The 72,089-nt window shown below is 35.2% G+C and overlaps 2 pseudogenes across 2 annotated transcripts; both read left to right on the plus strand.

Moving 5' to 3' along the window:
- The first annotated feature begins 28,999 nt into the window (after nt 1-28,999).
- LOC307057933 (ADP-sugar pyrophosphatase-like) lies at nt 29,000-29,515 on the plus strand (annotated as a pseudogene). Its single transcript has one exon. The product of its transcript is annotated as an ADP-sugar pyrophosphatase-like (transcript).
- Nucleotides 29,516-33,642: 4,127 nt separating this feature from the next.
- Nucleotides 33,643-34,529, plus strand: LOC307058212 (ADP-sugar pyrophosphatase-like; annotated as a pseudogene). The gene is made up of 2 exons: nt 33,643-34,148; nt 34,382-34,529. The product of its transcript is annotated as an ADP-sugar pyrophosphatase-like (transcript).
- Nucleotides 34,530-72,089: the final 37,560 nt, after the last annotated feature.

The raw sequence follows: 72,089 nt of genomic DNA on the forward strand, positions 1-72,089 counted from the left end.
AGAGTTCTGACTCAAAGGCAGTTAAGTCATAGTGTTTGCTCTTTGAAAACCGTAAAAGAGTTTCATCAGTGTGATATTCTCTGTTTGAATAGAATGATATCTCAAACTATATCTTGGATTTCTACCAATCAAAAAGCAGTGATTCAAATGGCTTATTTTAAGCAGAGTTCAAAACAACCTGGACTTGTCTCTGAGGGTTTCATTATTTGACTCAACAAACTACTATGGATTACCTATTTATGAGAAATGTGCACAAAAATTAGAAAATGAACTGAAAAAAGCTCAATAATGATTAGTTTCGCTTCATTTTTAGTATCCTTAATCAAAATGAACAGAAACAAAAGAATGAGATGGGACTCATTTTGCAGTTAAATTACAGAAAGGAAGTTATATAGACAATATTGCTCTTAATACTAGAAATTTATATCTGATAGAGAAAAAATACAGCATCAATAAACAGAAAATCTGAAGTCCTCACCCTCACAGGATCTTTGGAGATTTCACTAAAGTTCCTTCCCCTCTATAGATTTCAGTTGTTGAATTATAAAATCATGTTCCTTTCCTACCTAAAATGTAAGGTTCTGTGATATGTTTTTTAGACACGAAAAATTGTTGAACTTATCTAACCTAAATAATTAGTTAGGGTATGTGTGTGTGTATATGTATGTGTGTGTGTGTGCACGTGCATGCAAATTATAAACTTTCAAGCTACTAAACTAACATTAGCATGCTGAATGCTATCTAAAGACCCAAGGATTCATAGAATTTTGAATACTCCCTAGGCTACTTTCTGTTAGAACCATTTTTTTAATGATGATAATGTCCATATTGGCTTTTGTGAGTATATGTTTTGGAATCAATTTGCAAATTGACATCTTGGCCCAGTTTACTCTCAAAGATATAGGAGCCACCTGTCATCTTTATTCTGTAAAGATTAAGTCAAATGCCCTCTAACTCTGATTCCTTTGTATCCTGGATGTAAAGGAGTCCTGTTCACGTGAATTCTGACTCATTGGTTGGCTACTTCATTGCTCAGACAGCCAAAGCTTCATTAAATGAACAGAGAGACCGACAGATTTGCACTGACTAAGGAAATTCACTGGACTTATCCAAAGAGTCCTCAAGAATGGTTTCTGATCATCATTGTTTCATGATTTATCTGTCAGAGTTCAGTGGTTGTTTCAAAATCTTTCATTTTAAGACCTACAAACTATCTTAAAATTCATCCGAAAATGGGATTGAACAAAATCCCAAATTCTATAACTTTTGTTGTGATCATATTTTTATTTTGTGCCTCTCTTTCAATGAATATTCCTGCTTTAGGCATATTTCAGCTTGTAAGTCAGGAATGTTTCCGCTATAATTAATACCAAATGCATTTCCTTTCTTTTTGAAAAGAGCACCTACCATCCCTAAATGAATGGGTCAGAACTAGATGTGCTCTGGTTATTGAGGATTAGCTAAGTACGTGATACCAAACACATGCTACAGCCTTCCCTTTTAGTATATCTATTTATTATACAGGATATTAGATGAGACAAGTTAGTCTCATCTTAGAAGACTGTACAGAATAAAAAAAAGTCACTAATATGAGGACTATTACAAAATCCTGTTTGCTCTGCAGTATTTTTTAGCTCTGCAGTGTTTTTTACATATCTTCTACTTTGACTCTGAATTTTCATCAGGGTCATTCCTTTAGAACAAAAATACAAAATTGTAAAATAACAATAAAAATAATTGTTCTATTTATGGCAGTGTGTGGTATATAAAACAAGCTCTAATTATTTTACATGAATTCTGATTTTTTAATTCTCAAAAAAAAAATGCTACAGATTAGATTGAATTTACTATAGGCTCCATTTTGCAAATGAAGAAAAATAAGCTCAAGCTAGATCCTTCCACAGCCACAAGATGGTGGCTGAAGTTCTGTTCACTGCATCCAAATATCATTACATGCTTTGCTGCTTCCCCCATAACCATTAATATTGCCTAGCATTGTTTGCATGTGTACCTGGGTTTAATTTGCATGACATCATTACACTATAAATAGATTGATAGAAAGACCAGTAGATGGGCAGAAAGATAGAAGAAACTGCCTTCAGAATTCTTCTTTCTCAAACTCACTTACTGATCTGGTCATCTTTGCAATTTCTATTTACTAATGAAAGCTCCAAAATAATTGCAGGAAAGTGAACCTGCAATTACCAAATGGGTAATTATGAAGCAGTTCTAGAAGACTCCTTCATATTTCTTTCCAACTAATTAAAGTGTAGAAACTTTGATTCTTTCTCTTAGAATTAATGTGGCATTACATATAACTACAAGTTTGTTACTTAAAGATAAGTTAATATACATTTTAAAGACATTTTAAAAGTTCAGTAGATGTTTCATAATTGCACGTATACATATTTCTCTGTAGGTTTCTTAACTTTATGCTTATCAGTCTTATTTTTATTTAGAATTTTATTTAGAATTTGCCTGTAATAAAACAACTGGTCTCGTACATAGGTTAAAGCCAAAATGTTTATTTTCATGTTAGACCAAAAAGACACAAATTTACCCATGTTTTTGTAGTAACAAAAGTCATAAGTATGAGGTTTTTTACAAAGTTTTCTTTGAGAATACTCCAGTTCTCATTGACATGAAAGGGAGTGGCTGATGTAGAGCAATGGTTAGGACAGTTCAAGAGTCAGACTGCTTGAGCTTCATTCCTGCTCCGTCACATCTCAGCTGTGTGATCTTTTACACATTATCCTCAGTATTTCCATTTCCCCCTGTAAACTGGGGAAATAATATTACCCACTTCATAATGTCCTCGTGAAGATTATAAGAGATAATAAATGTTAAGTCCTTAAACAAAGCCTGACACATGATAAACATCTAAGAAATCTTAACTATGTATTATTACCTTAATTTTCTGAATGATTTAGAATTTTAAGCTTAAATGAAATGATTATTCAGGATATTTTTTAGCCTTTGAGATAAAAACCTGTGATTTCATAAAGCAAGCATTGTAATAAGACACATTTTCCCTTACACCTGAATAAAAGCATTTTTGAAGCCTGTCAATTTTTCTGTTTTGTAAATATGTGTTTTCTATTATTTATATATGTATAAATATATAATATTATATATATATATATATATAATTATTGGGCAGTTCTTGGGCAGTAAAATCTTTCTCAGCTTAACTGAATTATAGTTTACTAAAATTCTTCATTCATTGAGTTTTCTCTTTGCTCTTAAATAATAAAGCACCTTACCAAATAGCTCTGATTAGAAGCAAAAGGGAAAGAAGGAAATGAATAAATGAAAGGAGAAACCCTGCAGCTCGTCCTAGCCTGGAGACTCTCTGGGAGAGAGTCATTGCCTGGATTGATGCTGGACGATGATTGCAAACGGCACAGGGACCTTCTGTGTGCCCTGCAGCATGGTCAGGTGGTGAACAGTGGAGGTTGCTCTTTGCTGTTTGCACCTCATTTTCAGTTGTGACTGCTGAGCTCGCTTACTCTGGAATTTACTTCAGACCCATGAGGTTCACAGGACTGCTATTATTGCGTTAGTTTGGACACAGAGAGACTCAGTTTTTTTCCATTCATTATTCATACAGTAAAACCCTTGAGCCTCAAGGCAGCAGCCAGGACCTTTGTCATCAGTAACTATTTATAAACAATTACAGTCACTCTTCTCAGGGATGTTGTGCACTGAGTAGAAAGGGGCAAAGGAATATGAGTATTAAATAGAGGATTATCTCCTTTTTCTCTTCTTATATACATGTGCTTTCTTCTAGTTTACCCTTCATATACTTCCTCTCAGACTTATATCTTACATATCTCTAGTACACTTACCATAACTAAGAAATCAACATTCCCATTAACTAACTATGCACTTTATTGAATTTGACCAATTTTCTACTGTTGTCCTTTTTCCATTGCAGGTTGCAATGGCTAATTTTTTATATCACTTTTCAGTACTTGTGATAGCAATTGTGAAGACCATTATCACTAGCATAATGCTGCTAAAACAAAGGTTCAGAGAGATTAAACAATTTGCCTACACATCCAGAAGACATTGGTCTTGTGGCCCTAGGTCCGGGGCTCTCTCCCTTTAGAGCATACTCATACTGTCTTCCAGCATAAAAAATACATTCACAGAAAAGAGAGTCATTACTTTTTTTTACTGGGAACAAAAGAAATGAGCAGTCTTTTTATTAAAATTTATTTGTGCATATAAGTGTGTAGTTTATAATTGCTTTGAAAAGCATGCATTTATGTTCATTTGGCAATAAGATAGTTATTTATTTTAGAAGATAAAGGATGGCTGATGTCATTGAATAATATTGTACCGATATATGTATCTGTTCCCAAAACAGCTTATTTTCAAATTTTCATTCATGAGCTTTTATTCTGAAAGGCTCTGTATTTTTAAGTGAAGCTTGATATTAAAATGTCAAAAGTTCCACAAAGAACATTTCAAATTAATTTCTTAAAGTGCTGTTTTACACTATTTTAATGTAAATAATTACAATAAGATGTATTTTAAGGTTAATGATTCAAACTAAAATTTATATAAGGAAAAAGAACCATTTTCTTTCTTTTGCTTATCCCAGTTAACCCCAAATGAAATCAATGTTAAGAGTTTCTTAAGAATGCTTCTAGAAAAAAGCAAACATCTTGAATATTCTTTTCTCCTTTGTACTTTTTCCTCATTATAAAAATTTCAATAATTTGTTCATAGAATTATGCCTTATACATTCTGTTGACAGCTTATGGGTATTCTGCTTATGGGCATACTGTGATATAGTTTAGTTTTTAAATTGATAGCCCATTTTTTGTTATTTTCACTTTTGTCAAAGTCATAAATGCTATGATGACAAACTACTTAAGAGATCTCTTAAGAAAAATCTGTAGAGTGAATTCCTAGGAGGAGAACAGTTGGGAGAACCATAAGTGCATTTAATTTTAATAGCTGTTGACAAATTGGCCTTCAAAACAGTTCCGGAAAACGTTGACCAAAGACACATCTGAAAGTACCTTATTACCACAGGCTTCCTGACAATGAGTACTAACAAACCTCGAAAAATTATCTTCACCAATTAGTTTGCTGAAAAAGGGACCGGGATTTTATTTACATTGATTTAATTATGAGGTGGAACATCTTTTCAGATACTTACTGGCCATTGGCATTTCTTGTCATAAAAACATTATTTTGTGATTAATTTTTTCCTACTGACTTTTTGCTACTCTATCTCTTATTGATTTTATTATTAAACTAAAGATATTAGCTCATTCTCTCATAGGTGCTTCATCCCCCTCCCCAACTTTTTACTTCCATTTTACTTTATATATGGCATGTTCTTCATTCAGAAGAATTTGGTTTTGCTTTGGTTGTTATTTTAGGCTGTCAGAATTATCAGTTGTTTCCCTTCCAGTTTCTGGACTTGTGATCAGGCTTAGAAAAGTTTCACTCACTCCAAGATTTAAAAAATGTAAACTTTCATGTGACTGAGTGTCTGGGTATTTGGCAGCTTTATCAAAGTAGTGTTCATATGCTATGAAATTCACTCATTTGAGGAAGTGTACAGTTCAATACCACAATCCAATATGGGGACATTATTATCAACAGTGAAAGATGTCTTGTGTTCATTGGCAATCAGTCCCCATTCCCATCCTTAATGTCTGAATAGATTTATCTTTTCTGGATATTTCTTACTGATAGAATCACACAACAAGGAGTACTAACAAACCTAAAAAAATTATATTTACCAATTAGGTAAATTGGTCTTCTGAGTCAGGTTTCATTTACCTAGTATAATGTTTGGGGGATTCATCTATATGCTAGCATGTTTTAAGTCTTCCAATCCCTGAATATATATGTCTTTATGTTAATTTACATTTTTAAAATTTTTTCTCAGCAATATTTTGTAGTTCTTCTCAGTGTACAAGTTTTGCATTTCTTTTGTTAAATTTAATCCTAAGTATATTTTATTTTTTATGATATTGTGAATGGAAATATTTCATTTTGTTTTCAGATTTGCATTGCTATTATATAGAAATGTAGTTTTTAAAATGTGTTGTGACCCTTCTGTTAACCATTTAAATGCTCTAGTAGACAAAGATGGTTTTATATTGGAAAGTACACTGATCTAGTAGTCACAATAATATACATGTCATTTGCTTTAAAATGTATGTGCTTACGTTTAGATAATTCTAACAAGTTTTCAATGTCTATGAATGTTTGGCAGGTTATTCAAAACTTTGTAGGGTAGAGAACATTCATGCTGGGTTTGGTAGGATATCTAGTGTCCTTGGTTCTGGCATACCAAATTCTAGTAGCATCCTCTCACTAATCATTGTGGAAACTGCAGAAGACCCTATGATTAAAAAAATGTATATTCCATAGGATATATTACCATGCTTTGCTGTGAATCACTCTTTAGAGCTTACCATATAATGTCTAAGCCTGTGTGTTCCCAGAGAGGTAGTATGTCTTATTCTTTCCAGTGCCTAGCACAGTACATGGCATGTAAACATGCAGTATGTCTACTAAATTACTGTATTATGAGTGAAACCTAGGAGATTTCCAGCAATAAATTTACCATATAGTTGAGATGGGTTAAAGGGCTCATGGACTTCATTTTACAGGTTGAAGAAATGAAGACCAAGGGGTTTAAATGACAGAACTACTTTTTTTTAATTGAAAGAGACTCTCAGTTTGACTTAAAATATCTTTGAATTGGTAGAGATCATGGACATCATTTCGTTTAATTAGCTAATTAGAAAACACCACTTCTATAGCATCACTCACATGGTAATCTATGTAGCTTAAAACCTCACTGATGGTTAACATACTTAATAGACATGATTACTTGAGAATGTAGGCCTTTGTTTTGTTGGGAAGCTATAAATATTTAAATAGTGAATTTAAATATGCCTACTTTTATCTAATCATATTTAGTCATACATTTGCCCTCTAGAAGAGTATAATTTGCTTCCAATATTGAAGTAATAGCTTGTTACATATGCAAATGAAGCTATAATGTTTCCCTTTGGCATTCTCTTCTTCAGGCACAAAAAAACATATATTTTAACTTTCTTAGTTTAGTTTTAATTTTAATCCCTAATCAGTCCGGTCACCTTCTTCTGAACTTTAATACCTCAATAGCTTTCTTAAAATGTGGTGCTCAGAATTAAATATAATATTTTAAATGTGTTTCTCGTGGAACTCATGTAATCCCTTTTCAAAGCAATAATCACATTTTTGCAGATGTTTCGTTATCTGGTTATATTTCCTTGCAAGTCTAGAAACTCCTTGGTGAAAAATGCTTTATCTTATTACCTCTACATGATGAATTGAATTAAAATCATTGAAATGTGTTAACATCTTTATATAGTACCAGATCATGATTATATATTTAGCTATGATATTAGATTATTGAAGATTATCTGCCTTTTTAATAAGGCAGTATAAAATTATCCCCACCATATTCTTATCATATTGATTGTATATACCTTTATGATATAATTGGGTACAGAATAATCTGATTCTGGATGTAAATAATATTGTTCTGTTAAGCATTCCAAAAGTAAGAGGCATGAGTAGAGAAGGTAAGTTTTCCTAGAACACTCAATACTTGCAAACCTAAGATAGTTTTTGATCATCGTTTTCTCTTTTCTGAACATTCCTTTAAAAACTATGTATTGAAGTTCTCCATAGCATTTGGTTTTGCAGGGAAAAAAATATTATAGCATCAGTACATTGAATAGATACCAACTTTTTAGATATGTCAAATTTTGTCCATGTTTTATTCATTGCCATTCATTGCTTTCATTCATTGTCAGTTCTAAGACCTCCTCCTTTGAGCCTAGATACTTGTGGCAAACTTCTTGTATCTGTTATACTTCTACGCGCTGGTCTTTGGAACAATAAGAAACTCTCCTGTTTGTGTCCTTTGCTCAAATGGTGTTTACTGAAACGGATCTCTCTTATTTTTAAGGTATCCCTATTTTTTCCTTAAGAAACTGCCCTTTTTTGTACTTCCTACATCCAACAGTGATGCTTCCTCCACAACTTAGCATTTTGTTATTTTGGGGGTTTTTGGCATATTTTCTTCCCACTGCCTTCTTTCTATTAAGTTTTTCATATCTCTCTCTGAGAGTATCAGTCAAGTAATCTGACAGAGGCAAAATTATCCTCTTCAGTCAACAGTGGTTCTCATGATTGGGGGAAAGATACTATATTTGTGTGCAGGGACAAATTAGGGGATCCTAATATACCTATGAAACCCAAGACAGTACCAACCCAATCAAGAACTATTTTGTAACAAGCTGATAATTTCATTTAACTCTTCACACGACTTTGGGGAGCTCAGTTTTTTAAGCCAATGGGTAATGACACCTTCTTTCCTAGGAGTTTTGAGTGTTAGCAAACATAAGGTGAAGAGGAATTCTTTTTCATTAATGAGGAAATGCAAAACAGTACAATCACTTTGGAAGACGGTATGGTATGTAGTTACTTATAAAACTAAACATATTCTTTCTATATGATCCAGCAATTGCATTCCTTGGTATTTATCCAAAGAAGTTGAGAACTTATGTCCACACAAAAACCTGCACACAAATGTTTATAGTAACTTTATTCACAGTTGCCAAACTTGGAAGCGACCAAGATTCCCTGCGGCCTGTGAATGGGTAAACTTTGTTATATCCAGACAATAGAATTTTATTCAACCCTAAAAAGAAATGAGCTATCAAACCATGAAAACACGTGGAAGAAATTTAAGCACATATTACTATGTGAAAGAAGCCAATCTAAAAAGGCTACATATGATTCCAACTATATGACATTCTGGAAAAGGAAAAACTATGGAAACAATAAAAAGATCAGTGGTTATCAGGAGTTGGAGTGGGGGAGGGATACATATATGGAGCACAGAAAAATTTTGGAGCAGTGAAAATATTCTGTATGATACTACAGTGATGGATATGTGTCCAAACCCATAGAATGTACAACACCAAGAGTGAACAGTAAGGTAAACTATGGAAGTAGGGTGATTGTGATGTAACAATGTAGATTCATCAATTGTACTACTCTGGTGGAGGATGTTGACAATAAGGAAGACTATGCATGTGTGTGGGTAAGGGTTATATAAGAAATCCCTGTACCTTCCTCTCAATTTTGCTTTGTATCTAAAACTGCTCTAAAAAAGTCTTAATTGAAAGAAAAAACACAATGAGACATAACTTCACATCTGCTAAAATGACTATATTTAATAGATCATTAAAAGTTTTGTGAGGCTGTAGAGAAATTAGAACCCTCATATATTGATGCTTGGGATTATGAAATGGTGGGATTATAAAATGGTGCACTCTGGCATTTCTTCCAAGTTAAATATACAGTTGCTGTATGATTTACCTATTCAACTTCTACATACCTAAGAGAGAAAACAGCTTATGAAAACTTGTACATGAATGTTCATAGCGCCTAATAGCCAAAGGTGGAAACAACCCAAATATCTATCAATTAATGAATGGATACTTGTGTATGAATAAAAAAAATGTTATATCCAGACAGAAATGTGTTCAGCATAAAAAGGAATGAATTACTGATAGACGTTAGAAACACAGATGCACCTTGAAAACTTTATGCTACTTAAAAGAAGTCAGTGACAAAAGACTGCATAGTGAATGATGCCATTTATATGAAAGGTTAAAATAGGAGAATCTAGAGATGGAAAGTATGTTAATATTGTCTAGGGCTGGAGGGATGGAAAGTAATGGGGAGTGACTGCTCATGGAAACAGGGTTTCCTTTGGGGATGATGAAACTGTAAAATGTGGTAACGGTGGCACAATTCTGTAAATATACTAAAATTCACTGAACTGTACACTTTAAATGAGTGGATTATATAGCATATGCATTATATTCACAGTAAAGCTGTTTGTTTTATTTATTTATTTATTTATTTATTTATTTATTTATTTATTTATTTATGGCTGTGTTGGGTCTTCGTTTCTGTTCGAGGGCTTTCTCTAGTAGCGGCGAGCGGGGGCCACTCCTCATCACGGTGCGTGGGCCTCTCGCTATCGCGGTCTCTCTTGTTGCGGAGCACAGGCTCCAGATGCGCAGGCTCAGGAGTTGTGGAGCATGGGCCCAGTTGCTCCGCAGCATGTGGGATCTTCCTGGACCGGGGAACGAACCCATGTCCCCTGCATTGGCAGGCAGATTCTCAACCGCTGCGCCACCAGGCAAGCCCTATTTTTAAAATTTAAAAAATAAAGAAAAACAAGGTCTGTCGAAATATTTTGTAGTTGATAAATAATACATAAATGCATCATTATTTTTCCTTGCTGAAAGTAACTTTGGTGCTCGTGAAAATTTACTTTTTGAATACTATAGATAGTCCACATTTAGTCTTCTATTATATCATTTCCTTGTCATATTTTTTTACTCCTCTTCTTGCTAGTATTAATCCTACAGGGGAACAGGAAATTAATTTGGTTCTCTTTAATTCATCCAAGTCCATTACCCATAAAAGTCATTTTAATAAATCACAGAACCAAATATTTTGTTATTTTTGATTGTGTTGAGAGTTTACTTTTTGACAAAAATAACTTGAAATAAAGTTCCAATATTAGAAATCACTATCAGTTGTAAAAAATTAACTAAATTTGAGTTGCAAATTTCAAACTCTGAATGCTAGCTTAAGATATTCAGATTTTAACTAAATTAAATTCCTATAAATTTAATAGGCAAAAAGTGCCTAGGGGATAACCATAAAGATTGTCATCATACTTAGAATCTTTCCCAGTGATCTGGAGGAGAGGATAAGCATCCTAGAAATTAACTATAAATTTGATAATAAATAAACATATTAAACACACCAGTGGAGACAGAAAAAATATAATACCAAGGGTCAACATAAACTAAATATAAAAATATATAATTATAAAAGTTAAATTGCATACTCATTTCTATAAACACCTTAGGAAATGTATGTCTGTCACTTCTTAGAGAGCGTTCGAAGAAGGTTCACTTACGCTTTTTGCAAATATACTGTATTTAGAAGACAATGATCATAAGCCTTAGGCACTCTCAGCTTTGACTTCTGATTGTAGCAGATGAGAAAATTTATGAATGAAGTCCTATTTGTTTTCATTTGGAATAGGTTTCTTTGGATAAGCCACTATTTTCAAATCAGAGTAGCTCCACAGCAATCAGAAATTCTTTTCTATCTTCTGTTCCTTTTCCTCTGTGGGTCATATGGGTTCTATGAGTAGGCAGGTTACAGTCTTTTTTGGTTTGGTTTGTATTTTCTTGTCTGTCAGTAAGTGCATGAATCCCTGTTATATTCTCTTCCTGAGAAAAGTAAGAACAATCATACAAGAAGGGGAAAATGTATAAATGGACCCAGTAAATAAGAACATGTGGCAAAGTGCAAGGTAAAAGAGCAAGTGAAATTTATCAGGTTATACATTACATCTATTTTAATGCAAGGGAAATAGAGAGACACTTGGAATAGTTTCTGAGACAGTGCTTTGATTATATGAACTTTATTCTTTCTTATTAATATCAGTATAATTTATAGGAGTTGAAGTCAGCATGAATTAAAATTAGAATGTTGAGGATGTGTGAGTCCCTGATATTCAGGAAAGAATGATTCATATGAGTGTTAAAATTCATGTGACAAAAAAGATCATCACACTTTTCCATAGATATTCAAGTTACTAATCATAAATAAAGTTGTCCTTTATTAACACCCATTCATCCAACTTGTTATTAGTGTTAACAACTTGTTGTAATTGAGAAAAATAGAACTCTAGCATTATAGAATGTAGAATGGCAAAGGTTTTTGCTTTTCCTGTTTTTTTTTTATTTTTTTTTATTTTTGGCTAAGCTCTGAGATTGGCTCAGTTTTAGAATGGCAAAGTTCACAAGAATGAGAACAAATAGAGAGTGAAATGATCTTTTGAAAGAAATGGTAGCTGTGTCATCCCAGAAGCTATTAAATCTGATGAACAAATCACCAAAATGTACACGGTACACTAGGGATCAATCTAATCTTAGCAGCGGATTCAACAGCCTGCATTAGATGACAATAATTTGATTATTTTCTTTAAATATATAGTTGGCTCTTAAATTTATCCCCAGGTCTGTGTTAGATATTGATACTTACAAAAATTTAGTCATCAACTGAGATTGTTAAGATAGTAGGAAGTATGAATATGTGAATCTAATCTTGTTTTCCTTCAAATCAATTCTTCTGTTTATCCATATTTGATTGGAATTGTCTTTTTCAAACATTTCTGAGTTATATTTATTTGTATACACTGTTATTTGCAAAGACAATGTGATTTACACTTAGGTGAAAATCTTTAGTTTAAAAAACAAATAAAATTATTTAAGTATAACTTTAGAAATACTATATATTTCTTAAGTAGGCCTATCTTGGAAAAATAATAATAAATTTTAAAAATAATTGTGGTTTGTGCTCTGTTTTGTATTGTTTTTCATGTTGTTCAAGAGATTTTTATTTTCATCCCTATGAGTGAATCTCTGAGGGTGTTCCTGAAGCTTTAAAGCCCAAATACAGTTTTCATCAAAGACTGAAATCCATACCTGAATGGAAAATTTCATCTTGTCAGTTTCTCACATGATTTGTATTTAGTTTACTAAGGAGGTTTTAAGTGGCACATGAAATCATTGAAACAATAATTCCTGAAAAAAAATGCAATATGCATTATTTGTTCTGTCCTCAATAAGTGACTTTATTTACTACAATGTTTGGGAAGCCACGTTTCCTTACAGTTTTTCTCAGTCTCTGATATCTTGGGAACAAATATAAAGCCAACCTCATAAAAATGAGGAAACTTATGTTTATATATTCAAGGGGCTTTGGAACTAGAAACTCATTTTAGCCATGATACTGACCAATATTAAGTAAAGTGGAAAGTTTTTTCTTTGATTCTATTCAAGTGAGTTTAATTACAATCTCACAAATGGACCTTGGATGAAGTATCATTTCAAATAAGATTCTTATTAGGCTACAACAACAGAAATAGGAATATAATGTGACCCACATGTCTAGTTTTAAATTTTCTAGCAGCCACACTCAAAAAGTAACAAAAAATGGAATTATTTTTAAAATTGAAACCAATATGTCCAAAATAGTACCATTCAATATGTAATCAATATTAAAAACTCTTGATGAAATAATTTTTGTATCAAGTCTTTGGAATCTATTGAACAGCAGAGAATTAGAGTTTTAAAAAATATTTGTGTTTATTCATTTTTTTTGCTTGTTTTGATTTTTCTTCCAGTTTTATTGAGATATAATTGACATACAGCACTGTATGGGTTTAAGGTATACAGCATAATGATTTGACTTACATACATCATGAAATGATTATCACAATAAGTTTAGTGAACATCCTTCATCTCATATAAGATACAAAAGAAAAAGAAAAAAGGTTTTTCCCTTGTGATGAGAGCTCAGGGTTTACTCTCTTAACAACTCATATATAAAATACAGCTGCATTTAATTATATTAAGGTTGTTGTATGTTACACCCTTAGTATTTCTTTATCTTATAACTTATCATGTACCTTTTGACTACTTTCATCAAAAATATATCCAAAAATACATAGGCAGAGCTCTTTTCACTATGTCACTGATGCAGTTTATAAATTGGTCACATGACTCTGTTTTCTTTGTTAAGACAAAAAAATTGTAGAAACCATTCATGTAAGAGCAGAAAAAAATTAAAGCTCATTTCTCACTGATGTTTCTTAACCATTTTCTTTCTTTCTTGACATGTTTCATACATGTTATACTTCTTCCCTGAGAAACTTTCTGGGAAATACAATGTAAACTCTCTCTTTTCCTTCGATAAAAGATTAGAATGCTTTAAAAGACAAATAATTTAACTTTTTAATAATTATGGTTTCCTAATAAGGTAATTACGTTCCATGGTGATACTCTAGGGAATGGAGGCAAGGAGCTTGCCTTCCTAACAAAGACTATCAGAACCACATTGGGATTTTTGAAAGTACATATTACCATGTGCTCCTAATATTTTAAGAACCACTTGAGGGGCAGAAGTTGTTTAGAAGTAGGCCTCATTACATTGGGACTTAGTTTGGGGCTCTATCATTAAGAAAGCATGGTAAGAAAAAGGAAGTTATATACAAATAAAACTTTTTTTGCATTTTTTTATGGGATGGAGATACATGGTACATAGAAAATCTTATGAACACTTATTTTATTCCTCTCTAACTATCTATCTACCCAAATCCTGTCTTCCCCCAAAGATCCTCCCTCCCCAGACTTGGAAACATCAATAGCTGGGCTTACATAGGAGTTCACAAACCCATGATTTCTTTTCTTTTCCTTTTCTTTTTTTCCTTTTACATCCTCCTGCTCAATCTTGGTAGATCCCGGATAAGAGATGACCAATAGCTCATGTCTCCATTCTCACCTTCTCTTTCATTTCTTCAACTTCACTTTCAGTTCTAAGCTTCCCCTCTCTTCTTCTTAAGCTGAAAATGTAATTCACTTCTGCCTGGAGTCATTTCCTAGGTGGAGGGGGTCTTTCTTCAAAACTTAGGTCTAGAAAATGGGTGATTTCTGATGAATAGATACTTTACAATGACATTTAATTCTCTCCTCTTACAGTGCATGAAGTCATTACCCTGTCCATTATATTCTCTGAAACATTTAAGAGAATAATGTCTTAATGACTAAAGTGCTCTCCCTTATGGACCACACTGTTACACTGGGGGCATGTTAGGCACTCCTGTCTTAAACATTCCCTGGCTCTGAGCTCTCCTCATCAAATTCAGAGATCTCCTTCCTTCCATTTGCATGACTATTTTCACTGCAGAGCTGAGTCAAGGGAAGGAGCCATAGCAGCACCACTGTGATCAATGAGTTCTCCTGAATGTCTTAGATGGGTACACTGTTAGCTGACTTTGTTCCTGATGGTAAATTAACCATTTTTTCCTTAGCCCAAGCCATACCCAGCAACAGCAAGAATTATTCATTGCATAATTTATGTTAACACTATTCAAGTTCAGCTGATGTAATTTCTGGTTTCCCAACTGTGCCCTACAACCCTGGTGGCAGGTTGTGATGGTTTTGTTTAATGAAAATTCAAAGGCAGAGGTATTTTCACTGTTTCACTAATACTCTTTATAACTTGGTCACATGACTCTCAGGTTTTTTTTGTCATTGTTAAGACAAAAAAAGGTATAGAAACCATTCATTCAAGAGAGAAAAAATTTCTAAATCAAAGCTTATATCTCACTGCCATTATTTAAACATTTTCTCTTCTTTGTTCTTTACTTCCATAAACACAACACATTCCCTTCCTTAAGAAGCCTTCTGGGAAATACACTGTAAGCTTTCTCTTTTCCTGGTTTTTCTCATAAGAAACACTCACTGGGGAGCTTATCTTTTCCATCCCTTCTCCTTCCACTTTTGGCCACAAAGTGGTGGTGATCGAGCAAAACCTGTGGGAACTCAACTCAGTCATTTTGCTCTCACTTTTATATACTATAACCAAAACCAGAGGAGTTGATTTGAGAAACTTCCAGACTCCTTAATGAAGACTCCTTACACCCCTACTAAAAAGGACCTGAATGAATTTGAAGTCCTTCTACATCTTTCGAGGTGTGTTCCTGTTATGGTTTGAATTGTGTCTTCCCAAAATTCATGTGTTTATGTCCTAATCCCCAATACCTCAGGAGGTGACCTTATTTGGAAAAAGAGTAGTTGAAGATGTAATTAGCTCACTTAAGATTAGGTCATACAGGAGTAGGATATTTGCTTCAGATGTTAATTGTTTTTTAAAGAAATGAAATGTTACAGATAAAAATAAAACCTTGTCACCATCAATTCTTTTCACTTTTCCTCTTGAAAAGTAACCATAATCTTAAAGTCACTGTGTACTGTTTAGTTTTATTTTTTAAATTAATGTAACAATCATCAAATCAATATTTATTGTTTTACCGTGTACCAGAAATTGTGCCAAGTATTTTACATCATGATGTCAATTCATTAAACTAGCAACTGTGGTATTCTCATCTTACCTATGAGGGAACAATGGTCTTAAGGAATAAGCAGCCATCTGAAGTCAGACAGCCAGTAAGAGGTGTGTGACTGGAATTTGAACATGTTGGCTCCAGAGATCATTTATTTAAATGTTCCCTTACATAGTCTGCGCACATAGTACATAGTATGCACCTGTAAACCAATTATGGTACTATCTTAAGTTTTAGATGCTTATATAAATGGTAACATCCTGCAAGCATTCTCATCAACCTGCTTTTCGCCTAACATTAATTTGGAGATTTATCCATATTTATACAAATAGCTCTATTTTAGCTATTTCTTAACATGGCCATCAATGTTTCTGAGTGTTGTAGATTTCTATACCCTGGAAAAATGTCCCATGTGATTTAGATTGGGTGAGTAAAGTGAAAATATGAAAAAAGAGATTTTGTAGGACATCAGATTCATTCTCAGACAGAATAGTAGGAAGGTGGTACACATAAAATATGAGGATGTGGACATTATTCTATTAAAACTGACCAAATCTACATACACATCTCTTGGAAAGTCTTTGCATATTCTCAGGTACATGAAAAATATATTGAAGAACACTGCTATAGATGATCAGTAAGGTTCGGTATGGTCCAGCAAAGTTGCTGACAATAATCTATATATAAAACTTCAATCAGATGCATAAAGTTATTTACAGTAATGGCTTGTTATGAAGAATATTGTATGTAGTACTCTTGAATTTGGATTTAATTATCTGGCCAATGAATATGCAAACTCAATTTATTGTTTCTGTTTTCTTCCATTCGTTTTGATTCATTATTTATCAATCACATTGGTGTATATTTAGAAATATATGCAAAATCATATTTTATATAGAGGATGCTTTTGGAGAGAAAAGAAAGCAGATGAAACAGAGCCACTTAGGAGATTAGTATAGTCACTCAGGCAAAGAAAGATTAGACATGTACATATGGACAGTGGGGGTTGAAACTGGAAGATTTGAAAAATGTTTAAAAATAAAAATCAACAAGGAAGAGTGACAAGTTGTTCATGGTGAGAGTGCAGGAAGGAGTCATTAATAACTCTTAACCCTGCCAAAGAAATGTATCTGTGAGTCAGAGTTAATAATGCTTTAATGATGAATTGTGGGAGTTTCAAAGACAGAGAGATTAGTGGAAGATTCATTGTAGTGAAATTGACTTTTAAGATAGATAAGTATATTTTTCGTACTTATGAATATTGTCAATCCTATTTTCCTTATCAACAGGAATCATGTATTATTTCTTATGACAAATGGTATCCATTGTATAGAGCTTAGAAAATATGGAAAAATACAGAGAAGGAAACAAAAAATACCAGTATGCCTTAGAGATAGCCTGCAATGCATGTGTATGGCTGTATAAGACATTAAAATTATACTGTGAACATATTATTTTAATGTTTAATATTATAAACAATATTATTTTAATTATAAACAAGTATTATTTAATGTTATAAACAATACTATAGTTATATTTTATTATTATAATATGGTTGATAACCCAATTATTTGCCAATCTTCAATTACTGCACATATACAGAATTGAAATTTTGATTTGCTTTTACAAATGGTGCCAAAATGAAGAGTAAACAGCATTTTATACACACACACACACACAAACACACAAAACGAGTTATAGTAGAATCAGAGAAAAAGCATAAGAAAGGCACAGAGAAATAATAAATATTTAAAGCATGTTAAACAGTATAATTTCCCTTGAGCACAGAGATTTTGAAAGCTAAGAGAAGTTAAGACTGGAAAGAAAAGCTGACATACTATCATGATGACAGATGATGGAATTTGTTCTTCACTTGCTTATAAATATGAAACCAATGTAGTTGCTAAAATATAAGTGGGTAAAATGAGCATTTACCTTGGAGGATTATATAAAGTGAATAAGAGTGGATAAAGGCTGAAAAAAATGAGGCCAGTTAGAACACTGAATAATCAAGGAAATAGGCATGAGAGCTTAAACTAGAATGTTATTTTTAAAGGAAGAGAGAAAGAACTGGAAGTGATTAGCATCAGTGAGAGAAAATGATAATGGTTGGATAGATATAAGCAAGAAAGGAATGTGAGGAATCAATGTTTCAAGCCTGGGAAACTTGGTGAATTTTGCTAAGTTTCTGGAGAAGAATCGTATTTAATGGGATAAGATGAAGTGTTCACTTTGGGTTGCAATTTTCTGCTGCCTATGAGCAAACAATAGATATACCCTAAAGCTGAAGGACATGCTGAGACATGAGCACAGAAGCATCATTAAAGATAGAAATAGAGACTCATTTAAAAGGAGGGAATGATAAAATTTAAAAAATGGGGAAATAGAAGATTTTAAATTGTTAGGAGTATAGAGAAAAGAGAATATGATCTATGCTAAAACTTAATACATTAAATGTAGAGCGTGAGTAAAGAGAGTTAATCATGGTATAAGGAATACTCACAGAGATAAATGATTTAAATGGTTCTTATATTTTAAGACAAAGTGGCTGGTCAACTATCACAAATACTGTGAGGAAGTTTTGGAGGAGGGAGGACAGTTGGCCGTTATATTCATGGTATATTTTACATTCAGCAAGACTTTCTTGATCAAATCATATGGAGGTGACAGTGAATCAGTGAAGGACTGACACTCAGGTGATCCTTATGAGATTCTTTATCAGAGACACAAGCATATACCAAACTTAGATCCATTTGGGGAACGGTTACTCCACCTTAAGAAGTTAGGGTATTTCCATTTCAACCCCTTAATTAGTGTTCCATGTTTTGGAGTCTTCTAGAAGAAAACCAATTATAAAAACCAATTGTAAATGTTAAGATGCTTTTAGAATGGGCATCTGAAAATAAAATGTAGTTTTGAAAGACTGTCAAATCATTGTAGCTAAATTTGCTTTGCACTGTAAGCTCTGCGCTGTTACTTTATTTCAAGTTAAAAATTATTCTTAAAAAATTCTAAATACCAAGTTTAATAGAATTACTCTAATTATTTGAAAGTTTTAGGTTTTATTTATAATACTTTAATATTTAAATTTTTGAAGTACATATTAATCATTTAAATGAGGAAAGTACTGAAGAACACATTAATTTAAAAAATATTCCAGCTTACTACTAACTTGTAATTCGTTATTAGCTCTAAGTCTCCATTATTAACTTACGAGTTTGAATTCTGTGAAATCAACATTACTAACATGGAAGATATTTAGGCTGAATGGTTGAATTTTTCTAGATCATAGCTCTAGATGAAAATACAGTAGATTAAAATACAGTATTAGTAATTAGGAAACTATATTATTTAACAGATAGGGTCACAATATAATATTAAATGTACCTTTACAGTACAACCACTGTAGAAATGGTTTGGCAGATTCTTATAAAGTGAAACCAACACTTACTATAAGACCCAGCAATCTAATTTTAAATATTTAACCAAGAAATGAAACTTTACGTTCAAACAAAAATCTTTCCACAAATTTCAGAGTAGCTTGATTCATTATCATCAAAACCTGGAAAAGTCCTTCAATGGGTAAATAAATAAACTGTGATAAATCCATGCAATGAAATACTTATTCAACAATGAAAAGGAACAAACTACTGAAACATGCAACAGCATGAATGAGTCTCCAGTACATTACGCTAAGTGAAAAGGCCAGATTCAAAAGGCTACAGCTGGGCTTCCCTGGTGGCACAGTGGTTTAGAGTCCGCCTGCCGGTGCGGGCTCGTGCCCCGGTCTGGGAGGATCCCACATGCCGCGGAGTGGCTGGGCCCATGAGCTATGGCCGCTGAGCCTGAGCATCCGGAGCCTGTGCTCCGCAATGGGAGAGGCCACAACAGTGAGAGGCCCGCGTGCCACAAAAAAAAAAAAAAAAAAAAAGGCTACAACCAACATGGTTCCAATTATATGACATTCTTGAAAATGAAAAAAACTGTAGAAAGACAAAATATATAAAAACAGATGAGTGATTATTAGGAGTTAGAAGTGGGTATAGATGTTGAAACACAAAGAGGCAGAGTGTAATATTTTGGAGAGGTAAAACAGTTGTGTATCTTAACTGTGGTGATGCTACACTTTTGAATACATTTTTCAAAACTCAGAAAACTGTACATAAAAAGGAATGTTCTATTGTATGTAAATTAGCCTTTAAAAACTATTTTTCTCTTAAATTAGCCCATCAATTGCTAAAATTTTTCTTTAAGAAAAAAATACTACACTTAAAATATCTACACTGGAGCTTCCCTGGTGGTGCAGTGGTTGGGAGTCCGCCTGCTGATACAGGGGACGCGGGGTCATGCCCCGGTCCAGGATGATCCAACGTGCCGTGGAGTGGCTGGGCCTGTGGGCCATGGCCGCTGGGCCTGCGTGTCCGGAGCCTGTGCTCCATGGTGGAAGAGGCCACAACAGCGAGAGGCCCGCGTACCGCAAAAAAAAAAAAAAAAAAATCTCTACACTGGTGTCTGACTTACTTCATTCAGTATGACAATCTCAGGGTCCAACCATGTCATTGCAAGTGGTATTATTTCATTCTTTTTTATGGCTGAGTAATATCCCATTGTATATTATGTACCACATCTTCTTTATCCATTCATCCATCAATGGACATTTAGGTTGCTTCCATGTCCTGGCTATTGTAAATAGTGCTGCAATGAACATTGGGGTACATGTGTCTTTTTGAGTGAAGTAAGACAGAGAAAGACAAATATATGATATCGCTTATATGTGGAATCAAAAAAAAATGGTACAAATGAATTGATTTACAAAACAGAAATAGAGTCACAGATGTAGAGAACAAACTTATGGTTACCAAGGGAGAAGGCAGGGGAGAGATAAACTGGGAGTTTGGGATTGACATATACACACTACTATATATAAAATAGATAACTGATAAGAACCTACTGTATAGCACAGGGAACACTACTCAATACTATGTCATGACCTATATGGAAAAGAATCTAAAAAAGAGTGGATATATGTATATGTATAACTGATTGACTTTGCTGTACAGCAAAAACTAACAAAAAAATTAAAAATGTAAATGAATGAAATTCCCAGCTCAAAAACGATGGAAAAAGAAAAGCAAGTGAAACAAAAGAAAGAAGAAGACAGTAAAGAATGAAGACAAAAGCAAAAATCAACAAAGTAGAGACAGGGAAACAGCTCATATATAATTACTAACTGAAAATGATGTTTTTTGGTAAAATTCACATAAAAAGGCCAATCACTAGATAAGGGAAAAAAAAAGCATAAATAATCAAAATAAGAAAGGACAGAGGAAATTAGTCATTAAAATGGAATACATTTAAAAAAAATCTTAAGGTCTCTCTGCAATATAATTGAAAAATGAAATGGTAATTTCCTAGGGAAGTATGATTTGCCAAAATTCACCCTAGTATAGATCAAAAGCCTAAATAGGATAATTTCCATATAACAATAGAGAAATTTATCAAGAAACTTTCTTAAGATAAATCATCCAGCTCAGATGATTTCAAAGGAAATATCAAAATAGCAGAGGTTAGATCATCCCAAAAGTTTGCTTTTCAAACTTTTCCAGCTCATAGAAAATAAAGAAAAGCTTTTAATACTTTTTGTGAAGTAAGTATAGCAGTTATACCTAAACCTGATAAAGACGGTTAAAAATGAAAATTACATACAAATATCACTTACTAGTATTGATTCAAAAGTCATACAGTTATTAGCACACAGAATACAATAACTCATTAAGAACCTGATATGCCATGATCAAGTGGAATTTATTCTAGGATTACAATGTTGATACAACATTAGGAAGTCCATCAATATAAATCACCATATGTGTCAGATCTTCAAGACCAACCCCTGGTTGGATGATTTGCTAGGAGTATCACCAGAACTCAACATGTAGTCATATTCATGGTTATGATTTATTACAGTGAGAAAATAGAAAGCAAAACCAGCAAAGGGAAAAGACAAATGGGGCAAAGTTCAGATGAAACCAGGTGTAAGTTTCCAAGTGTCCTTTCCTAGTAGAGTCACACAAGCTAACCTTAATTCCCTCAGCAAAAAATCTTGACAATACATGTGAAATATCTACCAGAGAAGCTCATTGCGACCTAATGTCCAGAATTTCTGTTAGGGCTGGTCACACAGGCACACTCTGCCAGGAATGTATCAAAACTCCAAACACCTAGAAGGAAAGAAGGGAGTTCAGTGCAAACCACATTGTTTGTGCAAACAGTTTAGGCAAAGTGAGCCACTCTTAGTCATTAGTGTGACTCAAATATATGAAAAGTTTTTCAACTTCACTTCTAATAATGGAAAAGTATATAAATAAATTGTGATATTATTTTTCACTTAGAAGACTGGAAAGCTTTAGATAGATTATATGGATGGATAGATGATGAGAGAGAGAGAGAGATTACAGTTTACTCTGTGGTGAGGCTGTAGAAAAAGACACTCCCATAAGTCGCTGAGGGATGCCAATTTGCACAAGCCTAACGGAGAGAATCAGGTAATAGCCAACAGATCTACATGTTACCTTTTGACCCAGTAACCTCACTTCTACAACTTTAACCAGAAAATATACCCTGATTACATTGCAGCATTATTTGTAATTTAAAAACTGCAGGAAATTAGATCAATGTCCAAACATAGGCGATTCATTGTATCAGTGATATATATGAGTAGACATATGGTGTACTGTGCAGCTGTAAAAATGATAAGAAACATCTTGTTGAGCTAATATAGCATATTTATATGTGACATATTTTAAGCAGAAAATGTATAAAAAAATATCTAGAAAACGTTTTGTTAAAAAAATAAAGGGAGGGGTAAGAAAATAGTTGTGTCTCCTCTCTAAAAAAATAGGAGTACTAAGCCAGAGTTGCAGAGGATTTGTTACCTCTAGGGAGATGAATGGGAACATAGTGGAAAGAATAGAAGGAATGAAAGGAGGTCATGTTGTGTCAGTTCTATGTGTGTACATTATGGTATGGGTCTGATTATTCGAACTATGCCGACATTTTAGGTGGGGAGGGCAGAGAGAGAGAGGAATAAAAAGAGTGAACAATTCTGCTAAAGGTACCATAAAATAGAATTCAAACAGAAACAGATGGATCAAACTGAATTTACATAAGTGACTTAACTGCCCTCACCCTAAAGTGGGAGAAAGAACTAACAAAAGTAAACCTTGAGCGCTGTATTCGGACTTTGTGCCCTCAAGTTAAAAACAAACAACATTTTCAGCAAGTACTAAACTATAGTTAGTAGGATTTTTTGGTAGAATTCATTTCAAAAATTTTGAAACGTTTTTGTGCATTCTAAGATTGAACAAGCAGTTAAATATATTGCAAATGATGGACTCATTTTTCTTACTGTTATGATTCTATCCTAATTCATTCTCTCTCTCCTTCAATCTCTTCTCTCTCCCTCTCTTTCTCTGTGTGTGTCTCTCTCTTCCTTCTTCTATACCAGCTTTTTCTTTTTATTATATTTGAAGTTTGAGAAACTTTTCTCTGTCTTATATGATTTTATTGGTTACTTTTATTGTATTGCATATTTTATTATTTCTGTGGAATATTATCTCTATATGCCTTTGCGAGTCTTGTCTTCTATGACAAAATTATGTTTTTAAAATTAAGAAATTGACATTTTAGGCTCTATAAATAAGGTCATTTTCTATTTATTCTATTAGTTTTATCAGCACAGCAATTACATATTCATCTGGCTTTTTAAAAAAAATACATCTTTATTGGAGTATAATTGCTTCACAATGCTGTGTTAGTTTCTGCTGCACAACAAAGTGAATCAGACATATGTATACATATATCCCCATATCCCCTCCCTCTTGAGCCTCTCTCCCACCTCCCTATCCCACCCCTCTAGGTCGTCACAAAGCACTGAGCAAGATGAAAAGACAACCCTCAGAATGGGAGAAAATATTTGCGAATGGCTTTCTTTTAAACTATTCTGACCCCTTAACCAGCTAGCAAGTTTGTGAGGACTTCATTTCAAAGCATGTAAGACTGCTTAACACACAAGAAAATCAGTATATGAGTATTCATTTAGCAGGGGTAGATTGAATGGCAGAGGGAAAAAGATACACAGTGAAAAACAGGAGGTTTGCCACAATACCTTTGACAGGTTGGGGGCATCTCTTATGAAGAGTACTGAGGGGGCCTCCATTCTCAAGGTTAAGCAGAGATGGATGTTCCTTACCCCAACACTGCAAACCTTCTTATGTATTGGTGGAGTCAATGAAATAAATTGATTATTCCAGTACTGTGTGCAAGTAGGTAATGATAGACTGTCTCCTAACTTATTGATTTGGCAAGTCATGGGACATGAAGTCTTCAACGTGGGCTCCATTACAGAGTCAAAATTGTTTCCAAGTCACTGAGTTTGCATCCAGCTTCACCCCCACTTTCTCAGAACAAATAATAGCATCCCATGCTGCAAACTTTTCTCAAAGACTTGAGAACTGAGTTCTACATGGTCTCTTCTGCATATACTCACAGTCAGCAATGATGATTCAAATATGGAGTTCCATTTAACAGTAATCAGGAAGTAAGAAGATCAACAGCATGCAAATAAACAAAAACCCTTTGCCATCTGAAAATTCATTAATTCACTCTTTAACTCAGGAATGTATTTTATGTGTTTACTTTGAACAAGGAAGTGTTTTGCAATCTAGGGATAGAGGAAGAAAAAAAACTTAGGAAATACATCTGCCCTCTTGAAGCTTAGTTTCTGTTAGTAGGGGAAAGTGGACCATTAAAATTAATTAAAATATATTATATATATATATATATATATTTTTTTTTTTTTTTTTTTTTTTTTTTTTTTTTGCTGTACGCGGGCCTCTCACTGTTGTGGCCTCTCCTGTTGTGGAGCACAGGCTCCAGACGCGCAGGTTCAGGGTCCATGGCTCATGGGCCCAGCCGCTCCATGGCATGTCACATCTTCCCAGACCAGGGCATGAACCCATGTCCCCTGCATCGGCAGGTGGACTCTCAACCACTGTGCCACCAGGGAAGCCCCAAATATATAATATTTTGACTAATGATAAGTGTTATGGAGAAAAGGAGAAAAGGTTGTGAAATACAGGGTGGAAGGGATATGTAGTCAGGGAAAGCTTCACTAGGAAGTGACAATTGAGAAAAGATTTGAAGAAGAGGAGGGGGTGAGTATGCAGACCCCGAGAAGGAGCAGTCTTTTAATGAACACCTGGGTCAAGGAAGAAAGTAAACTTGAAATTAGCAAATTTTTAGAAATTAAAGAAAGAATGAAGTTCCTTACATAATCCATGGAATATAAGTGAATCTAAGTTTATTTTTTCTATTAAAAAAAGATGCAAACAAATTAAGCTTAATAATATGAAATGTAAGACTAGGAGGATGCAATAAGTTAAGCTAAATAGTAAAATTAATGGAACTTAAAAAAAAGGCTTAAAGCCAAATTAAGGTAGTGTTATCTATAGATAAATAAAATAGACAAGTAACTAGTAAGTGAGTCAAGAAAAAGTAATTAAACCAAAATAAAACCAAAAGAGGAGAAAGAATATGTAATCACAACAGAACAAAGACTAAAATAACCATAGTTAACACTTGGAAATTTAAAGAAAATGGATAAAGTTCAATAAATGACTAAAGTTGATGCAAAAAGATGTAGAACGCCTAGACATACAATAGTAACCATATTCCCTATAAGTGAAACTTCTGAAAATATCCATTAGTAAATAATGTACCAGGCCCATGTGATTTGGGGGAAGTTTTAATTAAGTTTCATAGAATGGAAATATTCAGTGCTATAGAAATGTTTATAGCTCACAAAAAATTATCAAGCCATTATTAGAGTAACATCACAGCTTGACAAACATCATACCTAAAATGTACAGAGAAATTTTAGTTATAAATTTAAGTACAAAGAATGATTAAAGTAATAGCAAACTGAAGTCAATAATGTTTAGATAAAATAATTCACCATGATCAACTAAGATTTATTCCAAAAATACACATTTTTTTTATTCCAGGGATCTAATTTATACAAATTAATCAGATATGTTTTAAACTCAAAGTTAAGTGCATGAAACAAATTTGATGAATTTGAACAAATATTTCAAATAAAAATTTAAGTAAAATTGGACTATAAGAAAAATGCCCAAATATGGTAAAAATCTTTACCAAAATTTGATTGCACACATCGTAATAAAAGTAAAACACTCATCATGAATATCAAAACCAGGAATAACATAATTGTGACTCTTTTCCATGCAATATTTTTAGCATATTCTAAATGTTCTAGCCAGGTCATTAGGAATAGAAAATGGAATTAGCAACATAGAAACTACATAAGAAGAGAAATTATGAAGATCAAATCTTTAGAAAACTAGAGTAGCTAGTTGCAGATTAAATATTTTCAGATAACACACATTCCTCTGTGTCCCCAACCACCATGTTGGCTACTCTAGGGATACTTATATCTTTCCAGGGGATATCTTATAGACTTCAGCAGTATGAATTAAATACACAAGATTAATGGAAGGAAGAAGAAATCTCTGGAAGTCATGAAGCAGGTTATAGGACTAGAATAATGCTACACCTAAAAGCAGGAGTAGTCTTTTATTTTATGTGAAAACATTTCAGGATATGGTTTCAATATAGCTATTCCTACATTCAACGCTAAATCTAAAATAAATAAATAAAAATAAAAATATTTAGATAATTAAAGATGCAACTTTTGTCTCAATTTTCTGCATCTTTCAAACCAGAATTTTTGTTTGTTTGTTTGTTTTTTTTTGCGGTATGCGGGCCTCTCACTGTTGTGGCCTCTCCCGTTGCGGAGCACAGGCTCCGGACGCGCAGGCTCAGCGGCCATGGCTCACGGGCCCAGCCGCTCCGCGGCACGTGGGATCTTCCCAGACCGGGGCACGAACCCGTGTCCCCTGCATCGGCAGGCAGACTCTCAACCACTGCGCCAGCAGGGAAGCCCTCAAACCAGAATTTTTAAGATAAATCTGAATTTCCCATGTCTGTAAAGATATTTACTCCTTTAGTTGTAAATAAAATTTCATAACTTAAAAAAACCTTCTTCCTAAAAATATAAAAGAAAATATAAACAATTCAACCACATTGATTCCATTTCATTCTGGCATACCAGAATCTACATATAAACACAGTTTTGTTATCATAGTGTTCATAGTATTCTGATATTTTCAGCTTACCTACACTAAAGCACTTTTATTTTTCCATATGTTCCTGTTAATTATTATGTTTAATGTATGCATAATATCTCATATAGTGTTGGTGTATGATGATTTAACACTTTGTTAGATTATTTCTAATGTTTAAATTTTATTTAATATTTACTATAGAGTGACATCTTTGTGATAGTACATTTTTTATTTCTATTGATTATTTCATCAAAAATGGAAAAAGGAATAATGATAATTTATTGAATTATTAATATTACATGAATAAGTTAATAACTATATCAATTAGAAGGAACATCTCATGAATCTTGATGCATAATTGCATTTTATTTTACAAAAATGCTGTACAGGTTGTAAATCCTTCTTGTAAGGAATATGTATACTAATTTCACTGCCCTATTTCTTAAATTAGAGACTTTTTAAAAATTTTAACTTTTTAGTCAGAATAAAATAATATCTCAAGATTGTGTTAATTTGCACTTTATTATTAGTGTTGATGAGCATCTATACTCTTTACTTCCATATTCTTTGGGATTGAGAGTTACTTTTTAGTTGTTTATAATTATAGGTAGGAAAATTAAATATCTAATTGCATTCGTCTAAAATCAGTTGCATTTTTCCCAGACAAATGAATTATTAAAGCAAAGACTATTCAAGACAAAAATGATCTGTAATACTATTTTTAAATGCATTTAATTTAGTTCCTTGTGCATTTGTTGCGTTTTTACTTCTTAGTGTTAGAGCATAAAAATGTTTCTTATCAAAGGGATATATGTCTCCTTGGGATTAGATTCTTTAAAGAATATGACACTTTAATGAGGGTGACATATGAGCCCTTACAAGCCTGATTTTTAGCAGATCAAGTTAAATTAAATAATAGAGACAAGTACTGGATGGTAAGCTCCCTAGGAGAAATTACAGTACACTGCTGCTTTTATTATAATGATTTCTCATGCTCATTCTTATGTGAAAGAAATGGACATGAAGAATCATTATGAGTAAAGAAAAAAGCATGTTAGAGAGCATTGCTAGACTTAACTAAACCTATCCTCTTTCACTTAACTAATTTAAGCATTTGTGTAGGGCTAATATGGCTAGAATATATATTAAAATTATATGCAATATAAAAATCCTCTTCGTCTTACACTTCTGGTGTTTCCAGCTCATTACCTCCAGGATTGTTTTATAAAATATTATAGAAACCTGCTTTAAAAATACAGAAGACCTTTGTCTGTCTTTCAGTAACATTACCTATCTCAATTGATATGAATCTCTTTCCCAGCCCTTCTTCTACCAGACTGTGGACTCAAAACACTACAAACCTCCTGTCATTCTCTGAATAGGTTATGCCTCAAGTCTATGCATTTTTCAGATTCCTCTTCTTAGAATGTCCTTTCCCATCTGTATCAGTTTTCTGTTGTTGCTCTGACCAATGACCACAAACTCAGTGACTTAAAACCACACAAATTATTATCTTACAATTCCAGAAAGGTACCCAGAAATGCAATTATAAGCAGAGAGGCAATCTACAAGTTGAGGGAATGGAAGAAGTCACTAGCATCTTCAGCAGGGCTGTGTACCACTGGCATTTCCCGAGACTGTGACCTCAGAATGGCCCTTTCTTTTTTCAACCCCTTCCCAAAGGAATACTCTTCTCTTCATCCCACACCTTGGACATGAACTTCTTGCCTGAGGACTGAAAAGACTAATTAGATTAGCTATGGAAAACCAAGAACTATCAAATTTTTCTCAAAATACCAGTCTATTATTTCAAAGGAGTTAATTTCAAAAGGAAAATCGGTCGAGCTTGAAAAAACATTGTACATGGATCCTACTGGTAAAACTAGAACTTGGGAAACTTTGAAACACATAACTGGGAAGGATAGTCGGCTGATGGTGTGGTAGTTATCCCAGTGCTGCAAAGAACTCTTTATTATGAATGTATCGTTCCGGTGAAACAATTCTGACCACCAATGGGAAGCTACAGCCTAGAATTCCCCACAGGTCTCACAGTCAGTAATGAAAGCCCAGAAGCAGCTGCTCTTTGGGAGCTTGAGGAAGAAACTGCCAATGAAGGTGACGTTACTGAATGTTCTTTAGCTGTAAGTATGGATCCAAGTTTGTCAGCGGTACCACATACAGTGTGGCAATAGCTGTTAATGGAGATGATGCTAAAAATGTAAAACCTAAGCCAAAGCCAGAGGATAGAGAATTTGTGGAAGTAATTTTTTGCTAAAGAATGATCTCTTTTTTTTTTTTTTTTTTTTTTTTTTTTTTTTTGCTGTACGCGGGCCTCTCACTGTTGTGGCCTCTCCTGTTGTGGAGCACAGGCTCCAGACGCGCAGGTTCAGGGTCCATGGCTCATGGGCCCAGCCGCTCCATGGCATGTCACATCTTCCCAGACCAGGGCATGAACCCATGTCCCCTGCATCGGCAGGTGGACTCTCAACCACTGTGCCACCAGGGAAGCCCCAAATATATAATATTTTGACTAATGATAAGTGTTATGGAGAAAAGGAGAAAAGGTTGTGAAATACAGGGTGGAAGGGATATGTAGTCAGGGAAAGCTTCACTAGGAAGTGACAATTGAGAAAAGATTTGAAGAAGAGGAGGGGGTGAGTATGCAGACCCCGAGAAGGAGCAGTCTTTTAATGAACACCTGGGTCAAGGAAGAAAGTAAACTTGAAATTAGCAAATTTTTAGAAATTAAAGAAAGAATGAAGTTCCTTACATAATCCATGGAATATAAGTGAATCTAAGTTTATTTTTTCTATTAAAAAAAGATGCAAACAAATTAAGCTTAATAATATGAAATGTAAGACTAGGAGGATGCAATAAGTTAAGCTAAATAGTAAAATTAATGGAACTTAAAAAAAAGGCTTAAAGCCAAATTAAGGTAGTGTTATCTATAGATAAATAAAATAGACAAGTAACTAGTAAGTGAGTCAAGAAAAAGTAATTAAACCAAAATAAAACCAAAAGAGGAGAAAGAATATGTAATCACAACAGAACAAAGACTAAAATAACCATAGTTAACACTTGGAAATTTAAAGAAAATGGATAAAGTTCAATAAATGACTAAAGTTGATGCAAAAAGATGTAGAACGCCTAGACATACAATAGTAACCATATTCCCTATAAGTGAAACTTCTGAAAATATCCATTAGTAAATAATGTACCAGGCCCATGTGATTTGGGGGAAGTTTTAATTAAGTTTCATAGAATGGAAATATTCAGTGCTATAGAAATGTTTATAGCTCACAAAAAATTATCAAGCCATTATTAGAGTAACATCACAGCTTGACAAACATCATACCTAAAATGTACAGAGAAATTTTAGTTATAAATTTAAGTACAAAGAATGATTAAAGTAATAGCAAACTGAAGTCAATAATGTTTAGATAAAATAATTCACCATGATCAACTAAGATTTATTCCAAAAATACACATTTTTTTTATTCCAGGGATCTAATTTATACAAATTAATCAGATATGTTTTAAACTCAAAGTTAAGTGCATGAAACAAATTTGATGAATTTGAACAAATATTTCAAATAAAAATTTAAGTAAAATTGGACTATAAGAAAAATGCCCAAATATGGTAAAAATCTTTACCAAAATTTGATTGCACACATCGTAATAAAAGTAAAACACTCATCATGAATATCAAAACCAGGAATAACATAATTGTGACTCTTTTCCATGCAATATTTTTAGCATATTCTAAATGTTCTAGCCAGGTCATTAGGAATAGAAAATGGAATTAGCAACATAGAAACTACATAAGAAGAGAAATTATGAAGATCAAATCTTTAGAAAACTAGAGTAGCTAGTTGCAGATTAAATATTTTCAGATAACACACATTCCTCTGTGTCCCCAACCACCATGTTGGCTACTCTAGGGATACTTATATCTTTCCAGGGGATATCTTATAGACTTCAGCAGTATGAATTAAATACACAAGATTAATGGAAGGAAGAAGAAATCTCTGGAAGTCATGAAGCAGGTTATAGGACTAGAATAATGCTACACCTAAAAGCAGGAGTAGTCTTTTATTTTATGTGAAAACATTTCAGGATATGGTTTCAATATAGCTATTCCTACATTCAACGCTAAATCTAAAATAAATAAATAAAAATAAAAATATTTAGATAATTAAAGATGCAACTTTTGTCTCAATTTTCTGCATCTTTCAAACCAGAATTTTTGTTTGTTTGTTTGTTTTTTTTTGCGGTATGCGGGCCTCTCACTGTTGTGGCCTCTCCCGTTGCGGAGCACAGGCTCCGGACGCGCAGGCTCAGCGGCCATGGCTCACGGGCCCAGCCGCTCCGCGGCACGTGGGATCTTCCCAGACCGGGGCACGAACCCGTGTCCCCTGCATCGGCAGGCAGACTCTCAACCACTGCGCCAGCAGGGAAGCCCTCAAACCAGAATTTTTAAGATAAATCTGAATTTCCCATGTCTGTAAAGATATTTACTCCTTTAGTTGTAAATAAAATTTCATAACTTAAAAAAACCTTCTTCCTAAAAATATAAAAGAAAATATAAACAATTCAACCACATTGATTCCATTTCATTCTGGCATACCAGAATCTACATATAAACACAGTTTTGTTATCATAGTGTTCATAGTATTCTGATATTTTCAGCTTACCTACACTAAAGCACTTTTATTTTTCCATATGTTCCTGTTAATTATTATGTTTAATGTATGCATAATATCTCATATAGTGTTGGTGTATGATGATTTAACACTTTGTTAGATTATTTCTAATGTTTAAATTTTATTTAATATTTACTATAGAGTGACATCTTTGTGATAGTACATTTTTTATTTCTATTGATTATTTCATCAAAAATGGAAAAAGGAATAATGATAATTTATTGAATTATTAATATTACATGAATAAGTTAATAACTATATCAATTAGAAGGAACATCTCATGAATCTTGATGCATAATTGCATTTTATTTTACAAAAATGCTGTACAGGTTGTAAATCCTTCTTGTAAGGAATATGTATACTAATTTCACTGCCCTATTTCTTAAATTAGAGACTTTTTAAAAATTTTAACTTTTTAGTCAGAATAAAATAATATCTCAAGATTGTGTTAATTTGCACTTTATTATTAGTGTTGATGAGCATCTATACTCTTTACTTCCATATTCTTTGGGATTGAGAGTTACTTTTTAGTTGTTTATAATTATAGGTAGGAAAATTAAATATCTAATTGCATTCGTCTAAAATCAGTTGCATTTTTCCCAGACAAATGAATTATTAAAGCAAAGACTATTCAAGACAAAAATGATCTGTAATACTATTTTTAAATGCATTTAATTTAGTTCCTTGTGCATTTGTTGCGTTTTTACTTCTTAGTGTTAGAGCATAAAAATGTTTCTTATCAAAGGGATATATGTCTCCTTGGGATTAGATTCTTTAAAGAATATGACACTTTAATGAGGGTGACATATGAGCCCTTACAAGCCTGATTTTTAGCAGATCAAGTTAAATTAAATAATAGAGACAAGTACTGGATGGTAAGCTCCCTAGGAGAAATTACAGTACACTGCTGCTTTTATTATAATGATTTCTCATGCTCATTCTTATGTGAAAGAAATGGACATGAAGAATCATTATGAGTAAAGAAAAAAGCATGTTAGAGAGCATTGCTAGACTTAACTAAACCTATCCTCTTTCACTTAACTAATTTAAGCATTTGTGTAGGGCTAATATGGCTAGAATATATATTAAAATTATATGCAATATAAAAATCCTCTTCGTCTTACACTTCTGGTGTTTCCAGCTCATTACCTCCAGGATTGTTTTATAAAATATTATAGAAACCTGCTTTAAAAATACAGAAGACCTTTGTCTGTCTTTCAGTAACATTACCTATCTCAATTGATATGAATCTCTTTCCCAGCCCTTCTTCTACCAGACTGTGGACTCAAAACACTACAAACCTCCTGTCATTCTCTGAATAGGTTATGCCTCAAGTCTATGCATTTTTCAGATTCCTCTTCTTAGAATGTCCTTTCCCATCTGTATCAGTTTTCTGTTGTTGCTCTGACCAATGACCACAAACTCAGTGACTTAAAACCACACAAATTATTATCTTACAATTCCAGAAAGGTACCCAGAAATGCAATTATAAGCAGAGAGGCAATCTACAAGTTGAGGGAATGGAAGAAGTCACTAGCATCTTCAGCAGGGCTGTGTACCACTGGCATTTCCCGAGACTGTGACCTCAGAATGGCCCTTTCTTTTTTCAACCCCTTCCCAAAGGAATACTCTTCTCTTCATCCCACACCTTGGACATGAACTTCTTGCCTGAGGACTGAAAAGACTAATTAGATTAGCTATGGAAAACCAAGAACTATCAAATTTTTCTCAAAATACCAGTCTATTATTTCAAAGGAGTTAATTTCAAAAGGAAAATCGGTCGAGCTTGAAAAAACATTGTACATGGATCCTACTGGTAAAACTAGAACTTGGGAAACTTTGAAACACATAACTGGGAAGGATAGTCGGCTGATGGTGTGGTAGTTATCCCAGTGCTGCAAAGAACTCTTTATTATGAATGTATCGTTCCGGTGAAACAATTCTGACCACCAATGGGAAGCTACAGCCTAGAATTCCCCACAGGTCTCACAGTCAGTAATGAAAGCCCAGAAGCAGCTGCTCTTTGGGAGCTTGAGGAAGAAACTGCCAATGAAGGTGACGTTACTGAATGTTCTTTAGCTGTAAGTATGGATCCAAGTTTGTCAGCGGTACCACATACAGTGTGGCAATAGCTGTTAATGGAGATGATGCTAAAAATGTAAAACCTAAGCCAAAGCCAGAGGATAGAGAATTTGTGGAAGTAATTTTTTGCTAAAGAATGATCTCTTTTTTTTTTTTTTTTTTTTTTTTTTTTGTGGTACGCGGGCCTCTCACTGTTGTGGCCTCTCCCGCTGCGGAGCACAAGCTCCGGACGCACAGGCTCAGCGGCCATGGCTCATGGGCCCAGCCGCACCGCGGCATGTGGGATCCTCCCGGACCGGGGCACGAACCCATGTCCCCTGCATCGGCAGGCGGACTCCCAACCACTGCGCCACCAGGGAAGCCCTAAAGAATGATCTCTTGAAGAGATTTGATGCTAAAGTGACTGAAGAACATCTGACGGTGGATGTCAGAGTCTTTTCCTATGCTCTCACGCTGAAGCATGCAAACATGAAGCTGTTTGAAGTTCCCTTCCTGAAATTTTAGGTGCAAAGAGCAGTGGCCATGTTTTTGTAAATGAGACCACCTGGGCCTCCTTTACTAAGACTTTGTATTCAGCTTAGTTTAATGTCGATTTGAAATTAACTATTCCATACAATATAAGCAACACAGAATGCAAAAAAAGAAAAAAAATCCTCAAGTTGGGTGGTAGCTGAAACAATGACAGAACATAAATATTAGTCTCTGAGAAGAAACCAAAAAGATGAGATTATATTCAAGAAATTATTTGCTGAATCTGGCTCAATGCTAAGCTAGCAGTGAGAACACAGCAGGAATGGGAAGGATGTTGGATGCTAGTAGACAAGGAGGTATATGCTTCTGAAGTGAAAAGGAAGCCAATGGGAATGACAGACACCTGAGTCATTCTAGGACTTTTGCATAAAATAAAGTTGATGAGGGACAGATACAGGGCTATACCTTTAGCTTGGGTGTAGGAAAGATACCCAGAAACCCAGTTATAAGCAGAGAGACATTCTACAGGATGGGAGAATGGAAGAAGTCACTGGTATCTTCTGGAGTTATACAAGAGTAAACACATATTCCATACATTGTCTTATGTATGAATGCTCTCAAATCAGTGATTGTCCTTGCTATAAGCAATGATCTAAGAAAACATTTACCTATAACAGGAAGCCTTGAAGACAAGTTAGACTTTTGAGAAAGACACCCTAATTCATAGAGCACTACTTGTGAATGGCATCTGGGATTGCCTCTTACACTTGAAACCTTTTTCTATTAATGTGTTTATCCAACACAGTATACCAACTTATCAGCCTTAGATAATTATTGACCATCAGACTCCATTTTTGAGCAATTAAATCTCACCTTCTAGGTGCATTTGAACTTTATGTAGTTAATGATTCCTAAAATTGACTGTAAAGCAGGACCAATTTCCTACTGTTTTGAATTCCTAATGTCAGATTCAGGTTCCTGCAGGGAGATTGAAATCAGTCAGGATTTCCTAGGCAACAGTCTGAAAATAGTTGAAAAAGGAGGGCCTTTTTACTATTCTTCCTTGTGTCAAAACAGGTGCTTTACCACATGTAGTGCCAACACCAGTTTGCACCTAAGACTATTTACCCGTGTTCATTTTCCCTGCCCCAACATTTACAACTCCAGTAGGCCTCTTATTTTTTCCAAGGAGGAAGCAGAAGTAGCCTAGGGATGATTTCACTTTCTGTGGACACCGGGCCAGGATAATGAACAACATAGAAAGAATCAAACTCCGTAGAATCAAATGTTTTACTGTTTGCAGGGTAAACAGGGTTCAATTAAAATTTAATTGAAGTAGATGTTTTGTCTAGCCAAGCTCAAATGGACTTCTGGGTCAGAAGCAAAATAAGGAATTTCTAGACTCCAGTCTCCCCTCACACACATTTGAAGTATCACTCCCATACAAAATAAATATTTTGTGTTCTAATTCACCTATTTAAGTCTGTGGCCTATTAATAGAGACTTCTGAGTAATATAAAGAGATTAATGATTTTACTTCGGTAAGCAGATTATATAAAACAATACTAACTATATGAAATACACTTGAAATAAATTGCCGCTTTTGACATGATTTGAGTACGGCACTAAAAGAATACAGGATCAGACATATCAAGAGTAGCTTTGCATATAAACCAAGTAATTACTACTTAATAAATTAAGCATATTCTAATTGCAAAATTCATAACATTACATTATGTTTTTAAGTATGTGGCTGTCCTTTATTGTGACATTTACTTTGAAGGTAGTATTTCACTGAATCTATGATTCACCACTAATTTATATGCCACTAAGAGCAAGACATTATCATTTTTAATATGACACGATTATTTCTTTTTTCTCCTCCTCTTCAATTTTTTGCAATAGTTTGAGAAGGATAGGTATTAACTCTTCTTTATGTGCTTGGTACAATTCCCCTGTGAAGCCATCCAATCCTTGACTTCTGTTTGTTGGTAGCTTTTTGATGTATTGATTTGATTTCAGTACTAATAATTGGTCTGTTCAGATTATATATTTCATCCTGATTCAGTCTTGGAAAATAGTATATTTCTAGGAATTTATCAAGTTCTTCTAAGGCTGTACAATTTGTTTGCATATACGTGTTCATAGTATTCTCTTATTGTGTTTCTGTGATGTCAGTTGTAATTTCTTCTCTCTCATTTCTTATTTTGCTTATTTGTGTCCACTCTCTTATTTTTCTTAATGAACCTGGCTAAAAGCATATAAATTTTCTTTATATTTTCAAAAAATCAGCCCTTTGTTTCACTGATTTTTTTCCTATTGTTTTTCTGGTCTCTATGTTATTTGTCTCCTCTCTAATCTTTATTATTTCCTTCCTTCTGCTGACTTTGGGCTTTGTTTCCTCTTCATTTTCTAATTCCTTTAGATGGTAGGCTAGGTTGTTTATCTGAGATTTTTCTTGTTTCCTGAGGTAGATCTGTATCACTATAAACTTCCTTCATAGAACTGCCTTTGCTGCCTTCCATAGATTTTGGAGAGTTGTGTTTTTATTTTCATTTGTCACAAGGTATTTTCTGATTTCTTTGTTAACCCATTGATTTTTTTAGTAGCTTGTTTTATAGTCTCTATGTGTTTATATTTTTTTCCATTTTTCTTCCTGTAATTGATTTCTGCACTGTTGTGGTCGGTAAAGATGCTTGATATAATTTCCATCCTCTTAAATTTACTGAGACTTGTTTTGTGATATAGCATATGATCTATTCTGGAAAATGTTCCATGGGCACTTGAAAAAGGAAAAGAATGTGTATTCTGCTATAGCAGGGGTCCCCAACCCCCAGGCCATGGATCGGTACCAATCCATGGCCTGTTAGGAACCAGAGTGCACAGCAGGAGGTGAGTGGTGGGCAAGCAAGCAAAGCTTCATCTGCCACTCCCATCACTCCCATTACTTGCATTGCCATCTGACCATCTCCCCCACCCCCCCATCCGTGGAAAAATTGTCTTCCACAGAAATGGTCCCTGGTGCCAAAAAGTTTGGGGACAGCTGTGCTATAGGATGGAATGTCCTGTAGATACCTATTAAGTCCAGCTGCTCCTATGTGTCATTTAAGGCCACTCTTTCCTTACTGATTTTCTGTCTGGATGATCTGTTCATTGATGTAAATGGGGTATAAAATTTCCCTACTATGTTTGTATTATTATCAATTTTTCCCTTTATGTCCGTTAATGTTCGCTTTATATATTTAAGTGCTCCTATATTAGGTACATATATGTTTACAAACATTATATCCCCTTTTTGTATTAATCCCTTTATCATTGTATAATGCCCTCCTTTGTCCTTTATAGTAGACTTTGTTTTAAAGTCTACTTTATCTGATATGGGTATTCCTACTCCAGCTTTCTTTCTGTTTCCACTTGTGTGGAATGTCTTTTTCCATCCCTCACTTTTAGTCCGTGTGTCTTTAGCTGGGAAGTTATTCTACTGTAGGCAGCATATAGATAGGTCTTTTTAAAAATCCAATCAGCCACTCTATGTCTTTTGATTAGAACATTATTCCATTGATATTTAATGTGATTATGATAACTATGTAATTATTGTCTTTGATTGTCTTTACAGTTCTTCTCTGTTATTTTCTCTTCTTTTAGTCTTTTCCCTTGCAATTTGATGATTTTCTTTAGTTTTATATTTGTATTCCTTTCTCTCTAATTTTTGTGTATCTATTGTAGGTTTTTGATTTGTGGTAACCATGAAGTTCATATATGTTGACCTATAACTATATCTACTTGTTTAAAACCAATAGTCATTTAAGTTCAAACACATTCTATAAGCTCTACATTTTTTTACTTTTCCCTCATATTTTGTGTTTGTGATGTCACATTTTACATCTTCATGTCTATCACTTTATTTTAGTTATAGTTGATCTTACAATCTGTGTCTTTTAACCTTCATATGAGATTATTTAAATGGTTAATTCACAGCCTTTACTATATATTTGCCTTTACCAGTAGGATTTTTCCTTCCTATAATTTCCTATTTCTTGTTGTAGCCTTTTCTCTTTCATTTAAAGAAGACCCTATAACATTTCTTGTAAGTATAGTTTAGTATTGATGAAATCTTAGTTGTTGCTTGTCTAAGAAGCACTCTACTTCAATTCTGAATGATAACCTTCCAGGGTAGAGTATCCTAGGCTCTATGTTTTTTCCTTTCACCACATTAAATATATCATTCCACTCCCTTCTGGCCTGAAAAGTTTCTGCTGAAAAATCAGCTCATAGCCTTATTGGGGTTCCCTTGTATGTGACTTCTTTGATGCATTTAGAATCCTATCTTTAACTTATGCCATTTTAAATTATAATATGTCTTGGTGTGGCTCTCTTGTTTCAAATTATCTGTGCTTCCTGTACCTGAATATCTGTTTCCTTCATGTTTAGGAATTTTTCAGCTATAATTTCATCAAATACATTTTCTACTTCTTTCTCTCTTTCTTCTGCTTCTGGGACCCCTATAATGCAAATGTTAGTATGCTTGATGTTGTCCCAGAGGTCCCTTAAACCATTCTCATTTTTTAAAATTTGTTTTTTCTTTTGCTGTTTTGATTGAGTGATTTTTGCTTTTTTGAGTTCTTTCTAAGAAATCTTTGCCTTAGCCAAGGTCAAATATTTTTTCTATATTTTCTTACAAAAGATGTCTAGTTTTATGTTCATACTTTGGTTTATAATCCATTTTGTGTTATTTTTTTGTGTGATGTGAGGAATTTGCCATATATCACTTTTTTTAATATGTTGTCAAGATGTTCCAGCAGAATTTCTGGAAAAGGTAGGATTTTCTCCATGCAATTTATTTCACAAATTCTCTGGAAATCAACTGACAGTATATGTAAGGGTATCTTTGTGGGCTGTAATTTCTCTTCCATTGATTGTTGTGATCTTCCTTTTGTCAATATCCAATTATCTTGTTTATGGTAGCTTATGGCAAGCCTTGAAATTAAATAATGAGAATCCTCTAAATGTTTTCTTCTATTTCAAAATTACATTGACAAACTTAGTTCTTCTCCCTTTCCATATAAAGTTTGGAATCAATTTGCATTGTACAAAGAAAAAAAAAGCCTCTGGGATTTTGATTGGGACTGAGTGAAATTGATGAATTCATTTGGGGAAAACTGGCATTTTTGTTGAGAATTTTATCCACAGGAAGGATGTATCTCTTCATTTATGTAGGTTTTTCTTTGATTCTTTTCATCAGTGGTTTATACGTTTTTTCATACTGATATTACACATATTTTGTTAAATGTATGTCTAAGTATCCCATGTTTTGTGGTGCCATATTTCTTTATTTTTCTTTTAATATCAATAGGAGCTGTAGAAGTCCTCTCTACCTTTTACTTCCTGATATTGCAATTTGTGTCTTCTCTCTGTTTTCCTTAATCAGTTTAATGTTTCTAATCTTCTCAAAGAACTAAGTTTGGGTTTCATTGATTTTATCTATGATATTTGTTTTTGTTTGTTTGTTTTCTTATTTGGCTGATTTTAACTCTGATCTTCTGCTAGGTCATAGTATATGTGTGAGAGTGTGTAACTGAGTCAATCTAGTCAAGAGCTTTTGTTTCATTGTCCTGTGGTTATTTTTCAGTGAACAAGTGTCCCAAATATTTCTAGCATGACATTGTGCTTATTTTGGAAGCTGGAATACTGGAGGATTTATGTCAAAGTTCATGCTCCTAACCCAGATTTTGCTATTACCAATTTAAATGGTGTTAAATAAAATATAATAGATATAGGAAGGTTAACAATAAAATTGTTGATTTTAATGGTAATACTGAACCTATAGGTAAAATCATGTGGCTCTAAAATAAAATATTTTTTTCAATGAAACCAGGTATCAACTTTTTCCATTAACATGACTTTTTTTTTTTATTGAAATATAGTTGATTTACAGTGTTGTGTTAGTTTCTGGTGCATAGCAAGGTGATTAAGTTATACATATATATTACATATATATATACATACTTTTTTCATATTCTTTTCCATTATGGTTTATTACAGGATATTGAATATAGTTCCCTGTGCTACACAGTAGGACCTTTTTGTTTATCTATTTTACATATAGTAGCTTGTATCTGCTAATTCCAAACTCCTAATTTATCCCTCCCCTCCCTTCTTTCCCCTTTGGTAACTATAAGATTGTTTCCTATGTCTGTGAGTCTGTTTCTGTTTCGTATATAAGTTCCTTTGTGTCATATTTTAGATTCCACATATAAGTGACATCATATGGTATTTGTCTGTATCTTTCTGACTTACTTCACTTAGTATGATAACCTCTAGGTTCATCCATGTATCAAATGGCATTATTTCATTCTTTTTTATGGCAGAGTAGTGTTCCATGTGTGTATATACCAAATCTTCTTTACCCATTCATCTGTCTGTGGACATTTAGAATGCTTCCATATCTTGGTTATTGTAAAATAGTGCTGTTTTGAATATTGGGGTACATGTATCTTTTCAAATTATAGTTGTCTCTAGATATATGCCCATGAGTGGGATTGCTGGATCATATGGTAACTCTGTTTTTAGTTTTTTTGTTTTTTTTTTTTTAGTTTCCGCTCCTAACAAAGTGAATCAGTCACACATATACATCTGCTCCCACATCGCCTCCCTCCTGCGTCTCTCTCCCTCACACCCTCCCCATCCCACACCTCCAGGTGGTCACAAAGCACCGAGCTGATCTCCCTGTGCTCTGCGGCTGCTTCCCACTATCTACCTTACGTTTGATAGTGTACATATGTCCATGCCTCTCGCTCACCCCGTCACAGCCTACCCTTCCCCCTCCCCATATCCCCAAGTCCATTCACAAGTAGGTCTGTGTCTTTATTCCTGTTTTACCCCTAGGTTCTTCATGATATTTTTTTTTAATTCCATATATATGTGTTAGCATACAGTATTTCTCTTTCTCTTTCTGACTTACTTCACTCTGTATGACAGACTCTAGGTCTATCCACCTCATTACAAATAGCTCAGTTTCGTTTCTTTTTATGGCTGAGTAATATTCCATTGTATATATGTGCCACATCTTCTTTATCCATTCATCCAATGAGGGACACTTAGGTTGTTTCCATCTCCGGACTATTGTGAATAGAGCTGCAATGAACATTTTGGTACATGTCTCTTTTTGAATTATGGTTTTCTCAGGGTATATGCTTAGTAGTGGGATTGCTGGGTCATATGGTAGTTCTATTTTTACTTTTTTAAGGAACCTCCATACTGTTCTCCATAGTGGCTGTACCAATTCACATTCCCACCAGCAGTGCAAGAGTGTTCCCTTTTCTCCACACCCTCTCCAGCATTTATTGTTTATAGATTTCTTGATGATGGCCATTCTGACTGGTGTAAGATGATATCTCATTGTAGTTTTGATTTGCATTTCTCTAATGATTAATGATGTTGAGCATTCTTTCATGAGTTTGTTGGCAGTCTGTATATCTTCTTTGGAGAAATGCCTATTTAAGTCTTCTGCCCATTTTTGGATTGGGTTGTTTGTGTTTTTGCTATTGAGCTGCATGAGCTGCTTATAAATTTTGGAGATTAATCCTTTGTCAGTTGCTTCATTTGCAAATATTTTCTCCCATTCTGAGGGTTGTCTTTTGGTCTTCTTTGTGGTTTCCTTGGCTGTGCAAAAGCTTTGAAGTTTCATTAGGTCCCATTTGTTTATCTTTGTTTTATTTCCATTTCTCTAGGAGGTGGGTCTAAAAGGATCTTGCTGTGATTTATGTCATAGAGTGTTCTGCTTATGTTTTCCTCTAAGAGTTTGATAGTTTCTGGCCTTACATTTAGGTCTTTAATCCATTTTGAGCTTATTTTTGTGTATGGTGTTAGGGAATGATCTAATCTCATACTTTTACATGTCCCTGTCCAGTTTTCCCAGCACCACTTATTGAAGAGGCTGTTCTTTCTCCACTGTACATTCCTGCCTCCTTTATCAAAGATAAGTTGACCATATGTGCATGGGTTTATCTCTGGGCTTTCTATCCTGTTCCATTGATCTATCTTTCTGTTTTTGCGCCAGTACCACACTGTCTTGATTACTGTAGCTTTGTAGTATAGTCTGAAGTCAGGGAGCCTGATTCCTCCAGCTCCATGTTTCGTTCTCAAGATTGCTTTGGCCATTCGGGGTCTTTTGTTTTTCCAAACAAATTTTGAAATTTTTTGTTCTAGTTCTGTGAAAAATGCCAGTGGTAGTTTGATAGGGATTGCATTGAATCTGTAGATTGCTTTGGGTAGTAGAGTCATTTTCACAATATTGATTCTTCCAATCCAGGAGCATGGTATATCTCTCCATCTATTTGTATCATCTTTAATTTCTTTCATCAGTATCTTATAATTTTCTGCATACAGGTCTTTTGTCTCCTTAGGTAGGTTTATTCCCAGATATTTTATTCTTTTTGTTGCAATGGTAAATGGGAGTGTTTTCTTGATTTCATTTTCAGATTTTTCATCATTAGTGTACAGGAATGACAGAGATTTCTGTGCATTAATTTTGTATCCTGCTACTTTACCAAATTCATTGATTAGCTCTAGTAGTTTTCTGGTAGCATCTTTAGGATTCTCTATGTATAGTATCATGTCATCTGCAAACAGTGACAGCTTTACTTCTTCTTTTCTAATTTGGATTCTTTTATTTCCTTTTCTTCTCTGATTGCTGTGGCTAAAACTTCCAAAACTATGTTGAATAAGCGTGGTGAGAGTGGGCAGCCTTGTCTTGTTCCTGATCTTAGTGGAAATGGTTTCAGTTTTTCACCATTGAGGATGATGTTGGCTGTGGGTTTGTCATATATGGCCTTTATTATGTTGAGGAAAGTTCCCTCTATGCCTACTTTCTGCAGGGTTTTTATCATAAATGGGTGTTGAATTTTGTCGAAAGCTTTCTCTGCACCTATTGAAATGATCATATGGTTTTTCTCCTTCAATTTGTTAATATGGTGTATCACATTGATTGATTTGCGTATATTGAAGAATCCTTGCATTCCTGGAATAAACCCCACTTGATCGTGGTGTATGATCCTTTTAATGTGCTGTTGGATTCTGTTTGTTAGTATTTTGTTGAGGATTTTTGCATCTATGTTCATCAGTGTTATTGGCCTGTAGCTTTCTTTCTTTGTGACATCCTTGCCTGGTTTTGGTATCAAGGTGATGGTGGCCTCGTAGAATGAGTTTCGGAGTTCTCCTCCCTCTGCTATATTTTGGAAGAGTTTGAGAAGGATAGGTGTTAGCTCTTCTCTAAATGTTTGATAGAATTCGCCTGTGAAGCCATCTGGTCCTGGGCTTTTGTTTGTTGGAAGATTTTTAATCACAGTTTCAATTTCAGTGTTTGTGATTGGTCTATTCATATTTTCTATTTCTTCCTGATTCAGTCTTGGAAGGTTGTGCATTTCTAAGAATTTGTCCATTTCTTCCAGGTTGTCCATTTTATTGGCATAGAGTTTCTTGTAGTAATGCCTCATGATCTTTTGTATTTCTGCAGTGTCAGTTGTTACTCCTCCCTTTTCATTTCTAATTCTATTGATTTGAGTCTTTTCCCTTTTTTTCTTGATGAGTCTGGCTAATGGTTTGTCAATTTTGTTTATCTTCTCAAAGAACCAGCTTTTAGTTTTATTGATCTTTGCTATCGTTTCCTTCATTTCATTTTCATTTATTTCTGATCTGATCTTTATGATTTCCTTCCTTCTGCTAACTTTGGGATTTTTTTGTTCTTCTTTCTCTAATTGCTTTAGGTGCAGGGCCAGGTTGTTTACTCGAGATGTTTCCTGTTTCTTAAGGTGGGATTGTATTGCTATAAACTTCCCCCTTAGAACTGCTTTTGCTGCGTCCCATAGGTTTTGGGTCGTCGTGTCTCCATTGTCGTTTGTTTCTAGGTATATTTTAATTTCCTCTTTGATTTCTTCAGTGATCACTTCGTTATTGAGTAGTGTATTGTTTAGCCTCCATGTATTTGTATTTTTTACAGATCTTTTCCTGTAATTGATGTCTAGTCTCATAGCATTGTGGTCGGAAAAGATACTTGATACAATTTCAGTTTTCTTAAATTTGCCAAGGCTTGATTTGTGACCCAAGATATGATCTATCCTGGAGAATGTTCCATGAGCACTTGAGAAAAATGTGTATTCTGTTGTTTTTGGATGGAATGTCCTATAAATATCAATTAAGTCCATCTTGTTTAATGTATCATTTAAAGCTTGTGTTTCCTTATTTATTTTCATTTTGGATGATCTGTCCATTGGTGAAAGTGGGGTGTTAAAGTCTCCTACTATGAGTGTGTTACTGTCGATTTCCCCTTTTATGGCCGTTAGTATTTGCCTTATGTATTGAGGTGCTCCTATGTTGGGTGCATAAATATTTACAATTGTTATATCTTCTTCTTGGATCGATCCCTTTATCATTATGTAGTGTCCTTCTTTGTCTCTTCTAATACTCTTTATTTTAAAGTCTATTTTGTCTGATATGAGAATTGCTACTCCAGCTTTCTTTTGATTTCCATTTGCATGGAATATCGTTTTCCATCCCCTTACTTTCAATCTGTATGTGTCTCTAGGTCTAAGGTGGGTCTCTTGTAGACAGTATATATATGGGTCTTGTTTTTGTATCCATTCAGCCAATCTGTGTCTTTTGGTGGGAGCATTTAGTCTATTTACATTTAAGGTAATTATTGATATGTATGTTCCTATTCCTATTTCCTTAATTGTTTTGTGTTTGTTATTGTAGGTATTTTCCTTCTGTTGTGTTTCTTGCCTAGAGAAGTTCCTTTCCATTTGTTGTAAAGCTGGTTTGGTGGTGCTGAACTCTCTCAGCTTTTGCTTGTCTGTAAACGTTTTCATTTCTCCATCAAATCTGAATGAGATCCTTGCTGGGTAGAGTAATCTTGGTTGCAGGTTTTTTTTCCTTCATCACTTTAATTATGTCCTGCCACTTCCTTCTCGCTTGTAGAGTTTCTGCTGAGAGATCAGCTGTTAACCTGATGGGGATTCCCTTGTATGTTATTTGTTGTTTTTCCCTTGCTGCTTTTAATATGATTTCTTTGTGTTTAATTTTTGACAGTTTGATTAATATGTGTCTTGGCGTATTTCTCCTTTGATTTCTTCTGTATGGGACTCTCTGTGCCTCCTGGAGTTGATTAACTATTTCCTTTCCCATATTAGGGAAGTTTTCAACTATAATCTCTTCAAATACTTTCTCAGTCCCTTTCTTTTTGTCTTCTTCTTCTGGAACCCTTATAATTCGAATGTTGGTGCGTTTAATGTTGTCCCAGAGGTCTCTGAGACTGTCCTCTGTTCTTTTCATTCTTTTTTCTTTATTTTGCTCTGCATCAGTTATTTCCACTATTTTATCTTTCCCTCACTTATCCGTTCTTCTGCCTCAGTTATTCTGCTATTGATCCCATCTAGAGTATTTTTCATTTCATTTATTGTGTTTTTAATCGATGCTTGATTCATCTTTAGTTCTCTAGGTCCTTGTTAACTGTTTCTTGCATTTTGTCTATTCTATTTCCAAGATTTTGGATCTTGGAAATAGAATCTTGGATCATCTTTACTATCATTATTCTGAATTCTTTTTCAGGTAGACTGCCTATTCCCTCTTCATTTGTTAGGTCTGGTAGGTTTTTATCTTGCTCCTTCACCTGCTGTGTGTTTTTCTGTCTTCTCATTTTGCTTATCTTACTGTGTTTGGGGTCTCCTTTTTGCAGGCTGCAGATTCGTAGTTCCCGTTGTTTTTGGTGTCTGTCCCCAGTGGCTAAGGTTGTTTCAGTATGTTTTGTAGGCTTCCTGGTGGGGGGGACTAGTGCCTGTGTTCTGGTGGTTGAGGCTCTATCTTGTTTTTCTGGTGGACAGGTCCACGTCTGGTGGTGTGTTTTGGGGTGCCTGTGGCCTTATTATGTTTTTAGGCAGCCTCTCTGCTAATGGGTGGGGTTGTGTTCCTGTCTTACTAGTTGCTTGGGATAGGGTGACCAGCACTGTAGCTTGCTTGTCGTTGACTGAAGCTGGGTGCTGGTGTTGAGATGGAGATCTCTGGGAGATTTTCACCGCTTGATATTATGTGGAGCTGGGAGGTCTCTTGTGGACCCGTGTCCTGAAGTTGGCTCTCCCACTTCAGAGGCACAGCACTGACTCCTGGCTGCAGCACCAAGAGCCTTTCACCTACCCGGCTCAGAATAAAAGGGAGAAAAAGTAGAAAGAAAGAATTAGTAGAAGAAAGAAAGAGAGAGAGAAAGAAAGGAAGAAGGAAAGAAGGGAAGGAAGGAAGGAAGAAAGTAAGAGAAAGGAGGTAGGGAGGGAGGAAGGACAGAAAGAGAAAGAAAGAAAGGAGGGAGGGAGGGAGGAAGGAAAGAAAAAGAAAGAGTGAAAGGAAGAATGGAGGGAGGGAGGAAGGAAAGAAAAAGAAAAAGTTAAAGGAAGAAGGGATGGAAGGAGGAAGGAAAGAAAGAAAGAGAGAAAGAAAGAAAGGAGGGGCGGAGGGAGGGAGGGAGGAAGGAAAGGTCGGAAAAAAAGAAAGAGCAGGTAAAGTAAAGTAGAATAAAGTATAAAATATAGTAGTGTTATTAAAATTAAAAAGTAATTATTGAAAAAAAAAACGGACAGATAGAACCCTGGGACATATGGTGGAAGCAAAGCTATACAGAGAAAATTTCACACAGAAGCATACACATACACATTCACAAAAAGAGAGCAGGGGGAAAAATCTAAAATCTTGTTCTCAAAGTCCACCTCCTCAATTTGGGATAATTCGTTGTAAAAAGAGGAAAAGGGGAAAAAGTCTGAAATCTTGCTCTCAAAGTCCACCTCCTTAATTTGGGATAATTCGTTGTAAAAAGAGAAAAAGGGGAAAAAGTCTTAAATCTTCTTCTCAAAGTCCACCACCTCAATTTGGGATGATTCGCTGTCCATTCATGCACTCCACAGACGCAGGGCACATCAAGTGGACCGTGGAGCTTTAATCCGCTGCCTCCGAGGCTGCACAGAGAGATTTCCCTGTCTCTTCTCTGCTCTCACAGCTCCCAGGTCTCAGCCTTGGACCTGGCCCCGCCTCTGCGCGTAGGTCACCGGAGGGCGTCCGTTCTTCGCTCAGACAGGACGGGTTTAAAGGAGGGAGCCACAGATTCCGGGGCTCTGGCTCACTCAGGCAGAGGGGAGGGAGGGGCACGCAGTGCGGGGCGGGCCTGCAGCGGCAGAGGCCGGCGTGACTTTGCACCAGCCCAAGGCGCTCCGTGCGTTTTCCCGGGGAAGCCGTCCCTGGGTCCCGGGACCCTGGCAGTGGTGGGCTGCACAGGCTCCCCGGAAGGCGGGGTGGACAGTGACCTGCGCTCGCACACAGGCCTTGTGGTGGCGGCAGCAGCAGCCCCAGCGTCCCACGCCCGTCTCCGGGGTCCGCGCCTTTAGCCGCGGCTTGCGCCAGTCTCTGGAGCTTCTTTAAGTAGCGCTCTTAATGCCTTCTTCCTCGCGCACCAGGAAACAAAAGGGAAGAAAAAGTCTCTTGCCTCTTCGGCAGCTCCAGACTTTTTCCCAGGACTCCTTCCGGGCTAGCCGTGGTGCACTAACCCCTTCTGGCTCTCTTCCTGCCGCCAGCCCCAGTCCTCTCCCTGCGCTCCGACTGAAACCCGATACCCGAGCCTCAGCTCCCAGCCCCGCCCGCCCCGGCGGCCAAGCAGACAAGCCTCTCGGGCTGCTGTGTGCCTGAGGGCACCGATCCTCTGTGCCGGAATCTCTCAGCTTTGCCCTCCGCACCCCTGTGGCTGCGCTCTCCTCCGCTACTCCGAAGCTTTCCCCCTCCGCCACCTGCAGTCTCCGCCCGCGAAGGGGCTTCTAGTGTGCGGAAACCTTTCCTGCTTCACGGCTCCCTCCCACTGGTGCAGGTCCCGTCCCTATCCTTTTGTCTCTGTTTATTCTTTTTTCTTTTGTCCTACCCAGGTATGTGGGGAGTTTCTTGCCTTTTGGGGGGTCTGAGGGCTTCTGTCAGCGTTCAGTAGGTGTTCTGTAGGAGTTGTTCCACGTGTAGATGAATTTCTGATGTATCTGTGGAGAGGAAGGCGATCTCCGCGTCTTACTCTTCCGCCATCTTCCTGGACCAGCCTCTACACTCCATTTAAAATGCTTTTTATTTCTCTCAGCCTTGGGGCTCAGAGTACATCTAATTTCACCCACAGCTATAATTCTCTAGCAAACAGTTCCTGCTGCTCCTGTGGGGTCCCCAGGAACCGAGTTAGTTTATGTCTGCCACTGACGAGGCACAGGCAGGGGCAGCGACGGCTACGTGCCAGCGCACACGGCGCCCTCCTGCCCATCTGTTTTTAGTTTTTTAAGGCACCTTCATACTGTTCTCCATAGTGGCTGCACCAATTTACATTCCCCCCAACAGTATAGGAAGGTTTCCTTTACTCCACACCCTCTCCAGCATTCGTTACTTGTAGACATTTTAATAATGGCCACTCTAACCAGTGTGAAGTAGTACCTCATTGTAGTTTTGATTTGCATTTCTCTAATAATTAGCAATGTTGAGCATCTTTTCATGTGCCTATTGGCCATCTGTATAACATGACTTTAAAGTATCACTTTTTCTTAATAAGATTATCAAAGATTGCATAGATGGCACAGCCAGAATAAAGATAAAGGTTTTCACATCTCATTTGTTTAATTTGAATAATATTTGTGAAGTGGATATTAAAATTTTGTATCAAGCACATTCATCTGTATACAAAGGCCATACTTTGTGTACATGTGCACGCATACACACACTCACACAAACATCTATACATATATCAAGGCTATATAGTAGAGGTTTACTTTAGTGCACAGATGTGATTTGTAATCATCATATTGACACGATGACCAAATAATACCCATGAAATTTCAATCCCATTGAGATTTTACAACTTGAAGTAATTTGAGGAACAAATAGAGCTAACAATAAATAGGTATTAGGGTTTTAGTTGTTTACATCTGTACCAAAGCTTGGGGCCAAAATATCTAATTTTTTTTTCTGACATTGAGAAGTAATCATTTTTCAGTAAGCAACCATGATGCAAGTATGACACTAGTGAATGCAGAGTTGGAAGAGAATAAAATTGAATAGAATGAGACTTAGTTGGTGGTGTTGCTCTGAGAAAGTTTCAGTCAGGCTATGGGGAACTGCAGAGAAAGGAATGCCCATTAAAGGAGTTCTGTTTGGGTAGGAATGTCCCAGATATAGTACTTAACTCTTACTCATTATTTGGAAAGTCTGGGGAGGACATAACACAATATGAGTGCTGTGGTGGTTACCAAAGCTATAACAGCAGTAGGATCTCTGCCAGCTACACAACTCAGGGCAGATTGTTTTGATAGACCTGAGGAGCACACCTCCATTTTTGCCATTAAAAATAACAAGGAAATACTAGAAAATTAACGATTGAATAGACTAAGAAAAACAAAAAATATAAAAATATAAATATGTATATGGTTGTTGAATTACTGGTGATGTAAGCCAGAAAAAATAGGCTTAACCTTACTACATTAATGCTACTTTATTAAAGTGATTCATGAGCCAAAGCCTTATTCAGAATTTAAAATGTGTTCATTGAGTTATGTGTAAGTTTATCTATTACACAGCTAAGAGATAGAATTTTCAATCTTTTTATAGAATTTAAAATGCAATTTTTAATGTGTCCAGGGATTTATAATCTGTTCAAAGCTAAATATTATAAACACTTTGGGAATAATTGTATTCTGTTACCAGATATATGGAAGTATCATATTTTTAAAAATGGTAATGCAAAAGAAAAATGTTAAGAGATATTTCATTATCACTAGTGAACAAACTTTAAGTCTTAGATACCATAGGTTTTACAAATTATCTAAGAAAAGACTGAGGTTTACTGTGTTTATGATGTAGAAATTGTAAACAATTTCTAATGGTGTTGAAAATTTTAAATATAATGTTAGCAAGGTGAACGATTTTATAAATCAGCAGAATAACATTTAGGAAAAGTTCTTTTAATCTCTGGATACTATGCAAAGTCTTGAGAGAAAAAAAGATGAAAAACACTACTGTGGCTCTACTGTAACACAGCAGCTCTCTTTCTTGGAAATTATTCAAAGCAAATATTCAGTGAAAACACAGTGATGTTTATGTAAGAATGAAAAAAAAGGATGTTTTTTATTAAAGAAAAATAAAATTCACAGAAATAATTAAATTATAGTAAAGTTTTACCCTAATATATTTCTCATTTTATTTTATCAATTTAATATTTCAATAACAATAAACTGTATTTAAGAATTAGGAGAATTCTTGTAATACGTGAACACTAACTGCTTTCAATTTTGTCACATAATTTGTTTCAGACACTAAACAAAATTGTTGTTTTGATGATGTGCTGTTTGGTAATGTTAGGAGATACAACAATGTATGGCTGCCTACTTTACTGCTCCCAGAACATGCAGATATTTAAAACTGCCTCCTCAAATGGTTCTGGCTTGTGGGACAAATAAACTCTCACTTGCCATCCCTGCGTCCTTCAAAAATTTCTTGTGGTGCTTTTTCTCCAACAATTTCTTTAACCCAGGCAGAAGAATATTTACTTTGGGTGGCCTTTGTCGGCTCTTCCCATAGCCCCTGGACATTGAGTGTTATATTTCCCGGCTCTTATGCTGAGTTTTCCTTACCCTCCCCTCACCATCACCATGACCCTATTGAACAGGGCATGTGATGGCTGACCCCACAGGGATTGCTCTCTTGTATCCACAGGAAGCTTTCATCCACCCCTTGCCCTGACAAACTGATTGCAGCAGAGCAACAGCCTTCACTCTCTGGCTTTACTTCAAAAGCAAGTGGTCAGCCTCTCCTTTGTCCTTTAGAAGTACCCTGTTTTCTGTCTGCTTTGATTTTCACAGTAATGAGTCAGGCTCCTAACTTTGGTGTATTCCAAGGACAAGGAACATTTTTCAAGCTCTTTGAGTGACCCCCTGCTCCTTTGATAAATTTCATCTGGTTTAGAATTTGAGGACTTACCTTCTTCTCTCATAGAAAGCAGTGTAGGGACTCTAATTAGGATGACAACCCTCTCCAAGTAAAATTATTTACCAATTACTCTGCTTTAACTTTATCTGACTCCTTAAATCTCTGATATTACCTTGAGGTCCATGAGGCATGGAAGAGGGTCTGGAAAACTTTGTTGTTTTTCATAAGGGTGAGATGTTCAACTCACACTCATCTTGGTATTATAACATGTATACTATTGAAAATTTAATGAAAACTGAGGAGGAAGTATTATATTCTAATATTATTTCATTTTTCAATAAGTGCCAATCATTGAATAAACATAATATCTGGGAATCATAGAAGAGGAACAATATAATTTTCCTGGAGGTAGATCATGGGTGTTAATAGTATGAAGAACTTTCAGAAAAATGCTACCTTGTGATCTTTAAATCATATATATTTGGAGGTTATTGATGTATATACTAATTAACTGAGTGCTCCCATGTTTTGACTTTCACATCTATTGGTACCTGCCTACTGAATGAATTTTAAAACATATCATGATTGACTTCCAAAAGTTAAGCCACATTGACTATAACCATACTTTCTGGTTTTATGATGTATTCAATTAATTCAAAAATAATTTAGCCACAGAGATTATGATATTATGTACACATTAATTTTATTTACTGCTTAAAAATGGTTGCCCTAGTCAAGAATTCACAGTCCAGATTAATTTAATCAGAAAGACTTCAGTTATTCTTATGTTAATCCACACCAGTAACTTTACTACAATTAAATTTTCACTGGTTATTTTAATAACTTGTTAGCTAATGAAAATTAGAAATTGGCTTTCTGAAGAAGTTAGTAAATTCAATATATGTTAACTGGCTTACATATTTTAGAGACACCCTCACCTTCCCCCAGCATTAATGGGCCTAAAAATCTGGTCAGCCTTGTATATGTCTGATATATTCCGGCATCAGTCTCCAGGTTTGATTGTTAAAGGATACGGTACAAAGAGTTTTGGTTTCCAAAACCTGCCCCTGAAATATAGTCCATTTGCCTCAGCTAATCTTTCAAGAAAAGTGTTTTAAAAACACCCAAAGCCAAGATTCCCTAAACCCACAGAATAGGTTGCTTGAGGTTTGGTTTCTACTTGCTAGTAAATATCTGTGTGATGGAATTAGGTCAAAGAGGCCATTTGACTAACACCTTTCAAGTTTTTAGAGACTATCTTGCTATCACCCATTTCCAACTATTGGAGATCTATATATAGTCTAGTTCAAAACAGCAGTGGGAGGGAAAGATGAAGGAGTTGTGGGAGGGGGAGTGTCTGGTAAGGCTCACAGATGAGATGGTATTTTAACTAAGTATTAGAAATGAGTAAGATTTTGCCAGTTGACTGGGACATATAAGAAAAAATATTTAGTATATGGAATGTTTCTATGTAGAATTGTTCAGGGAATGTGGTTCATTCAGGAAAGTAAACTATGGCTGAAATTTAAGGATTTTAAGATAAAAGTACATGCAGGAGCTGGGTTATAAAAAGGTCCATATGGTATACTTCAGTGTTTTTAAAACTTTTTGCAACTTGTGGAAAATACATTTTTTTGTTATATGACCACACACACACACACACACACACACACACACTGAAACAAAAATGTTACAAAATAATACTTACATTTTACTAGTTTCTATGTACTCTAATGTTTTATTTACTTTTTTCTGAAATATTCTATTCCATTTTATTTTATTGAAATGTTGATATTGAAGCCAGTGGATTTATTTCTTGACACACCAATGAAACATAACCCACAGTTTAACAAACATTGCCCTAGAGAACTTAACCAACATCATAGGTGTCCAAGTAGTGCAGTCAGGAGGGGTAACCCAGCAGCTGGTGAGCAGTGCATGAGCTGAGTCATGGGGGTCTGCACTTGTCCTTGCCCAGAAGCACACTGCACGACACTTGCACATGCCAAAGGGAGAGCAATATTAAATAGCAAATACGAAAATCTGTGACAGGCTGAGAGAGAGACTGTGGAAGAAAAGAAATTGTAGTACCTTTAAGAGCACTTTTTCCCTGCTTTTTGAACAAAAAGTACCACATTTGCAATTTTCATTTGGTCCCCAAATTGTTTGTTTCCCATTGTGCAAAAAGCACATTCCAATAGAAATATTGTGCAAGCCACATATGTAATTTAAAATTTTCTACTAGAAACACTTAAAAATATAAAAAAGAGCATGTAAACATATTTTAATATGTTTATTTAACCCAATATATCCAAAATATTAGCAAATCAATTAATAATTAAAATATAAAATATTAATGGAATATTTTAGTTTTTTATTCCCTCCAAGTGTTTTAGATGTGGTATATGTTATACTTACAGATCATCTTAATTTAAACTAGCCACATTTAGAGTAGTCAATAGTCACGTGGAATTTGTCATCACCATATTGGGCAGTGTGGCTCTAAAAGTGGGGAATACTGGAAAGTTTCATGCCAGTGTTTATGAGGTTCAATTTGACTGTTAGGAAGATCTCACCCTCTTAGTAACGCAGAGAATGAAGTAGATTGTGAGACTGGAGGCAGGGAGAATCAAACATTAGCTTTTTGGATTGGGGGAAGGGCACATTTGAGATGTATATGGGTAGAATTATCAGGACTTGGACACAGATTACATGTGTTTAGTGGTAATGGTAAAGAGGAAACAGAGAAAGGAAAGGGATTAGAATGATCGCAAGGTTTGTGAACTTGGTGATTGGGTGGATGGTGGTGCCACTCATCAAGATAATGTATCCAGGATGGGAGCCACAGTATACTTTCAATCCTTTTTTTTAAGTTGACTTATTATATTCTGTTGTTATCAAAGTGGCCTGAGATACTCCTTGATTTAATAATGTTCTAATGGAGCTTATCTTGGGAAACACACTGGTGATTTAGAATTGAAAAAAACCTTATAAGTTGTTTGATACAGTGGATTCTGCCTAAGATAAACTCTGGAGGTAGGATTCAGGGCCAGTCCTGTGAGTGGTAGAAGACGGCAACCACTAGAATGACCAGTTTTTAATGAACGTATAAGAAAACTGACCTAGTGAAATTGGCTAATTTTCTCAAATCCTCTCTAGTTAGACACAAACTAGAACTAAACGCCACTAGTGTTTTTCTTTTTTAAGACTTAGGACTTTCCTCAAAACTTTATTCTCTGTACCTTGGCTTTACCTTATACTTTTAAAGTGAGATTATTTGGTCAAAATTCCCCCAGTTTCACTTTAAAAGCTCTACACTTTCACCTTTTCGGTCTTCCTTCGATTCTCTCTGCAAGATGTGCCCTACTATTTGTGAGGACTAATATCTTGCCCATTCTCTGGCTTTTACCTGCTTTCCGTTCTTCCTAGATCAATGTGTTGTTCCATTTACTTTTTGAGGTCAATATTTTGAGATGCCAGCATGTACTCTGTAAAACCTCCTCTTGGTTATTTATATTGCTCCATATCTTTGTTTAAAGGCTGAATTTCTATACTGCGTTGGTCAAGGTGGGAAAAGGAATGGAGAATGATCTTTAGCTTTGGGTAAAATACATATGAACCTATTCTGAATAGTTCAGTATTTCTACTTCAAAAATACATTTGCCTCAGTGGATTAATCAATACCAAAGATCCAGTATGCAATAACAACTTAAAATACTACAGATAAGTAGTATTGACACATATTTGTTAGAGAGCCAACTGTGTGTGTGAGAGAGTGCATATACTTGTGTGTATACTTGTGTGTAAATGGATTTCTCTGTATTATTTAGCTCTATTTAATGTGATAGAGAAAATATAGAGTGAAATATGAGTAAGGATAAGCACTAATAGAGACATTAGAGAATGTCTATATGATGCAAATTTTTGCATTAAGTGAATTTAAGTTTTGAACAGAGACTATTATGTAAACTCAGTATATTCTTTCAGGAATACTGGAAGCTAATAAACTTTCTGAGTCATTGTAAATCTAAAAATATTTTTATCTTGTCAGTCCACTTAATCATTTAGTAAGGAATCATAGATTCAACTTAATTTTCCAAAAAACTTTTGTAGCCATTGCTCTTTTATCATCAGCTAAAACAATTGTCTTCAATCAAACTTAATTTAGCAGTAGCAGTGGAAGGAGCAATGATCATCTAGAGGATAAGAGAAAAAACTGAGAACAGAAAAGAAAATGGAAACTTTCCAATCTAATATCCCTGTTTCAGGAAATTAACTCTACTGAAGGCTAGGCAAACAAATAAAAATGTAAATAAGCAAACAAAATTTAATTAAGGGGCTTCTAATTCATACACTTTTATTACTTTTTATATCCATCTGCAGGGTCTTAGCAGACAGATTTTTTTTTTTTGAACAATCGGTAGATTGAGTGGAGTGAACCCAAGATAGCTCTATCAGAACAGTCATTTTGTCTCTCTCCATTTTATTTTTTAAAGAGATTTAATGACAGTTATTTTTAATGTTTCTTTTAAGTCATGTTCTATGAGTCGTTATCATGGTGTCTTTGAAAGTTAGAATATCATCATATGTATACTAGTCATAGGACAATAGAATTTGGGGGAGACAGATAGGGATTGAATCCTGGCTTTATCATTTACTACCTATATGACTGGGCAAATCATAAATCACATAACCTCTCAAAACCTTTGGCTTCTCATCTGTAAATAAAGTCATGTCTTACAGAGTTCTTATGGAATTTATGGATTATTCATATAACATGCTGAGAATTGTGTAAGTCACACACTGGGGACTATAATAAGGTAGATTTTACAAGTAACTGTTTGGCCAGATTTGGAGTTTAGGCTTTCACATATCAAAACTTTTATTTTTAAGTGTATATTATTGTAAATACTTCTACAAAAATGATTGTGCTTTATGTCCCTCATGAACACAGTAACATAATATATCAGGATTCTACACTGGGTCTGAAGGACCCTGGCTTCATTAGAGCTGTCTCAGGGAGCATAAGCAAAGGGAACGGAAAAAGTTACACAGGTATCCCTGCTTCAGTCTTTACATTTTATGTAAATATGTGTTTAAACATCAAGGTTTCTATAGGATTTTTAAGAAAATTATTTTGCTGCTTAAAAACAAGCCAAAGGCAAAACAAAACAAATATTAGTATGCACATTTTTACGTCTTCATTGAGACATTTAATAAATTACACTTATTTAAAATATACAACTTGATAAAATTATGACATATGTATACACTATGAAAGCATCACCACAATGACAATAATGAAAAATTCATCACACCCACATAATGTTTATTAAAGGCAGAAAAAGTTGAAGTAATTAATTGATACATGAAATAGATATCCTGGGACTTCCCTGGTGGCTCAGTGGTTAAGAATCTGCCTGCCAGTACAGGTGACACGGCTTCAAGTCCTGGTCCGGGAAGATCCCACATGCCGCAGAGCAGTTAGGCCCGTGAGCCACAACTACTGAGGCCACAGGCCTAAAGCCCATGCTCCGCAGCAAGAGAAGCCACCTCAATGAGAAGCCTGCGCACTACAACAAAGTGTACCTCCCCCTCACCACAGCTAGAGAGCCCGTGTGCAGCAAAAAAAGACCAAACGCAGCCAAAAATAAATAAATTTATTTAAAAAAAAAAAGATGTCCAAATTAAGAATCATTTTCCTCAACATCTTGCTCTTTGTGTAATGTAGATTTCCTACCTCTGATAGCCAGAACAAAATAAATAGTTCTATAGAATTTTCAGATGACCTGCTTTTCTGCAAGATTTGCTAACATTTAAAAAGTAAACATAACGTTAAACCAATTATTTCTATTGAAGGACAAGGAAAGTTTATTTTAATGTAGATTTGAGCAAGTTCATGCAACATTAAGCCTTTTGTAAGGCTTCCTGGAATTGGCTCCGTGATGCAAACCTGTTTACTGAGAGGAATTGGATTCAGGCACCCTTTCCATTTAAGGGATTAGCAGTCTCACTAATGACTAGTCAATTGCTGAGGTGACTGCAAATTTAAACCAAGAATGATTACTTAGGTGCATGGCTCAATTGCTGGCTCACATTCCCTGTTAGAGGAAGCACTAGTGCATTAATTCTAACACTCCACTAAGCAATATAGAAGTGTTATATGCTTATTATATGCTATATTGGCTCTGGAGAAAAAAACAATCGTTGAAATCCCAGTATGCATATTTATTGTACTTCCTACTATTGCTTCTGCCAGTGGCAAGAGTGTATTTATCTGTCATGTAAATAATCACATCTGATTAGGCATTGAAATAGTATAGTTATAAACATTTTCCCTTAAAGTACTGAATAAATTAACCTCATGAGGGAACCAAACTACCCACCTTGATCTGTTACTTAATCTGACCAGAGATTATTTAAAACATTAGGACCTGATTACACCTCTTCAGACTTCAGAGTATAATTTTAATAAATCCAAACATCAACTTAATTTATCATGATTTTTTAAATAACTTAGTTATTTTTTAACCAAATCTTACACATGCACAAAATAGCCATCATAATAACAAAATACTGCTCTGTATATATTCTTACTCCATAGATGTTCTTAGATAGACACACATCTCAAATAAACATATAAAGAAGGCATGGACAATTCTAATCCTTTATGCATAGATATCCCTTTCCCTATGTCAGAGAATCCCTGAGGAAAATGTGAATTCTATAAATATAGGTAGTGTACCATGTGATGTGGTAAGAAAGAAAACCAATTTAAGATTCTTACCTCAAAAGATTGAATAAATATCTGATAACATATCTGTATTATTTTTACTTTTCCAAATCCTATTTTTATCTTTAACTAATATTATATTTTATATGATAAGTCCAAAGAAGAATTTAATGAACACACCTCTATTACTGTGAATTTATCTGATTTTTTAAATAAATAGATTTTATGATTAAAATTATAAAATCAAACCCAAATATCATGAATTATGCTTATTAAGTAATATTCTGAGCTATATATATGTGTGTATATATATACACATATATATGATTAAAAAAGGAATATGATAATGAAGAAAAAGGAAAAGAGGAGGGAGGAAAGTAAAAAGGAAGGGAGGGAGGAAGACATATTGGCCCTGTGTGCTAATGGCTTATCTTTTAGTGAGATATGATTAAAAACCATTTTGTGCCACTTTTTGCCGTCTGAATTCTAAAATAATAAGTAGTGAAGAATATATGAGATAACAGGCCTCTGGTATGGTATGTGGTTGGAATGGATAAGAACAGTTTATTTTGAGGGTGATTTGACAAATAGCCTTTGTAAATTACATGCATATTCCTTATCTCATCAATTTATCTTGTAAAAAATGTGCCCTGAAGATAAATTTACACAAGTCCAATAGATATATGCTCAAGATTGCTTATCACAGCATTGTTTACAAAATTAAAAATAAAGCAATCTGTGAAGGAACTGATTCAAAGCAACTGTTACTCCTATATAATATGTTACTCCTATATAATAGAATACTAAATAACTGTTTAAAAAATAAAGTAGATTTATACATATTAATGTGAAAATGTCAATTACTCATGATTAAATTGAAAAGAGTCATTTAACTGTATAGAATGATTATTTTGTATGTACTTTAAAAATCGATTGTCATAGATATGCTCTATATGTATACAAAATTTGTAATAATACAAAGGAAAGATTCAATGTCATTACCTCAAGCATATAGGTATTGGGAGAGTTTGATATGAGATCCAGACCTTTATGTTTTGCTTCATAAACTTTTATAAATATTTTATAAGCATCAATTTTTTATTTTCTAAATAAATATCTCTCTGTTTTTATGATTGCTAGTTATTCTTCTCTACCTAATCTTGGAGATGAGAAGGAATTCCTTTGAACTTGAATTTAGTTGGCATATTATATCATGTGGTTAAAAGAATGATGATCATTTTGGAAATAAAAGTAGAGAAGGAAAACAAGAGGTAAAGGATTCTGGTTCTTTTGCTGTGAAATGAAGCTTGTGACAAATATTCTAGGAGCTTCTTAATGAGACCAATGAAAGATCGGCAGAATGGAGGTATTTGGGGGTAATTAATAAACAGAACTAACACTGACCAAATAGAACACAATTTAAAAATTTAATTTATTACTAAATGTTGCCTGATGAAGCAAATTCAATAAGAATGAGCATAAGAATATTAGGTAACTGTAGAAAAAGCCTATGGAGGGGGACATATTACCAGGGTATCCTTGTACTTTCTCAAAGGACTATGGGGATTCTCCAAAATTCCACTAAAGATGGCAGTGTTAAATATTTAAAAATAAATGAAATCAATTAATTTGCGGCATGGCTATATCCTGGCACAGACTGATGGTATATTAGTACAACAAAGTATCCCCAGTAGTGTAGGGAGATGCCAGTTATCTGAACCAAAATATTCCTAGTTTTGAAAAAGACAGCTCATTATGCTCTCATAAATAATCATCATTTTTTTTTTTGCTAAAAATTATGCTCACAGATCTTCTAATTTAGATTATTCCATAACCTAGCCACTGGGAAAAATTAGAAATAGCTACATCTTTTCATATATAAACTACAAATTAACATATTGATTTTCTCCTTATAAGTTAGTTAAATTAAGAATGAATTCAGTGCTTTTAGATGAATGGATGAAGCTGATATTCTAAATCTGACAAACCTGAAGACCAGTACTAAACTTAGAAGACTTTAATAAGATTCAACCAGATAATACCTCCTCTGAGTAGCTGGTCAAACAGCCTTTCTATTATTGCCAACTTATTAACAGAAAAATCCCAGACATGACCCTGGTTGAGTGCTATTTGAGATCTACTGAAATTGTATTCAGTTTTTTTGGAAAAAATATTTTAAAAGTTTTCCTTCATAGTGCTTCATCAGTAGATAAAATGAAATAGGTTTGTATTGGGTAAAAATAAGAGTTGCTTCTACTGCTCAAAGTTTGATAAACAGAGTTGTTGTGAACAGAAGAATAGAACAGACTAATATAAACTACAACAAATTATTTTTAATTTAGTGAAGAAACATGGAATTTTTAAAACTTACTCAAAATCAGATCAAATTCATAGTGTACTTTAAAGTTAAAATTCATAGCGTACTCCAAAATGTCAAGAACAGTCGATCCTTGTGGGACAAACTCACCAGGTATCATGACAGGGAACAAGGGAAAATTTGGAGATGTGACATGTCTGGTTACATGGTCAAATCCCAGATCCTAGTTAATATCTGCCACTCCCAATTTTCTCATGTTTTTTTTTTTTTTTTTTTTTTTTTTTTTGTGGTACGCGGGCCTCTCATTGCTGTGGCCTCTCCCATTGCGGAACACAGGCTCCGGACGCGCAGGCTCAGCGGCCCTGGCTCACGGGCCCAGCCGCTCCGCGGCATGTGGGATCTTCCCGGACCGGGGCACGAACCCATGTCCCCTGCATCGGCAGGCGGACTCTCAACCACTGTGCCACCAGGGAAGCCCTCTCATGTTTTATACTATGAAAACAGCTACCCTAAATTTTGAAATTTTCAGACACCTTTCTGATTGGAGGAAGTCATTTTTTACCTGTAATGATTTGAAACTTTAAGGATTTTCCATAACCAGAACACTAATATTCACCTCATGCAATAATATTGAATTCTTACCTGATTGTGTATCCCAATTAACCCAAGGAGTGTATTATTGCCTGGATGGATAAGTATTTATAATCCCAGTTTTTCAAGAGGCAGTCATCTAAAATTATAGACCTTTTGTCCATCATACTTTACCTTCACAAATTGCAAAATTAGGTTTCTCAGGCCAATATTCATTATAAAGGCCAGGTGCCTTTCAGTCACGGCTATTTCACAACTAATCATTGTTTTTCTCTCAGCATGGTAGAGGCATCACTCAGCAAAGTTGTTACACTCTAACTTTATTTTATTAATCAGAAGTGTTTATGAATTACATGAATATTCTCTATTGAATTAAATGCATTCAATATTGGCATCCAGTTAGAGATATTAACAACAGCTCATGTTTTTTACTACAAGGGTCAGTATTGGTTTTAGTTACATTGAAGGAAAAATAACACACTGAATAATATATAATATGTAAAAAATTAATAAACAGAAACCTCAGTTAAATAGAGTTGGGAGACTAGAAAGGGAAGCTCTCACGCCAAGAGATGATAGCAGAGCCCAACAAAAATAAGAAAGACTCTTCTTTCCTGGCAAGGTCTAAGCCATGACTCTGTTTACTATAACCCTCCCAACTTCCTTTGCCTCTCTGTAAAAGTGCTCTCCTTCCCTTGCCTGTAGGGGAACTTGCATGTGGCTTGCAGTGGTTGCAGACTCCAAATTGCAATTCTCTGCTGATCACAAATAAATCCATCTTTACTGGAGAAATATCCATCAGTCTACTTGTTTCTGGTTAACAAATAGAAATGTGCTTTGATCCTTAATCTTGCAGTTTTCTGTAATCACGCTGTTTGAACCAATCATTAGATAATTTGATATGATATAAACTAAACACATATGTCAGAGCCATTGAGACTAGAAATGTAAGCAATTTGTTCTAACTGCTGATACTATAGTTTTATTATTAAACACTGGAGATGGTCTAAACAGATAATCAACACAACAATCAATTATTTCTAGAAAGACTCACTAACAATATAAATTGCTCTAAAACTATGTTCATTAACTTTGGTGTATATGTCTTCAAAACCTAATTCACCAAATTCCACACATTTTATATAGCATGTGAAAGAAGTCAATTGCTTGGAGTTATAACCAGAACCAAGGTGATCTTTGAGGCCTTACCAGACCCATATTGGAGGAGTTCACAGCCATGTTTCGGTATAAGGCCTTCCTGCACTGGTACGTGGGTGAGGGCATGGACGAGATAAAGTTCAACGAAGGTGAGAGCAATATGAACAACCTGCTGTCCAAGCCGGCAGTCCCCGGATGCTATGGCTAAAGGGGACGGCAAATTTGAGGAGGAGGCAGAAGTGGAGGTGGCCTAGAGATGTCTGTTATGGAGTAAAGCACGGAAACCATTTGAACTCTTTATCAAACACAGCATGGATCTGATAGCCACACATCACTGTGTCTGCACTTGCACTTCTTCCTGTCTTAACAACACAAGGTGTACAAACTCTACCACTAAAGCATTTTCATAGTGAAAAAAATTATTTTTTACTTTCATGCAGTGGGGTCAGAGTGTATTCCTATAGGTGATATCAGAGTCATGCAATAAGACACTAGTGTGAAGAATTATTACTTTCTGAGAGCAAGACACAACAGTATTGTGTCTGTAATTTTTTGACACGTCTGTAATTTTTTGTATGATAATATTAAGTTTAATCTGCCAAATATACAAGCTGAATTTGTGTAGTAAGATTTCCCTGCAGAGTAAATAGAAGTTTCTTGAAATGATTGGTAGTTAGTATTAAAATGGAATCTGTCTCTGGCCAGATGGCTGGTGATGGGGCAGAAAAGGGCAGACAGGAGAGGCCCCCAAAGGAGGGTCCTGGCTGGAACGAGCCATGCCCCTCAGGGATCCAGGGGCATAGGCTCCCACAGGACAGCGCCTCTGAGCACCAAGACAACACAGGCTGGGGCTAATTGTCCCAGCAAATTCCTTGGCATTTTCCATCTGGCAAATCACCCCCTAACGTATAATCTACCAGACAAATGGAAGCACTTCTTACCCCACCTCCAAGGCATGCCCCCAACGAGGGTTTTAAATTCTAAAAACAGTAACCATCCTCCTTTGCCTCAATTTTAGACAACTCTGAAGGGTCATCTGAGCTCCAGAGCTCTACTGAGATAAGCTGAAGCCTCTCTTGTGAGTGTGTCACAGTTCAGTGTCTCCATCTACCCAGTCCTGCTTCCCTCTTCTCTTCACAGGTGATGTTGTTGAGAATACACTTAAAATTAACACCTGAAGGTCTCTGTCTCAGAGTCTATTTCCCTGGAAACCCAACCTAAGAACTTTCTCTGTAAATCTAGGTCATAAAACACAAGAATCTTTGTAATTCATTTTGTCTCTAAGAATTTTGTGTCTAGGAATTAATAATAATTCCTATTATTTATGATAAGAATCATAAATAATTTCTGATAAACATTTTAGCTCATTCTCTCTAAAGTCTCTGGACTCATTTCTCCATGGAAATAAGGTGTTGTCTTATACTTTTTATATTTGAGATATAATTATTCAAAATACTTTTTACAATTGCACTCAACCTAGTAGTTATATGTTTGCCTAAAGTAATAATTATTTATTTACTTATCACCAAAGTAAGAGGACATTTATTAGAAATACTACTTCAATTATAATATGTAAAGTGCATGTTAACTACAATCACAGAATTCATGATCAATTTGTGGGCATCCCTAGACATTTTTAGTGTTGTTTAGTCACTCTTAGATCTGATGGTCTTTCTATTAGAACACACCAAATAAGGGAGTTCGATGCTGGGTCTCTGTTATTTGGAGAACCAGCAAACCTCAGTTATCTCAACCATGTCAATCTTCCTAATTTCCGTCATAGCACGGTCTGCTAAACCTCAGTGGCTGGATGGTAACAGCATGGAATGAAATTGTTCTTCAACACTTGCCCTTATGAAAAAAGAGCCTGGAATTTATGAATCTGAAGAGTTTAAGTAGGAAAACCCAAATTTTATCAGAAACTATTTATGGTTCATATAATAATAAATGATATGAGTTACCAGGCTCCTGAGTTGTACAACCCAGAATTGTAAACATGTGGCTTAGGTTAGGTTTCCTAGGAAATAGAGAGGTAAATACTATGTAATTAACTTTTGTTGCAATTTCACAAGAAGGTAGTCAATCTCAGAGTTTCTGAAAAATTGCAATTAAATGCCATCCAAGGAATTAAAAGGGAAGTGATGTTGGATATAATAAGAAAACCTAAGAATTTATCTTTGCAGGACCCAAACCAGCTTGGAACTAGTGCCATTTCACTAAGGTCTCAGACATTGGAAAATATTCAAAATATACTGCCAACTTAGAAGGAAAGCCTTTTGAATTGTCTGCATGGATTGAACAAGTAACATAGACTTGTATTGTGTGGGCTTTAATCCTGGCAAGATGATTTTTTTAGGTTATTTAACCTGTATAAGAATGTTTCTCATTTGCAATTTATGGACAGTGTTAGTACTTTCCTCGTAGGTTCTTATAGAGTTTTAAAGTGATAACTATAAACTGTTTTTATAGCATAGGGTCTAGCTAGCATTTAGTAGACATTCAATAAATACAAACTCTTATTCATAGTGCTAAAACAGGCCCCAGATCATGACTAATGGCCATTCTTTTGGGCACACTTCTTGTTTGGCCTTCTTAACTTCAATACCCCAAAACATTCAACAATTCTATGTTCTACATAAAGTATATATCACACATGATATGAAGAATATATGTTAAAATATTCTGTGCCTCCTTAGGGCTTATGCTCTACAAGTGTGGGTACAGGCAGCAGGTTTATTAGTGCAATGAAATGCTGTTTTTTAAAATGTGAGTCTAAGTGGTATGGGAGGACATGGATTGGCATGTTTCAATTATAGGAGACGAGGAAGGGCTTCACAGGGGATATGAGATAGCAGTCGAGTCCTAAAGAATTATGCAGTTAACCAGATTAACAAACAGGACATGAATACCATGTTTCAGTTTAGAAAACAGTACTGGCAGATACCCAGAGATAAAAGACAATATGGCAAGAGAAGTTAAGTGAGAGTTCGGTGGTGAGAAAAGACTATGGATAGGCCAACAAGGACCAAGGCTTTAAAGAACTTGTAAGTCACATGGTTATTATACATGCTTAGAGAAAATATAATCTTCTGTATGGTTTTAAACACAGTCATCACATTATTGTTTTGAACAGTATATCATGTGGTTAATTCACTCTTCTCAGAGAGTGAGTGGATGTGGTGTGACATATAATTTAGAAGCAGGGAGACCAGTTAGGAAAAGGTGATATAAGACTAAATTAAGGAATCAAGCATGGGAAGTATGAGAAAGCAAATGATCCAGGAGGTGGCTAGAAAGTATAATTGATAGGGGTTGATGGTTAACTGGAATTTGAGATAAGAATAGGGGAGTAGCTAAGTATCATGCATTTTGAAAATAATTTCATTCATTAGGGTAAAGACCACACAGTTTGGGGGAGAAGACCAGCATCTCAGTTTTGGTCGTGATAAAATTGTCAGTGAGACTTTCCAAAGACAGGGTGGCCTAGCAGAAATGCAAACTTGCCTACCTCTAGCGACTATTCCACATGGTGTGGGATGCATTTTTATTACATACATAAGATTATCTGGTCTTGGGCCTGCTTCCCTCACTGTTTCTTGCCCTATTTCTGCATGCAACTTGTGTGGAACCAATATGACTTGTGACAAGCTAAAACCCAGTATTATTTTTCTTTCTATCATCTTTTTAAGTTTCATTTGGTGGGGGTAATCTTCCTTATCCCTGGATGAAAATTCTGGCCTTTTGCTTTCTCTGTTTATTCTCAAGTACTACAGTAGTACTAGCAGTCTCAAAGTTGCCAATACATGAAAATGTCCAATCCTGTGTGTTAATCACAATCTAAAACTTGAATCTGGGTTAAATCTTCTCTCCTCCAGTTTGAAGGATGAGAGATTAAAATAACAATGAAGATTTGATTGTTCTTCTTTCTACTTCTGCTTCGCACAACTCTTAACAGGTTTGCTACTTCAATTGTAATTTCATTTTCCTATGGGAAGTAAACCAGAAGATGGCAGCGAGATAGGGATGGACAGTGGAATTCTAACTTGGCTGATGGCACTCTGTTTCTTCCGAAGTTCCCTGTTGAGCTCCTATCTGCTTTGTTCTAATAATCTTGGCAGAGGACACTTTTCTCAATCTCATCAAAATGCTCTTCTTTCTCTTGAGGATCCCATCCCTTCCAGGCAGTCCTATTAGCCTGCCAAAAAGGACAAAAGATGACCACACTCATCTCTCTTTCATCGCCGTATCTTGCCCACAGTAAACTTACCCCATGCCTTAAACAACCTCCAGGATCCCAGGCTAATACCAAAACAACAAGATTCTTTCACTTCCCCTGCCCTCAAGCATTTAGTCAACCTGGCCCTTCTTTTACCTTCTAGGTTTCCATGGAGGTCAGATCCCAGTGTTGTGCTTTAGCCTTCTCAGACATGAATCAGTCACCACTGTGCTCTCTACACAGTGAAGGAAAGACATTTCATAACTTTATAAGCAATTCCCTTGAAACTTCCATGTTAGAGGGTGGAATTGCCCCAACCATCTTTCCTCTACTGTGGGTATGAGATGCAGAACCACAGTCCTTCAAATAGATCTCTAGGACAGTCTTCTCTCCTTTCATCAATTTCTCTACAAACATTTGACATATCTGAGAGATTTCAGAGGCTGGAACAGTTTTTAACAACCATTTCTTTGTAAATTTTATATTTGTATTGGAGGCATGTATTTCACATACTCACATTGATATCTTGTATGTAAGGTAGGAGATGTCTATTCTAACGTTGTTTTATATTTTGTTTTATATCCCCAAATCCTTTATACAGAAACATCCACACTACATGCACGAATCTGAAGCTGGAGCAACAAAGCCCATTAAGACATGATTAATTTCTGTCCTTGAGGTCTGAAAGATAGGTATATGAAAAAGAGCTATAAGTGCTATAACGGACAAGTGAACAATGTGTCATGGAAGTAGAGAGGAAGAAAGAGCAAATTCTTAAATGAAGGTAGTTAAAAGAAATTTCAGAAACTGGAGCTACAAAGCTCAATAAGAAGCTAGAGCTACAAAACCTGTTAAAACATGACTAATTTCTGTCCTTGACATCGAGAAGATAGCTTTATGAGAAACAGCTATAAATGCTATAAAAGAAGCATGTCCGCTGGGTTATGGAAATGGAAGAAATAGCAGATTCTTAACAGAAAGTAATTAGATAAAATTTAAAGGTAAAGGTAATATTTGAGTTGAACCTGAAAAAATATATGGGATTTCATTGGTGCATTTCATCTCCCCAATTATTGGAAACATGATCCCTTACTAACATTCTTAGTCACCCATTTATGATTAGAACCTACCTATTGAGATAATTCCAGACAAATCAATATGACAGTTTGATTACAATGTTGTTTTAAGATAAAACAATCCTTATAACTACTTATCTTCAACTACTCCTTTTAGGGTATTTTATGATAAAAATATAAAATTTCTTTCGATAGGTGAAAAAAAAGTCCCACTGTGAGTTACCTGTAGTGAAACATCATTATATAATAATATTTTCCCAATAATGTTACCTCAGTCTATTTAATTACAATTTACCATTACATAAAATGCTATGTCACTGCTACCATAGTTGTATTTTTCTTGATCTTTAAAAATGCTGACATTGAGGGCTTCCCTGGTGGTGCAGTGGATAAGAATCCTCCTGCCAAGGCACGGGAAATGGGTTCGAGCCCTGGTCTGGGAAGATCCCACATGCTGCAGAGCAACTAAGCCCATGCACCACAACTATTGAGCCTGCGCTCTAGAGCTCACGAGTCACAACTACTGAGCCCGTGTGCCACAACTACTGAAGCCCAGGCACCTAGAGCCCATGCTCTGCAACAAGAGAAGCCACCACAATGAGAAGCCTGCGGACTGCAACAAAGAGTAGACCCTGCTCACTGCAGCTAGATAAAGCCCACGCACAGCAATGAAGACCCAACACAGTCAAAAATAAATAAATAAATGTATTAAAAAGAAATGCTGACATTGAATATATGTAACCTAAATATTAGCTAAACTGAAAATTCTTTTGAGGTTGCCATATGTACTTGTTTTAGTATATATATATATATAAAAAATACGTGTATATATGTGTGTATATGTATGCATATCTGTGTGTGTGTGTGTGTATATATATATATATATATATACACACATACACATACCTCTAATAATAATAGCCAACATAGACTATGGATTTATTCTAGACCAGGCATTATGCTAAGGTACTTACATACATGATTACATTCAATTTGTACATAATCCTTTGACTTTAGTTATTATGATCATTCCCATTATACAGATTAACATATGATGGCCCAGAAGCATTAACCCATTTCCCAAGGTCATATCAAATAATAAAGACCCAGGTTCTGGTCCAGGCAGGCTAAGTCCAGTTCCACGTTCTTAACCGCTACAATTTCCTGCTTCCTATAGTTTCTAACTCTAGCACAGGTATCCCCATTCAGATCTACAGAATAATCTTGAATTTTCATGTGATTTTTATTGTATATATTCAGCTCCATGCCATTGTCATTTGTTATGGAGTTAGATTTGGGGGAAACTTACAGCCTATTAGCAGAAAAAATTATATATACATTTATAAAAATACCCATAGACTCTTTCCTTCTGAGGAAAAGAACATTTTAACTATGCCTGATGAAGCTAAAGATCTTCTAGCCTATTATATTCCGTTCATAAGGGTACTTCATGTAACACTCTTGTGCCAAGAAAAAATAATTTCACTTATAAAAGGAGCAATTGTTCAACATCGATTAAAAACACCTACAATAGCATCGAGTACTTAGTACAAGAACCTAATGGATGCTGAATGGATGAGTGGATAGATGGATGAATAAGTGAGAGAATGAATGGGCTATGCTCCATAAGGTTTAATTAATACAGTTATTATGTGTGTGATTTTTGTGTGTGTACGTTGTATTTTATGTAGTTGTACACACACGCACACAACCCTATGTACCTGTGTGATTGACTAGATGGCTGACATCTGTTTACTTTTTTCCTCTTATTTTTTATATGTTTAACTCTTAATTAGTATGTCTGTTATTCCTAGGATATGTGCTTTTCTGTATTTTTATTTATTTTCCCATATATCTCTGCATAATACATGTGTAGTCAAGGAAGGAAGGAGATTATAACTAAAGCCTCTCTCTCTCTCTCTCTCTCTCTCTCTCTCTCTCTCTCTCTCCCTCCCTCCCTCCCTCCCTCCCTCCCTCCCTCTCCCTCTCTCCCTCTCCCTCTCCCTCTCCCTCTCTCCCCCCGCCCCCCCATAGGTGTAACACTGGTCATGAATAGTCTTTTCCTATTCCATACCCCTTTGAAGTAAGTATTGAGCAAATACTTAAAGATGATCAATTTGGAAGGCACCAGACTATCAGCCTGCCCAAGCAAACTGTATGTTTGGGTCCAACACTTTGCAGCAAGGCACTGGGTAGCCATGTTGCACACCCTAATGAAAATGAGAACTTATGTCAGTAGTCAGTGAATTACTACCAGGAATGAAGAAGTCGTTACAATTTACTTACTGCCAAAAAAAAAAAAAAAAACCAAACCTCAGCAGATTCATGAAACTTTTTTCTTCATAGGATGATTTAAAACTGAACAGATTGTTGGAGATTGCTTCAGTAGAAAGTGTGTGTGTGGGGGGGTGTACAGATGCATACATACTTGTTCTGATATTCCAGTCACTAGGGTAAACTTCATTTTGCTGTTAATCACTTCTGCACGGGAGAGTTGGCTTATTTTGTTTTAAGAGAAATAAATCAGTAAAAGCCTATTTTTTTTTATCAATACACAGAGAACAGTCTTGCCCACAGGGTAAAATACAAACTATCACATAAGAGGAGCAGCCCTATCACAATAAAACAAAAATGATATGTACTATATAATCATAGGTGAAAAAAATTATATAGACAAGGGGAAGGAAGAAATGTCAATGTCAACTACTGTCTGGGCAGTGGTTAAAAGTTGTCCAGCTTATATGAAATCTATGACTGATTCTCATTTACTTGGAAGAATTTATTATACCCAAAGGGAGAGTTAGAGAATTACTGCTCTTATCGCAATCAAAACACCAGGAATGAAAATCTCACTGGGGAAACAAATATTTTAATAATCTATTATATATCCACAGCAGTAACACTGCAGTAAAATGTCATGGATAACCGAGCTATTTCAACCTTTAATTTCCACACTGCTTAGGTTAGCATTCTAAATCAGACAACCAAGGGATCCCTAGAGCCCTGTGCTATTAAAACCAAATTCATTTCTAGAAAGTGCATTGCTATAGTTTTACTATTCAAAAAGTATCTTAGATAGAGTTTGATAGTGTTTACATAGGTTTTATGCTTTCTTCTCTTTCTTGCATGGTCTGTAAGGATAGTAAGTGATGAATATGACTGATTTTGGCATAATTTTGTAAATCCCTAACAAAGCTATTTTTGCATTGGTAAGTTGGTTGCATTAACATGGGCACGTTTATGTGCCAATACCAATTTTTAAGAAAATAATAGATTCATTCATTTTCCTCTGAGTAACAAAATAAATGACTGTAAAAATCAAGTGGAGAAAGTCAATAAGTAAGTGTTTATTAGAACATTTGGGAAGCCTGAAAAAGAAAAACGGAATAAAACATTTATTAATAGTTCCTTCAAGGTCATTTTTTTAATAAATAAATTTATTTATTTATTTATTTTTGGCTGCATTGGGTCATCGTTGCTGTGCATGTGCTTTTCTCTAGTTATGGCGAGCGGGAGCTACTTTCAGTTGCGCTTTGCAGGCTTCTCGTTGCAGTGGCTTCTCTTGTTGCGGAGCACAGGCTCTAGGCGCGGGCTTCAGTAGTTGTGGCATGTGGGCTCAATAGTTGGGTCTCGTGGGCTGTAGAACGCAGGCTCAGTAGTTGTGGTGCGCTTGCTTAGTTGCTCCACGGCATGTGGGATCTTCCTGGACCAGGACTCAAACCCGTGTCCCCTGCATTGGCAGGCGTATTCTTAACCACTGGGCCACCAGGGAAGTCCCAAGGTCATGTTTAACATCAGAAAATTAATCCTGTTTAAGAGGTCTGCTCTGAAGAATTGAGAACTTAAGAAATAAAGTTCATATTGTCTTGAACAATGACTTTTACTCTCTTCAGCAAAACATCTCTAAATGCTATTTTAACAGAGAAGATCAAAGTCCATCCACTCCTTTTGCAACTCCTTGTTGCAAAACAGTGTAACTCTACCTTTTGCATGAAAGAAAGACTAATGGAGCAAAAAGACAAGGGATCCTCCACAAGTAGTTAGATTAGGTTAGCATAGGCCAACAGCTGACTGCAGGATTTTGGAAATACGATTTTGGTTACTGAAACTGTACAGAAATGAGCCAGAGTGTGAATTGTACAGCCTTTAACCCGGTCATTTCAAAAGCAAAGCCCTGAAATTTAAGAGCACAAATGTGTATCCCTCTGCTGGTGTTGATATTGTTACACATTCTCTACATTTGAATGAAGCAGCAAAAAGTTGGTCACCTAAATCTATTTTGTCTCCTTCTCCAATAAGTGGATATTCAATTGAACCTGAGATAAGTAGTCAATTACAAATTCATATGTTCCTTCCCCCTTACACAGAGACACAGAGAGGTGGGGTTACAACTACTACTCAGTTCTGTAATAAGACTAGGTACAGTTGTTCCACCCGGACTCCTCTACAAGGAGATAGAATCAGCTGTACAAGAAGAGAGACTAAATCAAATAATAGGCTTTAACTTTAGGTAAAATAGGTAACTTTA

This window comes from Hyperoodon ampullatus, assembly GCF_949752795.1.
Source record: "Hyperoodon ampullatus genome assembly, chromosome: 9".
NCBI lineage: Eukaryota > Metazoa > Chordata > Mammalia > Artiodactyla > Ziphiidae > Hyperoodon > Hyperoodon ampullatus.